Source organism: Idiotropiscis lumnitzeri, chromosome 8 (genome assembly GCF_059441095.1).
Source record: "Idiotropiscis lumnitzeri isolate Australia: NSW breed Sydney's pygmy pipehorse chromosome 8, RoL_Ilum_1.0, whole genome shotgun sequence".
Lineage (NCBI taxonomy): Eukaryota > Metazoa > Chordata > Actinopteri > Syngnathiformes > Syngnathidae > Idiotropiscis > Idiotropiscis lumnitzeri.
Window position 1 is genome coordinate 9,462,543 of NC_142398.1, and position 68,639 is coordinate 9,531,181.

General features: G+C 39.9%; 7 protein-coding genes across 17 annotated transcripts in view; 5 read left to right on the forward strand and 2 right to left on the reverse strand.

The window, feature by feature from the left end:
- Nucleotides 1-4,568: 4,568 nt before the first annotated feature.
- On the forward strand, nt 4,569-17,702 carry psip1a (PC4 and SFRS1 interacting protein 1a). Of its 5 annotated transcripts, none has more exons than XM_088302788.1 (17): nt 4,569-4,695; nt 5,030-5,106; nt 6,395-6,471; nt 6,704-6,842; nt 6,928-7,020; nt 7,657-7,764; nt 10,266-10,316; nt 10,412-10,475; nt 10,553-10,646; nt 10,781-10,964; nt 11,596-11,663; nt 12,671-12,726; nt 12,924-12,994; nt 14,721-14,822; nt 14,888-15,095; nt 16,674-16,755; nt 17,360-17,702. In XM_088302788.1, the coding sequence occupies exons 1-17, from the start codon at nt 4,689-4,691 to the stop codon at nt 17,388-17,390; spliced, it is 1,512 nt and encodes a 503-aa protein (XP_088158914.1). In that variant the 5' UTR covers nt 4,569-4,688; the 3' UTR covers nt 17,391-17,702. The 5 variants fall into 5 exon arrangements, with proteins under 5 accessions (XP_088158914.1, XP_088158918.1, XP_088158915.1 ...); XM_088302789.1 differs by having other exon boundaries at nt 4,588-4,695; nt 5,033-5,106; XM_088302790.1 differs by having other exon boundaries at nt 4,685-4,831; nt 5,033-5,106.
- Nucleotides 17,703-18,227: 525 nt separating this feature from the next.
- On the reverse strand, nt 18,228-25,405 carry snapc3 (small nuclear RNA activating complex, polypeptide 3). Its single transcript, XM_088302712.1, has 9 exons — nt 25,140-25,405; nt 23,771-23,854; nt 23,610-23,688; nt 23,426-23,530; nt 22,930-23,079; nt 22,768-22,850; nt 21,550-21,708; nt 19,101-19,208; nt 18,228-18,498 (listed from the first exon to the last, which is right to left on the reverse strand). Exons 1-9 carry the CDS (start codon nt 25,370-25,372, stop codon nt 18,351-18,353), a joined length of 1,149 nt encoding a protein of 382 aa, XP_088158838.1. The 5' UTR covers nt 25,373-25,405; the 3' UTR covers nt 18,228-18,350.
- LOC148331975 (tetratricopeptide repeat protein 39B-like) lies at nt 24,913-35,262 on the forward strand. Of its 5 annotated transcripts, XM_088302711.1 has the most exons (20): nt 24,913-25,135; nt 26,370-26,408; nt 26,505-26,566; nt 26,708-26,736; nt 27,875-27,979; nt 28,058-28,189; nt 28,292-28,368; nt 30,228-30,357; nt 30,441-30,543; nt 30,621-30,686; nt 30,968-31,076; nt 31,164-31,231; nt 31,766-31,825; nt 31,898-32,059; nt 32,420-32,511; nt 32,922-33,042; nt 33,120-33,231; nt 33,310-33,427; nt 34,171-34,287; nt 34,371-35,262. In XM_088302711.1, exons 3-20 carry the CDS (start codon nt 26,537-26,539, stop codon nt 34,483-34,485), a joined length of 1,746 nt encoding a protein of 581 aa, XP_088158837.1. In that variant the 5' UTR covers nt 24,913-25,135; nt 26,370-26,408; nt 26,505-26,536; the 3' UTR covers nt 34,486-35,262. The 5 variants fall into 5 exon arrangements, with proteins under 5 accessions (XP_088158837.1, XP_088158836.1, XP_088158832.1 ...); XM_088302710.1 differs by lacking the exon at nt 26,370-26,408; XM_088302706.1 differs by having other exon boundaries at nt 24,914-25,135; nt 26,370-26,566.
- A 467-nt stretch (nt 35,263-35,729) lies between these two features.
- Nucleotides 35,730-42,782, forward strand: dnajb14 (DnaJ heat shock protein family (Hsp40) member B14). 2 transcript variants are annotated; one of them, XM_088303424.1, is made up of 8 exons: nt 35,730-35,896; nt 37,091-37,265; nt 37,457-37,602; nt 37,677-37,874; nt 39,129-39,214; nt 39,287-39,396; nt 41,050-41,222; nt 42,175-42,782. In XM_088303424.1, the coding sequence occupies exons 1-8, from the start codon at nt 35,764-35,766 to the stop codon at nt 42,297-42,299; spliced, it is 1,146 nt and encodes a 381-aa protein (XP_088159550.1). In that variant the 5' UTR covers nt 35,730-35,763; the 3' UTR covers nt 42,300-42,782. The 2 variants fall into 2 exon arrangements, with proteins under 2 accessions (XP_088159550.1, XP_088159551.1); XM_088303425.1 differs by lacking the exons at nt 41,050-41,222; nt 42,175-42,782 and adding an exon at nt 39,984-41,023.
- A 1,239-nt stretch (nt 42,783-44,021) lies between these two features.
- On the forward strand, nt 44,022-48,287 carry pla2g12a (phospholipase A2, group XIIA). The gene is made up of 4 exons (XM_088301638.1): nt 44,022-44,349; nt 45,828-45,904; nt 46,123-46,288; nt 47,465-48,287. The coding sequence occupies exons 1-4, from the start codon at nt 44,145-44,147 to the stop codon at nt 47,581-47,583; spliced, it is 567 nt and encodes a 188-aa protein (XP_088157764.1). The 5' UTR covers nt 44,022-44,144; the 3' UTR covers nt 47,584-48,287.
- A 2,067-nt stretch (nt 48,288-50,354) lies between these two features.
- LOC148331978 (caspase-6-like) lies at nt 50,355-54,384 on the forward strand. 2 transcript variants are annotated; one of them, XM_088303037.1, is made up of 8 exons: nt 50,355-50,432; nt 50,683-50,724; nt 52,667-52,709; nt 52,784-52,933; nt 53,005-53,081; nt 53,500-53,675; nt 53,747-53,897; nt 54,073-54,384. In XM_088303037.1, the coding sequence occupies exons 1-8, from the start codon at nt 50,402-50,404 to the stop codon at nt 54,306-54,308; spliced, it is 906 nt and encodes a 301-aa protein (XP_088159163.1). In that variant the 5' UTR covers nt 50,355-50,401; the 3' UTR covers nt 54,309-54,384. The 2 variants fall into 2 exon arrangements, with proteins under 2 accessions (XP_088159163.1, XP_088159162.1); XM_088303036.1 differs by having other exon boundaries at nt 50,362-50,432; nt 50,680-50,724.
- Nucleotides 54,385-55,330: 946 nt separating this feature from the next.
- LOC148331979 (calcium uniporter protein, mitochondrial-like) overlaps nt 55,331-68,639 on the reverse strand; it is a 14,934-nt gene continuing 1,625 nt past the window's right edge. The window contains exons 2-8 of the mRNA XM_088303035.1: nt 60,480-60,537; nt 59,742-59,909; nt 57,221-57,328; nt 56,411-56,571; nt 56,002-56,205; nt 55,813-55,929; nt 55,331-55,557 (exon numbers count right to left, since the gene is read on the reverse strand). Of these exons, the coding sequence (XP_088159161.1) occupies nt 55,480-55,557; nt 55,813-55,929; nt 56,002-56,205; nt 56,411-56,571; nt 57,221-57,328; nt 59,742-59,909; nt 60,480-60,537 (894 nt within the window). The 3' untranslated portion in view covers nt 55,331-55,479. The remainder of the gene's footprint in view (nt 55,558-55,812; nt 55,930-56,001; nt 56,206-56,410; nt 56,572-57,220; nt 57,329-59,741; nt 59,910-60,479; nt 60,538-68,639) is intronic.

The window sequence follows — 68,639 nt, forward strand, 5'->3', positions numbered from 1 at the left end:
GGCTCTGTCCCTTTTAGATCCTGCTCTGGTTTAACTGTTTCACCCAATTGTGGGGTACTTTTGACCTAGCAGTTTAATAGAGCCATATGCCACCTCATGTCAAAGAACTTTCTTGTTGGACATCACACCAAGGGCAGCAGTTGTTGTATGACAGTGGTCAGGTTGAGGGTCAGTGCTAGGACAACGGCACTTCTGCCAGAGACTCTTGGCTTATGTCAGCCTGATGGAGGCTTCGGAGCAGTGGGGTGGGATGTTCCACTACAACCCTCTGCCCCTACGCTCCAGCGCTGTAATTAATATGTTGTCGTATCAAAGTTGAAGTGTTTGCCTCGGAAATGTCCCGCACCCGGCCCCCGCCCCTTATTAAACAGCTGACCTCCAAGCAGCTGAAGGTTGCTTGGCAAACTTGGCTCGCCCCCGAGCGAAAACATCTGCTTTCCTCGCGGGCGCGACTGCCGTGGACCCCCACAGACCCCCGCGTCTCAGCTGGCCACCGCGGCCCCGGCGAGAGAGAGCCCTTCCGCTGTCCTCGAGCGATGACCCCAACATTTATAACCCCTCAAAGCCTCGAGCACAGACTCGTGGCCCTCTCCATCACTGGAGTGTCAACGCGGTCACTTGACCGCTGAGAGGGAGCGCTCCTGTCTTGTTAGCCCCTCTTCATGGCCAGTTGACAGAAATGGAGGGATGGGGAGGTAGTATGTGCTAGGAAGAGGAGGGAGTTCTCTGGGCATCTGCGCAGCTCCCACAAAGTGGCGACGGTTGGAACTCTGACAGAAGCATCTGTCATCCCCTTGCCTTCATACTCACCTGCTGTCCGAGGGCCCGACTGGTCCTGCCTTCCCCTTTTGATCGCCTCCCGCTTCCTCTCTCCTCCTCCCATCTCATGAGTAGCACTTGGACTCCTCCTTTGGAGGATGTCTCACATTGCAACCTTTCCCAGATTTTAATTTACCACTGTCAACTCACATGTATGACTTTATACATGTGTGGATAAAATTGTTAATCATTAAAGGGGAAGTCAACTCGGAAAATTATTTGCAATAAAATGTTCAATGTGCCTTCACAAGTATAAATATGGCATTCTGGTTGATAGATTATTTGTGGAATGTGAAGTAAGGAGCAAAATCCACCCATTTTTATCTCAAATGTGGTTATTTTGTCACTTCCGTCAACTGAAAATGACATCACAGTTGCTCAGGGCTCAGGTAACAACCAATCATGGCTCACCTGTTTTCTGAAGCTCAAACTGGTTAGCTGAGCCCTGAGCATCTGTGATGTCATTTTCAGGCAACAGAAGTGACAAAATGGCCGCCGTGGCTAAAATAGAACATATTATTGTGAGGAAAATATTTGGGTTGAGTTCCCATTTACAGAGAGAAAATAACAACTGTCACCGAAATAACATCAACCTTACAAGACTGACATTTGATTAAAAGCAAACTGACAGGTCAAAAAAATCCAAACGACACACAAAAGTTGGAGCTTTTTTTGGGGGGCGGGGGGGCTCAGCAGCTCTATAGAACACATTTTCTTCTTCGGTATGTTCTGGGGCTATGTGCTGTGTCACAAATCTGTACATGATATAATTATTTTTTTAAGATAATAGTAGCATTCTGGAGTGGAATGCGCTGTCCGGTGTCAGTGATCTTGGTTATGTTTTTGGGCTCGTGTACAACATCCAGCACAGCGTATCGTGAATCGATGCAGGGTGCAATGAAATGCATGAGTTGTCAAGTTCCAGAAAGTTTGGTAATATTGTGGGGCTGCTTTGCCATAGCTGCAATGTTTAAATATCAACCATGTTTCTATTTCAATGATTTCATTTGGATTACTTTGGTCTTTGTCAAAGCGAGGGCTTTGGATTGAAGCGAGTGGGTACATTTGTTACATGATAAGAATAACGCGCTACAGATGGTGCAGGGCATTTGCCTCGGCCTTTTGTGATGTACACCAGCAATTAGGCCTCCATACATCCTGCGTGTTGTTTAAAGACAATGAAGGATGCCGGTGATACTTGAAGGACGCTTGTCTTGGAGCCAGGCGCGCTCCCTGAGAGGGGGTTAAGGCAGACGAGGAGGCCAGGACGGGGGTCCGGCAGGTCCAGGAATAATACAGAGTCACCCCCCACCACCACCACCCCGTCCAGTCTGCCAGGTGAGAGACCTTCCGCGTTGGAGCCCAGCCAGCTTGGTGGGGGTCCTACTCAGACAAGAGGATGACAGTGTGTACGACGCGTATGACTGAGCGCGTATCCTTCACCCCGGCAGACGAGGCACTGGCACAACATCCCGACCCACTCTGTCTCCGGAGGGTCTCGCAAAAAGCCTTAATTTGTTAAAGCTTCTTTGCCACGACCTCGCTCTCACGCTGAGAAGCTACTTTTTCCTCTTTTTCGGGTTTGGCCGCGCTGCCCACTGGCCATCGCGCCAATGAGAGAGTTCATTTGATGAGGAAGCGTCAAAGGATGACAGATCACTACCTTTGATAGCAGAGAAATTTCTGTTTTCCTCATGGTGTGTCCAAATACGCGTTGTAATTAAAGTCCTCAACCAAAATTGTTCTCCAGGATTTTGATAGTCTCCACGTTCTCGTTTTTATTCTAACATAATTGCAAATTCTTTGGCAGTCTTGAGAGTGCACTGTACCTTGCTCAACTTCAGAAATATCAAAAGTTGACAAAGCACCTCAGTTGGACAACAGAAGTTTTAATTTTAGGAGGGTATGTTCACAAAATGTTTTTGAAAAGTCAATGACCTAAATATTAACACTGAAAAAAAATCCATAACTCCCTAAAATCGTTGATTCTGGAGCAGTGAAACACTCCTGTGCTGAAGGGCACCTTTCCTGGATTTGAATGAGCGATGGCGTCCTTGAGCCGGTTTGTGTTTAATGTGTGTGCGTGTGCATGCTTGTGTTTGTGTGTCATACACATGGATTGGCATCTTTCCCCATTTTACTACTGGCAAGTTTTCAGCGTGTTCGAGAGAAGCCACTGGAGAATGATAAAGTAGTCACAAGACAGGTCAGTGTGTTCATTAACATCATGGCAAGATTGCTTGATAAATACATTGCACACTCAGAGCTTGTCAAAGCTAGAAAGAACATGTATTATATTCAAAAGTCACACTAATCCTGCTGAATTTTTTTTTTTTAATATTTGTTCAAATGATCAATTATGAACTGCGGTGGCCCAATCCATCTTTTAATACCACACACTATCACCTTGCAATGATAGAAAGCATTAATGCAATACAAAGTTACGGTAAAACTGCTCACAACTGTGCCACTTACGTCATTACATCATCTCAAAGAGTTCAGAATCAATATTCATCCAATTACATGAAAGAAAACCAAACATTTTTAATAAGAAAATAAATACATCATACACACCAGAGCTGATAATTATTCAATTTAGTTCATGCTGGCTGAAGCTATACTTTTGCTCTTTCCAAAAAATCAGAGGAAGGAAAAAATGCAGATATCATCGAGGGCCACCAATGACAAATTTAAAATTATCACATCAATAAAACAGTCAAAGATTCATCGGCAAGCGGTACTGATTCTGAAGATTAGGAGTCATGTCATGTCATTATCCACACCGCTTATCCTGTACAGGGTCGCGGGAAGGTGCTGGAGCCTATACCTGCTGATTACGTGCAAAAGGCACACTACACCCTGAACTCGCTAGCCAGTCACAGGACAGACATAGACACCGTCACTGAGTGGGAACCAAACCCACGCTGCCCGCACACAACTCGGGCGAACGTACCACCACACCATCAGTGACTCATGAAGATCAGGAGTTTAAGTTGTAAATGTTTGTTAGTTCTTCTGATAGTGTTTATGCCAGGAAAGAAATCCAATGATGAACTGCACAGCCAGTGTCTTAATTGTCATACACGGGTAAAAGCTCATCAACGTATGCTAACTTAAAAAACAATGGTTATTCAACAGAATTTATTGAGGGAGAAGATGTGTGTGACTCTTTTGTCACTATTACAGATTGGATTGACAGACATACAGACAGATCAGTAGCTAGAGCTACAGACAAACAATGACATACATATTACAACTTTATAGGCAACATCAGAGGCCTGCACTTCAATTTTTCAGTATTGCATGTGGAATTCATCGTTTTAATACATGAGGTCATTAAATTACTTTGTTGTATGAATGCAAATATTGGAATGGATTTAATTTAAGGAGTGGCAGAAACAAATTATTATTATTATTATTATTATTATTGTTATTATTATTATTATTATACGTATCAAAATTGGAAAAGAAAGTCCGAGGACTCCCGGTTCAAGATGGCGGCTAATTATGACATCATTGCATGGATAATACATGTTTCTAGGCAACGAGCGCTTTCATAGTGGCTATTATCTACTTGTAACGGGGTATTCTATATTTTGTAACTGATATTTAGGCATATGAAATAGATCACCCGAGTGAAATAATTAAATATAATAGTGGTTTTGTTTTTGAAAAATATGAGGTCTATACACAATAGTTTAAAGCAGGAATTATTAATCTCATCCAGGTATTTTCGAAGTAGCGCACCCCTGTATTGTACGTAGTAGTGGTATTGTCTGGTGACGTCGCGCGCGGGAGGGCAAAACGTGGTTTGGATTGTGTGCGGAAAAGGAGCTTTTTGTGGGGAGGAAAACGTTACGCTACAGCGAATGTCAAGTAAACAAACAATTCATAACTAACGTCATTATATTCTTCACGCGGTTCAGTCGATCGGCAGACGCTGTTTTTGTCGCGTCTACAGCATTAGTATCGTACAACCTACTGCGAGCTCGCTGCTAGCGCTTTTGTTGACGTACGATGCTAACACACGTAATGATGAGTAGTTTAGTCTTAATGTATGCTTCCATGTGAAAGCGAATCATTTTTGCGCTTGTGAGAGAAGTGTGAGAATGAATGGGGAAGATGGTGGCTGTCAGGGGGAGGGGCACCCACATGTTGTGTATTTCGAGTGGAGTGGCTGGAAGCTTCATGTTTCTCTCATGTTTTTCAGCAGAAATGGCCCGAGACTGGAAGCCTGGTGATCTGATTTTTGCCAAAATGAAGGGTTATCCCCACTGGCCAGCGAGAGTAAGTATGCAAGTCTGACACAACAGATGGTGTCTCTTTTAGATTAATCAATTTGTTATTATATATATTTAGAAAATTCAGTTTTCAGGCAATCCCTTATGATTACTCCAGTGTAATTATACTTATAAGTGTTTGAGACATCTGGCTGTTACTGTATTTCTTTATATTTGAATAATAAAATAGAGATGTGCCACAGACCGTGTTTTTTGTCACATCTACATCATATAACAGGTGTGGTACTCGTTTGGTCCATGAGATACTCAGGGACTTTGAATGCTCAGACGCATGGAAAATTAGAGGGAACATTGGTCGCGGGCGTCCGTTGTTGTTGCTGTTTTAATTAGATTGTAGAGCATTTTTGGTTTTTTTTGGGAAATGCCTTGTTTAAGTTTTGTTTGTATTAGTTTTAATATTAATGCAAGATAAAAAAAATAAAAAATCACAAAGTAATGTGTAATAAAGTAAAGTGAACAGAAGTTGTCAAACCTTCCTTCTTCTGTACAGACATATAGCACTACAGAAAACAAATACATTTAAAATGATAAAAAGATCATGTATGATATTGATTGACAAATATGGAAATTAAGGACATCGTCCCCGTAATTATAGTTACTTTAAGATTCATTAGTTTTAGGATTATTATTATTTTTTTTAATATATGAAGTATTTGTTGAGTGAAGGGGATAAAATTAAGTATGATGCAATCAAGTAAACCAACTGTTCTGCAACCTTCCGTCTTCAAAAGTATACAATTCATCAATACAGAAAGAAATACATTTAAAATGAACCCTAAAAGCTCATGTTTGATATTAACTGACAGAAGATAAAAATGTAGTACATTTTTGCTGTAAATATAGTTTCTTTTAGTTTTGTAAACTTAACATTTTCAGATATTATAAAAGCATTTTTATTTTTTTTTGTTAATGAAAATCTTTTCTTCAATTATAATTTTTGTTATTTCAATAGTTTTCCTTAACAATAATAACCTTTTTAAATTTGCTAGGTCACTGAAATAGGTTGCTTGCAAGTGGGGCACACCGTTGCACACAGGGTTGTGCAGTACCTATAAAGCACCTCTAGGTGGCAGTCTTGCGCTGCACGCAAACCTTCCTATGCTCTCTTTAATGTGTCTTACAAGTCTTCACTCCAGTAACCGGTTCTCCCTTATTTTAGTTTAATCACGCAGGGGTTAGCTTATGACACAGAGGAATGTTCAAATATTACTTAAAACAAGGTTCTATAATGCTGACAGTACTGAATTCACTTAATTTTTTCATCCTGCTGGCAGATAGATGAAGTCCCAGATGGCGCCGTGAAGCCATCCAACATCAAGTTACCCATCTTCTTCTTTGGTACCCATGAAACGTGAGTGACAAAAGCATTTCACCCACTGATGCAACAATTTATACACTGAACTGTGGCACAAAAAAAGTGGCTCTGGATCATTGCCCATTGTAGCTAATAAAAGCTTGTGTTGAGAAAATCGGTGTGAGTTTGTTATGTAAATTAGTGCCAATGTTAACTAACAATGGGACAGAAGTCCAGAACGACTCGCTCACATACATTTTCAGAACAATACACATAATCGCCCCCACAGTGCCTTTCTCGGCCCCAAAGACATCTTTCCGTACCAACCCAACAAGGAGAAGTATGCCAAACCCAACAAGAGGAAGGGCTTCAACGAAGGACTATGGGAGATCGAGAACAACCCCAAAGTGGAGCTTACGGCACCCAAGGTTTGCGTCCTACATTGTGGGCTAAATATAATTATCAAAATGACATTCCTGTGCGTCTCACATTTATTTTCTTACCTTTCGATAGCCGGTTCGTCCTGAATCGTTGTCTGAGAAGGATTCAGACGCTGGTCTAGATGGCGAGGAAGATGCGGGCGACAAGGAAACAAAGTCGTTGAAAGTAAGTGTTTTTACCTATAAAGTCATCTGCTTGATGTCACAGACAGTGTGTGTTTCATCACAGCTTCTTGTTTTCTTGCTGCCTTTTTGTTTTTTGAAATCTGATTTGTTTAGATTTCAAAACAATTTTGCCCCATTGGAACTAAATATTCCGTCAGTGGGACAAATTATTGCCATCGTAGAACATTTAGTATCTCTTAGGGCAATATTGTGATTATTATATTATTAGGGGGCTTTTTCAAGTTTCCAGCAGGTCTCGGCAAACTCTAAGACATGCTGCAGACCAACGAGAATTAACTTGTCACATTCAAAGTGCCTTCAATTAACCATGAATGAAGTTAAGCGATTCTAGAACGGTTTTCCTGCAATTTTTGCAGTCACAAAAACAACATTTGTACAGTTAAGCATTTAGGTACCAGTTTACTTTTGTTCCTTTCCATTAAGTTGAATTTCCAATTTTTATGGTTATCGGCATACGTTTCCTCTTTGGCGTCAATGGTATTTTTACTCAAAATCACGCTCGCAAAAATATATTTTCTAAAGAAAGACACAAAAAAAACTGCAACACCGTTCCCAATAGTATGACCAGTAATTTTGAGGTTCCACAACTTGGAACACACCCCCTCTAACTTTTCAGGTACCAGGGAGTGAGGCGGAGGAGGAGGTGGTGGAGGAGGAGGAGGAGGATGAGGAGGAGGAGGCGGAAGGGCCTATGATCACTGAGCAGGGCCCTCAGAAACAGGATGTACGTACTTTGCATGCCGGGAGATGTAGATTAGCGGCGGGTGCATGCTTGGTTATACAAGCCTTTTATTTCACTACTCAACGTGATTATATTAGTTAGTGCCACTGATCCATCAAGCAAGCGGTCATCTTGTTATATCAAAACTAAGATAAAAATCTGAATGATGTTTTTTCTCTTGAGGCAACATTGTTGTGGTAATTGGTTTAATTTCCTGCATGGCTTCTTCTGTGGGCTTCGGAGTCACTGGATCTCAGTTTGCATCATGTGCAAGACCTTTTTTTTAGTCCCGCACTGCATGTTGCATTTTTAATATTACTTTGCTTTCCATTTGCATCTTCACATTTTCAATGTGTTTTTCTCATGTTTAATTTAAAATGCAAATGCAATGCAATCTGGTTCCGATCATTAGAAAACTCTTTTTGACATGACATGACCTGACATGACATTATGTATATGTCCATCCATCAATTATCCGTTCCGCTGCTCCTCACATGGGATGCGGGGGTGCTGGACCCAAACTCAGCTGTCTTCGGATATAAAATGCCATGGAAAATGTTATTCCCTTAGCTCAATTCACAAAGTGAAATTTCTAAATTATCTAACTATCAACATAGATGTAAAAATGGTAATATAATAAGATTATTAAATCAGAAAAGTTTACTATTATTTCTGTTGAAATGAGGTTGGAATTGAATTTGGGTTGTAAAGTATTTCCCCTTTTTGTTTAATAAGTCTATATACCGTATTTTCCGGACCATAGGGCGCACTTTAAAGTCTCAAATCTGCCCCAAAACAAATGAGGCGCCTTGTAAAGCGACGTGCCCATTATGTGGACTGAGCATCACTCTCGACCATCAACCCTTTTACTCATTGGGCTGTACGGAGTGCATGTTGGCACACCCTGCTGGTCAAAGTCTGAGTCATCTATGTTTTGCATTGACTGTGACTAATAGATTATGTGACTATGGTGTTTGGGTGATGGTGTAGGAGAAAGCTGGAATAAAGGGCAGCTGTCCACAATGTTGTAGTCTGTCTTATCATTTATGTTATTGCAAGCAAGAAACGTCTCAGGTATAGTCAACAGACTGCAAAAAGCCCAAAGCACAACAGCACATCTCTCTAAACAGCCATGTGATTGGCTGAGTCTGAGTGGCTCCCAAGAAGCCATTGCTATAATCTTTTTGTGTTATTTTTATTTCTTTTGGGTCTATAGATGGCATGAGAGATACATGTTTTGTGTAATCCTATTTCTTTGTATCATTGTTTGCTTGTATGCTGAGTTTTTTTGGTTTTGATTTGAAACCGTGACTCTAAGGAGTGTGGTGACCAGCGAAGTCCCTCCCCTGACATTGTCTAGTAGATGTATTGCCATGACGCCTCTTATTGGTTAGAGTCAGTGTTATTGGCAGTGACTCCCAACAGTTGCAGGACATCTGTCATTGACGGTGATACCTCTGGCAGTGATCCTTTAGGGATTGAAGCCTGGTGAGCTGGCATCAGCTAGTGAGTTGAGTTAGCGCGAGCGGAGCTAGTTAGTGCGAGCTGAGCTAGTTATTGCGAGCTGAGTTAGTTAGCGCGAGCTGAGCTAGTTAGCCCGAGCTGAGCTAGTTAGCCCGAGCTGAGCTAGCTAGCGCCTGCGCGCCTAGTATATGCATTAAATAGGGAAATAGCACCCTCAACTGGTGTTGCGCCCTTTGATGCAGCGCGTCTTATGGCCGTAGAAATACGGTAATATGAGTTTGACTATGATTGAAATGCATTTTTTCACGGTTTAATATGAAGACATACCATAATATGAGTTCGAGATAATGAGTTACTATGAAGCTTCTGTGGCAGCACGGTGGACGACTGGTCAGCACGATGGCCTCAAAGTGCAGAGGTTGTTGGTTTGATTCTGGCTTTCCGGCCTTCCGATGTGGAGTTTACATCTTCTCCCCGTCCCTGAGTACTCCAGTTTCCTCCCACATTCCAAAAACATGAGAGTGGATGGTTGTTTGTCTTTTTGTGCCCTGCGATTAGCTGGCAACCAGTCCAGGGTGTGTACCCCGCCCACTGCCCGAAGACAGCTGGGATAGGCTCCAGCGCACCCCCATGACCCTTGTGAGGACAAGCGGCTCAGATAATGGATGTTAAGCATCCTTTGGTCTCTTGAACAGCGCTATGTAAATGCAAGTAGTACCGGAGTTAGTAGTTACTAGTAGCAGTTTTATTTACAGTGTATTATAAATAGATTTTTAATAATGAAATTAACTTTACCCTTAGAATTGAATCGACTCATCAATGAAAATCCAGGCTAACAGTAAAATCCGCTCAGTGCAAGCCAAAAAGTGCATGCTTCTAAGGCATGCTAGTCCTGATGACGCCACAAGATGTCGCTGTATAGCAAACAGGAAGAAAATGAAGTAAAATGGCTTAATGAAGTTGATTTGTTGTGCTGTACTTCACTACATTAATAAATTGATTTTTTTTCGGTGAAAACTGACTCAAACTGTTCTTTGCAGGACTCAGTCCAGGCAGAGGCTCCTAAACCCAAGAGAGGACGAAAAAGAAAGGTCCATTTTTATTTAACGTCTTCTCTCTGAGTTTCAGGAACACATGAAATCATATTTGAAAGCGACTGAATATTGATATTGTTGTTTTAATTCAGAATGAGGGTGAGCAGGAGTCTGAAGCCGTGGAAGCTCCCCCAGCGAGTCCAGTCAGTCCTGCAGGCAAGTTGAAATGCCCGTGGCCATCCTATAATATTCCGTGTGATGTAGCAATAACTAATAATGTATGTGTTTGTCAGGTGGGGAGGCCCCCAAACGACGAGGCAGGAAGCCCAAAAGTGAAAAATTACTTTTGCTTCAGCATCAAGACAGGCCAGGCTCGGGAAGTGAAATGTAAATGCCCATGCAGACATGCACGCTACACACACACACACATGCGCACACAGACAGCTGTCGCAAAACATTAAAGAAAGTAAATAAATCAATCATCAAAATAAATCGTCGCCCTGATCCTCCTCGCCCCTCAGAGACACCGCTGAGTCCGATAAAAAGAGGAAGAGGGCGGCCGAGGACAAGTCGAGGAGCTGCGAGGAGGACAAGCGAAGGAAGGAGGACATTAAGTCCAAGGACGGCGAGGGGAAAGAGCCCGAGGCCAAGAAGAAAAAGCAGTCCAAAGACGGCAACTCCTCGGGTGCCTCGGATGACGAAGAGGTTAGGCAACATAAACAGTATGTGTTAAAAGTCTACACAACCCTGCTCCAATGCCAGCTTTTTGTGATAGAAACAAATGAAACAAACTTTTTTTCCCACCATTAAAGTGTGAACATGAACCCGCACAGCTCAATTGAAAGAATTGTTTTGAATCTATTCAAGATTGTAACGGCGATAACGTGGTTGCATATTTAATTTTAGGATTATATTTACGGAAATTCGGAACAGTTTCAAATTACAATTAGTGTTAGTATGATACCTTCACACTTACCAGAAAACAAAAGAAAAATTCACAAAAAGTGTGACTAATCAATTTTGAACACGGCCACCTCCTTAGTTCTGAGAGGGTGTGCACACTTGTGCAACCTTATTATCTTACTTGTTTATTTTCGATTCTACTCTTCAAAGAGAAAATAGAAGTGTCATATAAGTCACAAGGTTATTTATTTTGGACTAATTTTTTTTTACATCACAAACCTAACATTTGAACAGGGTGTGTAGACTTTTTAGACCCACTCTAGATAAACAACCATTCACATTGATGCCAAAGGACAATTTCAGGTTTTTACCATGTTTCTGGAGACATACGAAACAGACTTTTATTTATTATTATTTTTTTACTTTGTTTTAGAAAAACAAAGGCAAGAAAAAACATCAGAACACTGACACAGACAAGGATGGACGGCGGCGGAAAGAGGAGTAAGTGCTCACGTGTTGCACCTGAAGTATTCCATTGCATAAGCGCTCAGAGACAAGTATCCACTTTCATGCTGTATTGCATCAAAAATGTTTCATCACGTTACCCAAATTTCATCCCTTAGATGGGTGTCCTTGATGTGTGGCGGTCCCGACATATTAGTTTATTAGTTCCACATACAGTTTGCCTAGCAGCGTAAGCACACTCAGTTACTGCCATGCTTACAGTACACTACAGTGATTGTCTTGTAGGTTGTTTTTTTTTCCCCAAACAAACATTTACTGATTATTACAGTATTTAATCTAGTTGGTGAAAGATTACGGCACATTCTGGTTTTTGTACAAATTTCACTTATGTGGTCTTTATAATAAAAAAAAAGAGACCTAGTGCTCTCCGGGCAATTAACCTAAAACAAAAAGAAGTACACTTGTAGTTAACCAAACACCATTTAGTTTCATCTGATGCTTATTCTCTCATTTCTAGTAGAGCTGCTTGATTCTGAAAAAAAGTATTCATCACGATTATTATAATAATAATTACCAGACACAATTATTCAAATGATTATTTTTTTGGGGTGGCACAAAACCAAAAGATATGTATAAATGGAAACAATATTAAGACAAATCAAATTCATTTCATCTTAATATTTTAAAACAAAGTGGAAATGTATGAATCCGAATATTGTTTCATTGTATGTCGAAACAGTGCATTGGTGTTTACTTGCTATATATACCCTTATAAACTAGTTTAGGACTGTTGTTCAGAAAAGTGAGTAGAATGCCCAAATTTTGAACTCAAGTATACTCATTGTAAAATTGTAACATGAGTACCATTTTAACAATGTTATGTATGAAACCATATATACCTTTTTAAAATAATATATATTTTTTTACTATTATGCCAATTTTGTCATCGTTGAATGTGATAATCATGATTGAATTGTGGTGAATTGCACAACCCTAATTTCTAGTGTCAAACAATACATGAAACTTGTTACTTCTCCAAACAGATCAAGCAAAGATGACCCCAAGAAAGCTGAAGAGCGGCCCGGGGCCAAGAAAAAGGGTGAGTCGTCTATTCCTGAATCGCCAAAATCAATGGATTGAATATAAACCAAAACACAAAACGTGTTGCATGCCCTCAAGTGGCACAGCGAAGCAAAAGTGATCAAACCCTTGAACCCTTTTTTTCCCCTATTACACGCCTCCGTTCTTTTGGGAAATCATTGAACGCCACCATTGAATAGGCCTCTTCCTTCACAGAAATTTCCACTGATGTGAAGCTCCAACGTCTGCACAGTGAAATCAAGATTTCGTTGAAGATAGACAACCCCGTGAGTTTTTCTTTCCTTATTTTTGTGGAAATGAGTCTCAAGTGTATCACCCGGGAGGTGTCACACTGGCCAACATGATTTCATGAGGAGTGATGATTTCATCTCCCCTTAAATGATACAAATTTTCCACCGTTTGCTAGATGAATATACAATCAACCCTGATTCTGAGTCTTAAAAAAATAGATAAACCAATAGAAAAACTGCGGCGGCACGGTGGCCGACTGGTTAGCACGTCCTCCTCACAGTACAGAGGTCGTTGGTTTAAATCCAGCCCCGGCCTTCCTGTGTGGAGTTTGCACATACTCGCCATGCCTGCGAGGCTTTTCCCCTGGTAGGTTGATTGAACGTTCAAAATTGTCCCTAGGTGTGATTGTGATGGTTGTTTGTCTGGTTGTGATTAGGTGAAAAACAGTTCAGGGTGTACTTCGCCTACTGTCCAAAGACAGCTGGGATCGGCGTGAGGATACATACATGTGGCGCATGCAGCAGACACGTCACCAAACACAACGACATTTATTCTTCTAATATAGGATAGAGTGAACCCCGCTTAAGTGACTATTTAACCACTGTAAAATGAATTACTACCCCCTACAGGACTGGGATAGGCCATTGCCAAGGTTTCCGTGGGCCCTTAAAAAGCATTAAATATGATGTGCAGAATCATTAATTAAATTAAAACAACATTGGTAGGCTGCCCGTTAGCAGTTAGCACCAAGCTAGGCTGCTACAGCCCTCAATTGGGTCTGCATTGGCACCAGCAGACCCCTTTGAGAGCCAACAGCTGAGTGCAAGCCTGTCTTGTCACTTGAAGTGACTCCAAGTTACATGCTGTTTCAACTTGAGGTGTATTTTGTTCAGCAAATCCTAGAGATGGCTCATGTAACATCATTGGTGTTAATTCTGATTTGTGCATCTGACTATTAAATGGATGCATACACACAGTTACAAGTTACCTGTTAAAAAAATGCAGTTCGTAATGTCATCAAAGTGCCGTAATATTAATGTAACTTAAATACATAATTGAATAACTTAATTACTTTTGTCTAGCTCCAATACCAGATATGTTGAAAGAAATTAATACAACAAAAAAAAATCTAAATAATGTTTATTTTTATATATTTCTCGTTTTATTTTTCCTCATTTTATGGATGTTTAATCTGGATGGTTTTGGAATGCTGTAGGAAGCCTGTGCAGCCACAATTAAGATCCAAAGCACTTGAAATCTGAAAGAGACATACTATACTGACGACCACTTGTGCGCCATGCAGCAGAGACCTACAGACAGGTTAATTGATAACTTCATCTGCTGAGGAAAATATTTGGTAGCTTCACAAAGTTTTTCAAACCTTTCCACATGACCAGTTTGTAAATTTGTAAAAGGTAGAAGGGGAGAGGTTTGCTTCACACACACCGTGCCATATGTTCACCACGGGATGTGGATGATAATCCATTAATTGATCGTTAAGAATTCTGTTGTATTGTGTGGAATTGATTGCTTATCAGTTACGTCTTGTATTAAATAAGTTCAATGTACTACCCTACTCAATATGCTGACAATTAAACTATTTTGCTGTCAGATGCACAACATGACATTAGTGAATGCCAACATGATCCACGCAGACCGCCGATACAGCATCCTCCAAGAGTTTGCAACATTCACTGAGAGATTCTCCCACCACATTGCGTTTGATCAAGTCTAACCGTGCATGTATTTGTACGTGTAAAGGATGTGAAGAAGTGCCTGGATGCCCTGGATGAGATCAGCACCCTACAGGTGACCACTCAGCACCTGCAGAAGCAAAGCGAACTCATCGCCACACTGAAGAAGGCAAGACACACTCCCTCCAATAATTTGCAGTCCCAACTCGCTGCGTCACATTTGCTGTGGTCCAGATCCGCAGGTTTAAAGCCAGCCAGGACGTGATGGACAAAGCCACCATGTTGTACAACAAGTTCAAGACCATGTTTCTGGTGGGCGAGGGCGAGTGCATGCTCAGCAAGGTTCTCAACAGGTCCTTAGCTGAGCAGAGGCAGCACGAGGAGGCCAAGAAAGGAACGCTGAGGAAAGCGGAGCAAGCGCAAGAAAACAACACGGGCACAGGTAGGTGTCACCCGTTTGAAAAAACATTGTGAAGCTGATTGACCTCCATTTTGTTTGGATAATGAATAAGAGTACAGGGTGTCTCCGGACTTTCAGTGGCGCTGTAACCTGAATTTTTATTCAAGTCGTAATGCACCGTCATCTAATGCAGTAAGGACGCCATGATTAAAATATATGTATGAAAAATACTAATAGGCAACCAATGTATGCAATAAACCCGTTTTGTCCCCGACCAGCCCTGCAATAAGTGAAATCGGTACTTCAGAAATACCATATGTAAATCGTCCCCCCGACATTTAAAAAAGTGTATAGCACAAAAATGTTGTACAGTGTAACTGTCCGAGCTCTCTCTGGTTACGATATACAAAATAAACCTAATAAACCAATGATCTCACAATGTACATCAATCATCATGCTCAAAGAGGTACATTAAAAATATAACCGACAGCCGTCGTTGGCATAAAAAGCAGGATGACAGAGGATTTAGACCTTCATTAATTTTTTGCTTACTGTCTGACGTTGCAAACCTGAACCAATTCCAAATGACAACAAGCATGTCGTCTCTGTTTATATTGGCAGACCAGTTTGTCAGAAATGAAAAATATGCGGTAATAAAAAAAAAATTATTTAAAAAATGTCCAATTTATTGTTCACCCATACGCGAGTAGATGAAACGTTTATTAGCACTGCCTCCAAATTTTTTATCGGCAGTCTGGATAACTTTTCATCCTCACTGATACCCTCCTATTGGCACCGTCAAAAAATAGAAAGGAAGAAGCAGCAGCACTTGTGGAGTGCGGAGGTTCCACTGTACCACAGACATTTTACCACATACAGTGACATGCATCATTTCACTGTGATGAGATCAAAGGCTTGAGTTTTTTTTCCCTTTAAAACACGCAAGAACACACTCGGCCTCCAGCTTGCTCATAAAAACAGGAACATCATGCATCTTGGGGAGGCGGGGTCATTAACCATCTCAAAGTAAAATACTGTCAGTAAGAAACAACCACCATGGAGGAGAGGACGTTAAATTTGCACACAGATTCATTCAGTCATCCATATGAATAGCTATCAATGTGATGAAAGTGGAAAGAATTTATACAAGGCTCATTATGTCCACGTGTGCTCGTTTGTATGATCGCGCGTGTTAATTGCAGCCCGTTGCTTCATGTGAGGATGCAACACAAAAATGTATCGTCCTGGCCGAGTCATTTGAGGTTCTGACTGACGTCGGTCTAACCGCCAGCCAAATTCAGACCTGACAAGTCACGCAACATCCTGACAACCGTGGGCCTGGTCTACATCCTACGTCCCTTTTCAGCAGGTCACAGGATCTTGTGAGAAAGGGGTGGGCGGGGACACCACATCCTGAGCTTGAGCGGGTCGCAGGACCGGATGAATAAGTTGCTCGCGTGAAAAGGTTCCTTTCTCAGGCGAGGGCGCAGCCAATGGCTGGAAAATTGGAATGATCTCCCCAAGGTCTGGGGCTAAGACATGTGTCATCACATGCTCCCGAGTGCTCGTCTTTGCTGCGGTTTTCCAACGTCTGAGCTTGTGTGTGTTTTAACCGTGTAGACAAGGCAGGCGAAGGAGATCAGAGCACCGAGGAAAACAAGCAGGAGCCACGTGAAGATGCCTCGACGGGGGAGAACCTCAGGTAGCCTCGTTGAAATTAAAAACATTCAAAAAGTATATGGTTTAAAGTGTGGTCAATACTGATATGATGCCCTGCTGAATTTTCAAGTTTAGTCTCTCAGAAAGACATGACTGGTCGCGAGTGTTTATGGTTGATTATTAATTATGATTATATCAAATGTGAATGAATGAATTAAGACCTCCCATGGTGGCTGACATTTGAACTGCATGTTTTGTTACAATCTTGCCCACATTTTTAGCCTGTAACGTAACACATTTTTATTTACGTGGTGCTGCAGTCTGAACACTAAGGACATTACTACATGTAAAAGGAATACATACTGAAGACATGAGACCAAGAACTAGAGTCTGGTGTATAATTCAACCCCATCACATTTTTTTTTCTTGATTTATTTTAGTGCTTTTTTTAAGCTGCCATTTGAAATGACTTTAGTTTTGAGCTTTTTCAAAACCGTACAAATGTACAGTGTCTGATACTGGTGTGTACCCTGAATCCCCAATGTAATTATTTAAAAAAAGGTCATTTGCATATTCAGCAGTTATTTTTTTTCTCTTGATGTATTTTCTTGCAACAGGTCTAACTTGGGTGATCTGCTCTTCCACAGTACTCCCGTTGCTCCGGAGCCCTCCACCTGAGTACCCCACCTGGTCCCTCCCTCAAGGTCTTCACACTGGGATATCCCGTCCAGTTGCTCGCGACTGATCACCGTAACTGGTTTCCATGTTAACAACCATTCTAGTCAAAGTTGCTGCTTCAAGTTCAAGTTATCGTCAGCTTTTACAGTTACCGTTGTTGAGAAGGGGGAAAAAAAAATGCTTCACTTCAAACATTGTTCGCGTCTTTTGAAAAGCTGTTTCTTCTTTTAAACGTGTGTAAATAAGAGTTATTTTTGTGCCTTTTGGTTTGATACTTTTCAGCGTCAAATAATAAAGTAGTGCTCCATACTATCCAGTGTAGCTTCGATTGATTTCACAAAATTTCTTTTACTGTAAAAAAAATATATATATGAAGGGAAATCTATATTACGTTTACCTGTTATACTCAGATCGTGTAAAATTGCAGAATCAGAGCACTCACTCGAGACACACGTGCTCTTTACCCGCTGTTTGTTTTATTACAATTCAATTGAGCGTGTATTCTTTCTATAAAACCATGAAAAGAGAATCGCACCATGTAAGGTTTGCAACGAACGTGACATAATGAAACCCACAAAGACAGGTAAACTTTGTTAGCTTACCAATAGCTGGTAAAACGAGTATTACTAAACTTTGTGTCAGTGAAATGAGAAGACAGCGCAAGTAGATGGTACAGAGAACTTATTGTGAACGTGTGTGTCTAATATTCCAATGAATGTGTGATTTTGTGACAGTAATCTAAGACTAAAAAGACTTTAAACTTGGAGGTTAAGGCCTGAAATTTACATAATGTGACTTGCTCCTACCTCTGATATGAGGAATGAATCTTAGTCAACAATCTTTCAAAGTCTTAACTTTATTACTTGTCTCTTTCAAATATACACAAATTGTACAAAACAGGAAGTCAACCTGCAGCAACACCGATAAACATGATAACGCGGCGAGTTGTGAAAAGCAGCATCAGTTGAAAGCTCCGCGGTCCATGTAGGGATAGGCCAGGAAGTCTCCCAACTTGTTGCCGTCGGCGTCGTAGTGCAGCATGCGGAAACACTTGTCGCAAAACACACAAGGGTGACTTGGGGCGAACTGGTCGCCAGTGGTGCACCACCTGTGGAAAAACAGCAGGTGGAAGGTCCAGGGTGTAAATCGGGTGGGCGATCGTTTGCGCTCAAAAGCCACGTTACGAGGCTCAAAAGTAAAATACTTCAGCTGTTTATAAAGTAGGTACATTTGTTTATTTGAATTTTATTATGGTTTTAATTGTATTCACAATACAACAAATTGAGATAAATAAATGTAAAGAAGAAAAACGCTACATTAATGCAACAAAAACGTATTTTAATACTGTATACCGGTAATTATCGAGACGTTAGCGGCACATCCGCCCAACAATTGTGAGCTTGACCAACAACAATAAAAAAAAAATATTATAAAAAAAATACAAAATATTAAAATCCGCTGCTGTTGCTATTCTGGAGTCGACTGTATTTAAATTTTTTTATTTATAATCCATTAAATTATCAAAACAGATGAAAATGAAGAAAATATCTTCCGCTGTATGATTGAAATATTAGGGGCCTCGTCATTAAATGCTCAGTGGCCTGTGGAAAAAACCCCAAAGGAAGCTTCATATAGCCCACGGGCCATAGGTTTCCTACCACTTTTGTAAATGCATAACCTTTTTTTTTTTTTTTTTTTTTAACAGCGCACCTGGCAATGAAGGTGTAGCAAACGGCACATTTCTGTGTGGCGATCCGATGTTTGTGGATTAGCAATGGGTAGAACTTCCGGTCCAGGCAGTCATCCTTATGAGTCAGCCTACAAACACAACCAAAAAAAAGAAACAAAACTTTTTTTAATGGGCTGGCAAATGCCAGCAGATCCGCTTCTTAAAGGGACTACTTTCACATGTGGTCGGGCCCTTGCTTACGCATCAGTCAGACGCAGTCATTTAAGGCGTCCGGTGGCACGATGAGTGCCTTTTGTGTAACAAACCACACTTTTCATATCACCCGATACTGCGGAGGTTCCCGTGTGCGTCACATCCTTAGAGGCAGAGTGGCCGCAAGACGATTTGGTTGGTGGAGACAACGGTGGAGTTCATTCATCCGAGTGGGTGTGTGACTCAATTTATTTCTGCCTCTGAACACAAGCTTTCGACTTGGTCACGGTCGGCTTGCTGCTGGAGACTGAATGCAAACGACCATACATTTTATTTTTATTACCTCCACCAAGGAGGTTATTTTTGTCTCTTAGCAAGATGATTCAATTTTGAAAATAATTTTTAAAAATAATCGAATACCAATTTTTTTTGTCAATATTGTGATTACGATTTACAATGTGATGATTTATTATTATTATTATTGTAGGTTAAGCATACACTAAAATAAATGAACCACAAATTAATATGAAAGACAGTTTATCTACTCCATCAAGCCTCCAGACCGAGTGAAATGAAGCTGATGTCCTTTTTTCCCTAAAATGGCTGCCTTTGTAATTTGAAAATTGCATTCTGCTGTATTGCGTTTAATTGTTCAGATCTACTCCTAAGTAATCATCCTCAATGTTCTAAAGAGTTATTAGCAAAACCGTTTAAGGCAATGTCAGAATTGGGCCGAAAGGTCTGAGGCTTTTGAAAGAAGAGTTTTTCAACACAAAGCAGAGAAACAGTCCTGAATCGCAAGACAATGAGCAGGACAGACCAAAGCTGCTGAAAGAAGAAACAGCTGAAGTCTCAAATGTCTCATTGGACCCTTCAGACCAATTCTATTTGACATCACCTTAATAGAGGATTGCTAATAATTATGACATGGGGGTGATTACTATGGAGAATGTTTCACTTACACTCAGCGGTCATTGAAGGCTGGAGCAGAAATCTGAGCAATCGATTCTGTCTTGACAAAGAACGATGATTAGGAAACATCTGAAGAGCACTAAGCCTACCGCAAGTAGCCAATCCTGTGTCAGAAAGCCTTCCGAATCCGTAGGGTTCTTGCTTTGGCGTACAACTGTAGGTCCCTTGAATGTGTTCAACATGGCGTCGGATACGGTGGAAATCGAGAAACCTCAAAAGCATCTCAGGAATGCAGTGGTTTGACGTTTGAGCTTGGCCATTATGTGTGAGATCTTTAAAATCAATCGGCTTATTATTTGAAAGCGGTTGGGACCCCTGAGAAGAGAACGTGCCAAAAAAAAAAAAATGGCATAGCCCACGGATTAATTTCTCTAACAGTTAGAGACGAGGAGGGTAGCGGCTTTAAAATGCAACGGTTTGAAGATGAAGATTGTAACTAGATGACGTTGACAATGATGACAGGTCAAGTGATCTCGTACGAATATTTGTCCTTTTGAAACTTCGCTCAGATAACATTCCAAATCAGTTGGATTCTTGCTGTGACATAGGAACAGAAAGGAAATTCAAAAGATTGCAAATTACTTCTGACAGAGCATGCAGATTACTTTTTTTTTGATGAAGGTAAATTTAGCTTTAATCTCGGCAGTATCATCGTTCCTACTGCATCATTAAAAAAATAATAAACATGCTTTGAAATGTTATCTAGTCCCCAAATATTGGAAGTTGAATGTTAGGAAACAAAAAAAAAAATATTAATGTTAATAATTACTCAACTTCATTAAACAGAACATTTATAGAGTAGTTTAAAAACAACCATTGTGTCATACTCAATTGCTGCACATGAGGGGAACGATAAGTAACACAATAACCAGTCCCATCAAGACCTTCATTTTCTCCAGACAGGACAAAAGTGGCCTGAATGAGTCCGCCACTTTGCATAAGTGACCGTTGCCAATCAATTGGGTTCTTGCTCTGACCTTTAAAAAAAAAAAAATAAGAGAGAGATTCCTGCCAACCTTATTGACACCAATCTCTGTTATGGCATGATTAACAGTCAACAGAAGTTTCACTTTGAACTGTGTCCATAATCCCAAAATGCCATTTAAAATTGACTAGGACAGAAAATAAACGCTGATATAAGTGTAGATTTATCTGATCTTTCAATTCATTTACTTTGCATACAAACAAGATCGGAAATTTGGTGCTTGGAACATAAAGGAACAATCCGAGGAAGTTCAAGTGGTTGGGAAATTAATCAAAGCCGAAATAAGTTCAAATTTCCAGTAGGGGGCGCTTTGGTTTTACCTGACATCTGTGATGATGACGACATGCTCGCAGTCGCCCTGGTGACAGTAGAGGTACGGGAAGCCCACTTTCACCTGCAGATCCACCAGCTTCGTGTCCTCCATCTTGGCCTGGGTGTACGGGGGGAATTTGTTGGCCTTGGCCCATGTGATTGTGGTCCTGCAAAGATGATTACAAAACAGCGTCCGTCCAAAAATATCCTCTCTTTGCATTTTGCATTCCATCGTAGGAATAGATGTGCTTGTAGTGTGGAGGCGATGGTGGAAGTCAATCAACTTGGCTTCTGAATGACATCCATCAGTCACATCATTTCCAAAATGGCTGACAGGAAGTGGATACATGCAAATAACATTTTTTCACAGTTTATATCGAAACTATTTTAATTACTACACACTCTTGAAATATCTGGAAAAAATATTAACTATAACTCAGGTGAACACGGCTCATTACTTTTTGACACCCTCTCGTATCTTGTTCAAGCCATTCCTTATGACGTGATTGAACCTGACGAGCAACAACACATTCATCGTGCGGTAAAAAAAAAAATCAATGATGATTGATCAGTTTAGTGGCTAAATGCGTGGTGATTTTCATCATATGTACTCCTGAAATTTGAATTTGCCCAGTTGGGCCATCGTCACTGGACTTTGGCTTGCCTGAAATCTGACTTTTTTACTTTTTTTTTTACGAGTTTTTGACAGATTTTCTGTCTATATCCATTAGCAGGAACTCATATGTTTATGAATGTCTTTGCAAGTAAGCAAATGTTGACATAAACAAATGCAGCTGTATATAGAGGAATGAATTCACCCGCATTACACAATGTCCGTCACAGGAGTACGTATATTTTTAGTGTAGAAGTAAAAAGTGCAATGATCTGCCCTACGATGCTGGAATTACATGTGATTATTTTTTAGTAAATGTTTCCTCAAAATGAGCAGCATAAACACTTTGTTTAGGGAATCTCCATCTGGACCGTACTTTCGTCAGCTTTGCGTAATCGGCTGATTTGACCACAAACGAGCCTTTCACTAACAATTCGTCCCTTAACGCGTTTCCAGTTCCACCCACACTGACTCTTTTATTGATAACTCAGTCAGAAACCTGTCCGAATAATTTCTAAAAGGGCTGTTTATTCATGAGAGGCTGCGTTTGTTTCAGGGGCCACTTATCAGAAGAATGAGAAGCTAAGGGTTAACGAAGCGCATTCAAACTCACTGGCTGATGTCGTGACATTCCGGGTAGCGCATGTCGTTATAGAACACCCCTTCAAAGAAAAAGAAAGCAGACTTGTAGTGGTCCTGTAACACATCAAAAGGCTGTGCGTTACAAATGTGCCAGATGGGAGGGCTGGGGTTGGCGTGGTTGATTTGCGCTCACTTTGCTGACAAAGTCCGGCGCCATGTCCGGCACGTTGCTGAACTCGCCACACATTTGCAGGTCGCTGGAGCAGCAAATGGCATCCCGCAGCTCCGTCAACCTTTGAGATCCCATCAGCAGCAGCGTCATGTGCGGTCGGACGTAGCAAAACTGCGAGGGGGAAAGCAGAGGATGGGCATCTGTTGAGAAGAAAAATTGGCCAAGTGCTAATTGCCAACACCTAAAAGGTGCGGGATTGTTCTTGACAAAATTGTAGAGAAGAACCTTCAAGAGTTCAAATAAAATCCGTTGAAGGCGAGAAACATTATCCTTCTAGAATGTTGAGTTCATATTATGAATATAATTCGAGCATTTCAATTAGATCACATTCAAATAAAAAAAACTGTGATGAGGTCAATGGGCCATCCTTGCTGCAACAACTTCAGCGGTAATATCGTCACTTTAAATCGCAACAATAAAAAAAAAAATTTTTAAATTAAAAAAGGTTGCTGCTCACCTTTTCGAAAGTGGCCGGATAGTAGACATTGATGGTCAGAATGACGTCTCCTTCAGGGACCATATTTTCCACGGCCTCTGGTTTCATCGTGACAGCCAGTCGCTCCTAAGAAAATTAAGCAGAAACCAAACTCTAGAAAGCTCATTCCTCCACAAAGTCCGAACCGTGCTAATTTGTTACTCACCTGCTCATCTGCATAAAGGTCGTGTCTGTTCTTGCTGATTTTTAGAGAAGATTTGTAATCTTGCTTCTTTTTCCTTTCGCTGGTCAGACAAAATCACAAAGCCGTCAACATGGATTTCACAGCTGGCGATACACAAATTCAAAGCGAATGAAAATTCGTACACAAGAGTTTTCAATGTGGAGTCTTCAGGTACAACTTCTGGGTCAGGCTGCTGGTCCTCTGGATGGCAACGAAGTGACGCAGTGCTGTTCGAAAGGTAAAATAACATGCCAGGTGGATAAAAACAGACAAGATAGGGGCTGTGTTTACTTCCTGGCTGCATCAAATGTCATTGAGAAGTTGTCGGTTTATGGGATAGGACTATTTCTGGGCTCATCTCATTTGCCTAATTCCAGCTTCCTTGGTACTTGCTCCTTTGTTTACGTGCTAGCTCCTACGACCACAAAATCCATGGAGGGGGGAGGAGATTGACTGAGGAGCAAGGGGGGAGGAGGTAGAAATGTTTTGGGGTAATGAGATGATCTCTCCTCGATGTCATCATTTGATGAATATGTCTACTAAGGATGATTTCACGTCATTAATGCGTCACAAATGTACCGCCTGCATCACTCGGCAAATTGAAAAAAATGCAAGCTGTGTAAGGAATGGACCTGGACGTCACTATTTGACACAGAACCTAAAGCCACTGTTTGAAAAAAATAAATAAAGATAAATAAATAAAGAACATAGTGCAACATAAATCAAACATAAATGTGTTAAATATGACACACATATGAGAAGGATTAACATCCTCATTACACGAGACCACCTTTACCTTGCAGAACAGCATCGTGATGTGTTTTTATATACCCTTCAGTATTATTTTCCATTGCACTCTCTTATATATCTAATTTATATATTTGTCTGTATTATTGTTGTATTGCACTGGAGAGGGGAGCTCTCTAATCTCGTTGCACTCTTGAGTACAATGACAATAAAGGGATTTCTAATTTCTAATTCTAATTGTATAGCTAACTGTATTTTTTGCTAATTTTATTGTTGAAAAAAAGATGCAATATTGGATTGGGATATAAAGGCGACCAAAAAGAAGTGTTTTGAGGGGGGGGGGTGAAAGGGGGGGGCAACATAGAATACTTGCAGGTGACACCTCCCACCCCCTAATGACATTTGTTGATAAGGGAAACTAAGTTAATGGGTATATTGTAAGAGTGGGGACATGAGTGCTCCAAATTCTCGTGCAGTAGGTGGTGATGTGCACATAAACGTTGCTTGCAATCGGCCACTAATTGAAAGCAGGAAAAGAAAGTTACAATTAAGAGACACGAGATGAGCCACCGGTGTGATGGATGTCATTTCTACTTCCTGAAAGCGTTGTGTGTGATGTTGGTCATGTCCTCTTCGTGACTACATTTCATGTGAAGGGGTTATGTCTACTATTTAAGCAGAGCTGATTTGGGCTATCTTTCTTGACTTGTACGACGCTGTTTCTGAAGACAGCGCTTTTGATGCATGCGGTGTGATAAGAGGTACCTGCAGACTTCTTTGAGCTGGCGCATCATGTCCACGCTGACTCCCATCTCGTGAGCAAAGTTGGCGTGGAACGTGTCTTCGTCCTCGGTCGCGTAGGAGTAATCGGACGGCTTGAGTCTGCTCAACCACTCTTTTCTAAACGAGTCTATGTGAAACGTTTTGGTATTCGCGTTGCTGTATTCGTATTCTGGGATGTTTGGATTGGAGTCCGATGTTAGAGCTGAAGCCGCCATGTTTACTGGCGGTGGGGTGGGGGTGCTGTATATTAGGAATTGTGGGTAATGTAGTGCCACTGTCGAAAACACAATCGCCTATTAAAGTAGTTATTTAAACACGTTTTTGGTGTGGATGGTAGTACTACGATATAAGCGATCTAGATGGATTCGTCGTTGTTTAGCCAAGTCGACTAGAATTCCGGCTTAATTTTCTTTAAACAGAAAATAAGATGTACCCGAGATTGTCGTTGTGGGTACATGTAGTAAGATTTCAGAACAGTGAAAATATAATTTTGCTTTTTATGTTTTAATTTGTTGTATGCTGTATTTTGGATATCGTGCTTTGTGTAATAATGGAGGAATAACGACTTAAAACTATACCGCGCAGGGTTTTGTGGGTAATGTAGTAACACACGAACACTATTTAGCTGCCTTCCCGCAGCGACACTAAACAAGTGGGGTCAACGTATCAGCTCATTCAGACTTTTCCTTAGACCTCTCCAGTCTTTGTGAAACGCAAATAGAGCGCGGGTCTAGTCTACTACAACAATCCACAAGTTCTTTGAAAGCTTGTTTGCTAATAATTTCTGCCTCCAGAAATGACCTCTCAAAATTAACGGTGTTGCACACTAAAAAACGGTGTTGTGACGTCGCGTCATGGGGTGGAACATAACATTGATGTGCTAGTTTACTTCGTAGTAATTATTGCTAAGAGTAAGCTCGACACTTCGCTGTGCTATAATAGAGCACCCTTTTTAAAATGGTTAAATTCGAAATGCCTCGAAATAATGATATTTTTTTTTGCCACTAAGGGTATGGGGTGTCCCCATGAATACTCCTTATGCAGTGTATAACAGACATGTTCCACCGACAATAGTTTACTGTCTTAGTATTTTGTGGCAAATGGGAATTGCAATTTCACACCACAGTCCTGCTTGGATAGGTTGCTTTGTAGATGGTGAAACAACCAGCAGATTGTTGCCTTCACTCAGTGATGCTGTGTGTGTCATAACAGGAGATACGGGAGTGGGCTGGCCCTCGTAACCTTCGTAAAGTATAAATATTCAGGGACTCATGAGTGATTTATTTTCCAAGTGAAGGTGAAGATCTGCAAACTGAGCTGCAAAGAAGCTTTTTTTCATCTTTCTAGAGACGTACGGAACAAATTTTTTATTCTTGCCAATGGAGATCGAAGACTACTCACAGCAACAGGTTAGTTTTTGTTTTTAAGGACACAATTTTTACTTGTTATATTTTTAACAGAAGGAATGTCTAATATGGACATTAAAATTAATATGATGATTTATTATGCCAAAAAGCTTAGCTTTTCTATTTTCTATCATTTCTTCCTAGGTGGCCAAACCCTGTTCTGGAAATTTATTGTAAGTTATTTCTTTCACTTTGATGTCATTGTTTTTGTTACGCAATGCAGCGATATTTAACATACTCTGACATATGCAATATGATTCACACACTAGGGGGCACTAAGTTCATTTTGAATCAGATCCTTAAAACTAAAGTTTTGAAACTTGAATATTTGTTTTTTTGTGTTACAAGACTTTCAGTCCTAGGTGCCACTGCATATAGTATAATAATGATGTTCCAGTAGAATTACTGGTCACTTGGGCCAATCTGTTATAACTCCATTACATGTTTGTGCTCTGATAAGTTGCATTATTTTTACACTCGAGTAACCTTTTTTTTTTTAAACATCTCATGGTGGGTCCTGCAGTAATCTTTTTGGATCATGTTTACGTGGGTCACTCCCTATGGCCTCAGCAGCTAAAATATATCTATAGGGTTCGTCTGAACACTGAATTTATTTCCCCCTCAAAAGCATGCCCCATAAGGTTTACATTGGCTTGGCTCTTCGGCTCGTGATTTGTTGCATGGCAAACTATATCCAAGTCAGTTTGGTTCCATCATTATTTAAAATGCTTCATTGTGTTCCTCATTTTGCTGCTGACATAATCATCAATGAAGATTAGAGAGACCAAAGCTCTAAGAATAATCCGTGCAAACCCGAGCCATGACAAGTTTGTGCGTTTGGGATCACAAGCTGATGCTTTCTTTCTAAAAGCCTTCAAATTCCTTTGGCAAAGGTCCAGAATTAACAGGCTATACTCTATGTACTTTACGGCAAATGGCCTTCCTTGTCTTGTTCATGGCTCGGCCTATTTTGGTCAAGCATCTGTACTTGTTCATGACCTTCACATGAATCCCATGCTGTGGTTTTGCAGGTGTCTCAGAGTTTTCTTTACAGCCCTCAAAATGTTTCCTTGGTCAAGATGTTTTTACGTCTGTTTCATTGTATTTTGTTTTCATCTTGACATTTGCCTTTTTCCTCATTGTTCTGGTTTTGTTGGTTACATCTGTAACTCGTATAATGAAATCGAAAGGAAATTGAAAGGTGGTTGTTTTTTTTATTATTTGTTTTTTTTTTATACTGAACTGTGTCTCTGAGCCTGGGTTCCACACTAAATATCTTCTACATACTTAAATTTCTATTATTCCCTCCAGAGAGCCACCAATGGATTTAGAGGCTGCATTGAATGAATGCTCCGACGCTCTTGAGCTCTTTCTAAATAATAAGTTCGCAGATGCCTTGGCTCTTTTAGAACCTTGGTAGGTCCATCTTCATTCTCCGCACGTTGACTTAAAAGGCAGCACAAGATATGATATATCTATTTTTGTTACTTGCAGGAAGAGCCAGAGCATGTACCATGCCATGGGCTACAGTAGCATGCTCGTGATGCAGGCGGGCATGACCTTTGACCCAAAGGACATGGAAGCTGCCATGGAGTCACTGAGTGATGCTCTCCTGACATGTCAGAGGTATGACCCCGACAGTTGGTCGGAACCGTGATGCTATTTCACCAAACAGAATTACTTTCTTAGACTGCAGAAATAAAAAAGTTGTTTCTTTTCTAACTTTAGGTTTAGGAAGAAAACAGGAATAATGGAGACTCTGGTCAATCTGTGGCAAAGACAGTCACCTGAAAGTCTGACAGAAGGTGAGAAGTCACATCCCATCCATGTAACAACAGCAGTCCTTCTCAGATACTTGAGTGGGCCCTTCTGACCTTCGGGAACATTTTTCGCTTTTTTTTTAGGGGGGGGGGCATACTACAATAAAATGTTGGTGCACATTCCGTACAGTAGATGGCAGTGGCGCTCTCATTGTCAGTGTGTGCAGGAAGTATTCACTCTCAGTGAACATACGTGGCAAGGAGTAGGAGATATGAAGTGGCATGCACAAATCTGATGAGATGCCATAAACATTTTTAAACAGGAATGAAAATGGGTTAAAAAAAAACATTGTTTTTTTGTGAATTGATCTATGTACATTATTTCTTTAATTTTAATAAGGAAGCAGGGTTATGCAAAGGTATATGTTAGATTTTTGCGGGACAAAATGCTATGTGTAGTTGCGGTATAGAGTTGAGGAGTCACAAAATGTTTTCTTCTTCCTAGGGGGCTGTAAAAATTAAATAAAGTGAATCAATTGTAATAAAAAACAGACTTGTACAAGCAGGTGGAATTTGCTGCTTAATTCATATTCCACATAGACTGTATTAATCAGGATACCTTATTGAGGCTACGTATTGTAAAAAAACTTTTTGAGTTGACTTCCCCTCTAAACATAAACATTGTCCATATATTTCAGGACGAGAACTTTGTGTCATTCGCCTCAGATTGTAATTCTCTCTTCATTTGGCCTATTTACTAGATTAGACATGCATATAAATCTGTGTTCAGTTGCGTCGTGTTTTACACACAGAGGAAATGCACGCTGAGCTCTGCTTTTTTATTATTTGTTTTTTTTTTTTATACGGAACTGTGTCTCTGAGCCTGGGTTCCACACTAAATATCTTCTACATACTTAAATTTCTATTATTCCCTAATTTTAATAAGGAAGCAGGGTTATGCAAAGGTATATGTTAGATTTTTGCGGGACAAAATGCTATGTGTAGTTGCGGTATAGAGTTGAGGAGTCACAAAATGTTTTCTTCTTCCTAGGGGGCTGTAAAAATTAAATAAAGTGAATCAATTGTAATAAAAAACGGACTTGTACAAGCAGGTGGAATTTGCTGCTTAATTCATATTCCACATAGACTGTATTAATCAGGATACCTTGTTGAGGCTACGTATTGTAAAAAAACTTTTTGAGTTGACTTCCCCTCTAAACATAAACATTGTCCATATATTTCAGGACGAGAACTTTGTGTCATTCGCCTCAGATTGTAATTCTCTCTTCATTTGGCCTATTTACTAGATTAGACATGCATATAAATCTGTGTTCAGTTGCGTCGTGTTTTACACACAGAGGAAATGCACGCTGAGCTCTGCTTTTTTATTATTTGTTTTTTTTTTTTATACGGAACTGTGTCTCTGAGCCTGGGTTCCACACTAAATATCTTCTACATACTTAAATTTCTATTATTCCCTAATTTTAATAAGGAAGCAGGGTTATGCAAAGGTATATGTTAGATTTTTGCGGGACAAAATGCTATGTGTAGTTGCGGTATAGAGTTGAGGAGTCACAAAATGTTTTCTTCTTCCTAGGGGGCTGTAAAAATTAAATAAAGTGAATCAATTGTAATAAAAAACGGACTTGTACAAGCAGGTGGAATTTGCTGCTTAATTCATATTCCACATAGACTGTATTAATCAGGATACCTTGTTGAGGCTACGTATTGTAAAAAAACTTTTTGAGTTGACTTCCCCTCTAAACATAAACATTGTCCATATATTTCAGGACGAGAACTTTGTGTCATTCGCCTCAGATTGTAATTCTCTCTTCATTTGGCCTATTTACTAGATTAGACATGCATATAAATCTGTGTTCAGTTGCGTCGTGCTTTACACACAGAGGAAATGCACGCTGAGCTCTGCTACGCCGAAGTGCTGCTGCAGAAGGCGGCGCTCACGTTCCTCGACGAGAGCATCATCGGTTTCATCAAGGGCGGCATGAGGATCCGAAACAGCTATCAGATTTTCAAGTAAGCGCGACGCAGATGTTGGCACTTCTGTAACATTTGTATGGAGACAGTTTTAAGAGAAATGTTTTTGTGTGCGTCTGCAGGGAGTGTCAGGCCATGGTACACGGCAATACAGCAATGGAGAAGAGCAGCACGCATATTCACTTTAAGGGTGGTGTCAGCATGGGCATTGGATCTTTTAATCTGGTGAGAGCATTTACAAACCTACAGTAGCCATTCACATACCTAGAACTAAAACCTAAAACAAATGTTTTTTTTTCCAGATGCTCTCTCTGTTACCAGCTCGAATCCTCAAATTGATGGAATTTTTGGGTTTCTCGGGGGACAGGGTTGGTCTACTCAGTCCAATATGCCGATATAAAAGCGTTACAAAAAATTAGGAATAATTGTCTTTTTGGGTGAAATTTCAATATGACCGTAAATGCACATAAACCTTACTTGGCACATTTAATTTGACTTTCTCTAAACTTTTGAATGTACAAGTCCAACTTTTAAGTTTCATTACTTTTTGAACAACTTTCTGGTCTCCATGATCAGAGAAGATGTATTGTGCACAATATATAACTGTATATATTCTATTACATAGAAATATTGTTTTTTAATTCCGCAGGAGTTGGGTTTGTCTGAGTTGCGAGCGGGCGCATCCAGCGACAGTCTGCGCTCTATTCTCAGCACATTGACTCTGCTCATGTTTCATCTCTACATCTCAGTCATTCTGGGTAAAAAGCAGCTTTCATTTGATCTCCAAATGCAAACATTTTTATTTGTTGATTTGTTTTTGTAAGCATTCTCTAATCTACCCAAAGGTTCTGGTGACGTGGATTTAAGTGAGGCAGAGGCTCTGCTGGCGCCTTATGCGAAAAGGTTCCCAAATGTAAGATCTTAAAACTACTCTGGCATCATCATATAAAACATAATGATGCACAATGTGTTATGTGTGTTTGTACTCATTTGGACAGTTGTAAACTCCAAACTTATGCTAGTGCCAAAAATCAGTCTCATTGACTGCTGTATCAAGTAGGACCTGTTTTTTTTATTTATTATTTTTGTACTCGTGAAATTGAACACCATCGGTGCTTCGTAATTGTCTTTGTGTGGTTCGTTCCATGCTGTCTTCAATGTTAACTAAACACGCAAAAAAAAAACTTTATTAGGTTCTCTGAAAAAATAAATAAGCGGATCAGAGAATGAATAGTTTCCCCAAATCTGAGAATGATTGAGATGAGACTAATATAATAGTTGTAAAAAAAAAAAAAAAAAAGTTGGGCTAATCAAAGACTCCAAATTGTCACGAATGTATACAAAACCACACAAGTTAGTTGTTGGAGGCCCTGAATTTTCTTCATGTATAAAAAAAACCAACAGGAAGTTTCCATTGCACATTTCAACGTATTCATTTTATCCACAGGGAGCCCTGATGCTTTTCTACGTTGCAAGAACATCCCTGCTCAAAGGAAACATCACATTAGTAAGGGAGTCTGACAAAATTCCCTTCATTGTGGCTCCACGTTTTCGCTGATTGTCGCGTTTCTCTGCCTAGGCTCAGGAAAAGTTCCACGCTTGCATCGCCGCTCAGCAGGAATGGCGCCAGATTCACCACCTATGCTATTGGGAGCTCATGTGGGCCTACTCCTTTCAACAGAATTGGCGGGAAGCGTACCATTACGCTGATCTGCTCTGCAAGGAGAGCAAATGGTCACAGGTGACTACTGAGGGGAAAAAATGTATAGATAGATGACTTCACATATTTAATTGGTCTATCTTACGCTCCATCATAATTTGCTGCTAGGCTAAACTGTGTTTTGACTTTCATGAAAACTTTAATTGGGCTCACTGAAGAATGTAAATTGTTTCTGAAATATTTTTGCTGGGGTACTCTGTAAATTGTCTTTGTTTATGAAGTCACATATTTTAGGTTTACAAAGCATAGCAATTTTTGTTCTTTCTATCCATCATAATCTGCACGGACAGTATAGGCGCGGAACAACTCGAACTGGTTACCGTTTTTGCAAATGTGTTACATTCTTTGAAAACTCCAAATGATCTTATTCTTTGCTTGTAGGCCATCTACGTATTCCAGAAGGCGTCCATTTTGAGCATGCTCCCGGAGGAAGAAGTCAAGAAACTGGGTGAAAATGTGGTGGATTTATTCAGGTACGCCAAAAGAAGACAACAGCATTTTGCAAAGCTTATACGATAAGGATTTTAGAGCTGATCAGCGAGTAAAAAAAACATACCCGATCTGAAGATGGCCCAATCTATTTAGATAACTTATTTGCTTTATTTTTATTTTACTTTACCGACACCCCGCTTTTAGATTGGCAAAAAAAAAAAAAAAAATCCATATGTTGGAACCTTGGATTATTAACGATGGCTGCACTGAACGTCGCTGGCTTGAACAAAATTGTTTGCTGTAATGTCTTAATTTTATGGATCCGATCATTGATCGATCGGGAAATTATGACCTTACAACCAATCACCATTTTTGCATAAAATCCAATCCAGGTGATCAGATCTGTGGTTTGCACCTTGATTACACTGAATGATGCGAGTGTGCTTCTCAGGGAGGTTGACGGTCTGAGGCTGAAGATGGCCGGAAAGTCCATCCCGACTGAGAAGTTTGCGGCAAAGAAGGCTCAGCGCTACATCTCCTCCAAGCCTGTCAAACTGGTCGCCCCAGCTTTGGTAAGGACTGCTCGATATGATTCATTCAATCAAACAGACAATATTTTGACAAATGTCTTCCGTTTTGCGGCCCGCAGGAAATGATGTACGTGTGGAACGGCTTCACTATTGTCGGCAAAAGAGTCGACTTAACGGAAAACATCTTGGCTACGTTGGGGAAAGCAGAGGAGCAGCTCAAGTATAATTCAAGTAAGGAAAAAGACATTAGTGAAAAAAAAAAAAAACGGCTCTTTTTCCTCAAATGTATCACGGTGTTTATATGCACAGACCCGTCCGACTACCACCTGGATGACCAGTGTGTGGTTCAGTTGCTTAAGGGCTTGTGTCTGAGGCAGTTGGGGCAGCTCGACCAGGCGGAGGTCTGTTTTAACCGCGTCTTATCCAGGTGAGATCTGCATTGAGTTCACCCACATACCTCAACTCTTTCACTTGACTCCAGAGAAATTTGACAACTTGTCAAACCAGTCTAGTCACTGCAATTAAATAGAATACACATGAAATTTGATGTTAAACAGTAATAATGACAACCATCATGTTAAGTCTGCATGGTTCCTTCATTTCATTTAAATTTGCGTTCCTGTTGAGTCACACAAACATGGAGGCTCCATTAAGGAGAATTACACCAGCTGCGTCATTGATAAGACATGTAACAATATCAATAATAAAAATGATAACATGTCCAATGTAAGGCTCAAATTGGCTCTTAATGTGAAATTTGACTGCTTATAACTGCTTGTCAAACCCATCTAAACATATCTGTTAAGACAGCTGGGACAAGTACACATAATGCAAAAGAATGGTATTTGTCCAATGTTAAGTTGTAATCGGCTCCTGTGAAATTTGTCACAATTGTTATGTCAAACCCATCCAGCCACATCCTCAACTTAATATGGAAAAATGATTAAGATTTAAAACGAAAAAATATTAGACATTAGTGTGACATTTTCCCACTTGTTGCGTTTCAAGGCTCTCGCATCACTTCTACATGGATTCTCCAATAAAACGGGGATCTTGTTCAATTTCATAATCTACTCTTGCTTGATAAACGTGTTTTTTGCACATGCATTCTGAATTTTGTATTTTCTTATGATAGTCAAACAGTGGCGCTCGTTTCTGTTTTTGTCCCAGTGAAAGCGACCTGAAGTACGACAACTATCTGGTGCCGTTTACCATGTACGAGATGGGCCTGCTGCACAAGCAGAGGGGTGACATCGAAAAGGCCATCTTTGTACTTGAAAGCGCCAAGTAAGTATCTACTACAAGCACAAAAAGTTCTTTTTATTTTTTTCCTTGAACAATGTGCTAAAATAAGCCACTGCGACTTACAGGATGGACTACAAAGACTACAGCATGGAGTCCCGGCTACACTTCCGCATCCATGCCGTGCTCAACAGCATGGGCTCCTTTGCGGCCAAAATGTCACCTTCGCGTATGCCGGCGTGAACACTTCCAAGAGTGCACTCCCTATTATCGGGTTATCATACAAGCACTCCACAAGCCTCATGACTCCAACTGGCCCTCCAGGACATTTTACTACGCAGCTTTGTACTGTAAATGCGTCACACTGTGGCTTCTGTAATATTGTATTTATACTGTAAAAGCATACATGCAGCATCAAGTTACAAATTTGCCCCCCCCCCCCAAAAAAAAAAAAACAAAAAAAAAAAAAAAAACACGTGGCATATCTCTGTTTCGGTGCTGAAATAGTGTATTTCCACCTGGAGCGAGTGGGAGGGGTGTTTATTCATTCACCTGCAGATGGGGTAAGACCTTTATTTATGCGTGGGAATATTCTCATTCATCCAGAGCTGGATCTTTTTCTACACATTTTGGAAATGGTTGTTAAAAATGCTGTCTCCACTTGACTTTACATCATCCTGAGTACTTGTTGCATGAGCTAAGAAAAGCTGTTTACAAGCTTCACTAGGTGCTACCTTTTTGGTGAGTAACATAATTCAAATGGACTCAGGAGGTAACTACCACTGGGGAAAGAAAAATTGTCTCTCTGAAATGATGTACATTTTTCATCAATTGCATCAAGTTTACTTTCCTGGTGGGGAAAAAGTCAGGCATCTATATAGGGAAAGGTCATGGCTACTATTTTAGGAAAGTCGTACTCTCGTCCTTGGGGATGTGATGTCTTGTAAATAGCTAATTGTCTATTTTTTTCCTCAAGAAGAAATGTATCAAACAAGCTGAATAAAACTTAAATGAACATAATTGATTATATGGTTGTGTAATATTTTAATATTTTGTACACAACTATCCATTCAGTCTAACAACAGCCACCAATTTTGTGAATTTTGAGAATTTCTGTTAAAGACTTGCTCCACACTACACAGTTGGATTCTATTTTATGATTTAAAGAAAGTATACACATGTAGAAAATTCTAATATAGAAATGATGTCAGACTTAAACAGATTCACAAAACACACCAGGAAGGCAAATTACAGAGACATAAAATAAATTAAGATTAAATGCAAAAGAAGACACTATAAAGTTGGCGATGTTTCCATAGGTTTTTGTTTACTTGGAAAAAATTGTCATATTCACAAAAAAAAAACACCTCATGAGAATTTGGTTTCTTATGCCTAAATTTGGATCATGAAAACAGAATTTTGGCGCTGCCATGACTTGTCAATCGAATGGGGGGGGGATCACGTGGTGAGTCATGTGACTCGCCCAGGAAAGGAGGAGGAGGAGGAGGAGGAGGAAAGAAGATGGAAGGGAACAGAGACGAAGCTGAGAAATGTGTCAATATCGCATCGAAAGCTATCGAGGCGGGTGACAAGGAGAAGGCGCTCAAGTTCCTCCGCAAAGCCGAAAAGCTCTTCCCGACAGCTCGAGCCAAAGGTAAGGCGATGTTTCCGGCTAGCCGAGCCCCCAGATGGAGTGGGGACGACTACACAGCCGGGCAGAGCGATTGACAGACCGGCTTCATAATAATAATAATAATTTATTAAATATGTAGTAGACATTTTATAACCATAACGTCAGGTATTAAAGTCGGTGTGTGGATAAAAAATGAAGTCACCGACCAATAAGTGAACGTTGGTCAAAAGCTGCCTGCTAGCGAGTTTGTACGCTAACTAAGCTAAGCTCTTTAGGGGCTCTGCGTGTCGTCATATTAAATTAAAGTGGGGGTCGTTCACCACTACGGTGGATAATTTAAACATTTTTGTCCAAAATGACTAGACAAAATGTGTTTATTTGGTGTAGTTTCGAGCGTTTACACCATCTGTCTGAACTTGAAATCCAACAAAGTGTCTCTGCTCAGTCAGAACTGTCAGCGCTGTGACGTCATCAATATGCTGCCGCACGGTAAAGGTAAATTAGCAAAAACTTCAACTGAATTACGTTGCTGGGCACACTGCCCTGTACTTGAAAACCACAAGAAACTTATTTTTAAAAATGTAAATGAATAAACTTTCAAAAAGGCAATTGTTATGTTTAATGCCCAATATAAATAACCCTCAGTTTAATGTAATTTTTGTTTATTGCTTTTTATTTTACATACAGTTTCTTAATGACTACCTGCTGCTGATAACATTCCAGTAAATGTTATGATCTAAAACAGTGTATCAGAATTGAATTCATTGCCAGTGCCAGTGAAAGGTACATTCACAGCTGGGGTTGTTTTTTTTCTGACTGGTGTTGCAACGTGAAACATATACTGCCAAAAACGTTTTATTTGAATTCATGACAAAAATGTTTTATTTAAATTTATGACAAGGGAAAAGAAAAATTGCTAAAATGTTTGTAATTTATCAGAATTAAGTAAAACGTAAGCGGGCTATTTTTTTTACAAGATTAATTTTACAATAAGCATATTTTTTGGCTAAATTTTTTGCACATCAAAGGTAAATAAAACTTACACTTCAATCAAACGTTCCCAAAAATCTGAAAGACTAAATGCAAAAGTATTGAACTTAAGTTAAATACAAGTGAAATTGTATAGTTGGCCAGTGAATCATTTGTGTAGCTCAGTATTGAACCCCCATACCAATGGTGATACATTAATGCAATGTTTATTTTTTCTTATCACAGCCTTGTTGGAAGCGCTAACCAGAAACGGGAGTTCTGCTGCGAACGGTGCGCATCGGAGGCGGACGGCCCACAATGCGGAAGATGGTGGCGCCCAGGCGGCGAGGGAATGCCCGGAGTCCACGGGAGCCGAATCTTCCAAGGTCTTCACGCAAGAGCAGGTGCAAGGCGTTCAAAGGTGAGAGTGCTGGTTTAACAGCAGCGCTGGTTAATGTTTCTTTTGAAGTCGTACGTCAATCCTTGTCGCGCTTTTTTGTAATCACCCCTAGTTTGGATGCCTGGGGCACCATTATTTGTTCAGTTCGATGTTATAAGGTAAATACAAATTCCAGCTCTTTTGACACGTTACCCTTGTTTTCTTCCTGTCAGAATAAAGCGCTGTAAAGACTACTACGAAGTGCTCGGTGTCACTAAAGAAGCCGGCGAGGATGAGCTGAAAAAAGCATACAGGAAATTAGCCCTCAAGTTCCACCCGGACAAGAACCACGCTCCCGGAGCAACTGACGCCTTTAAAAGTACACCTCCTTCAGTCACCTGTTATACAAATAATGTGCCGTAAAAATAAAATGAGCTCCGTCTCTCCCACCAGAGATCGGTAACGCATACGCGGTGCTGAGCAATCCGGCTAAACGGCGGCAGTATGACCTGACAGGAGGTGAAGAGCCAAGCGGACCGGGCCATGCGCACGGCGGTGGCGGCAACGGCTTTGACTTCCACAGAGGGTTCGAGGCAGACATCACGCCGGAAGACCTCTTCAACATGTTCTTTGGAGGGGGCTTCCCTTCCTGTGAGTTACACACAAATAAACAAAATGTGGCAATTAGTCCTCCAACTAACTATTATTTCAGTAATGGATTAATCCAAGTTTTTTTATTTTTTTGTCAAGTCAAGTCAAATCAAATTTATTTGCATAGCCCTTAATCACAGAAAGACTCAACGGGCTTCACATACCCACAATCGACATCCCATAATCTTAACCCCTAGGAGGGCAAGGAAAAACTCAAAACCCTACCTGGGGAAAAATGAAAAACCTTGAGAAGGAACCACAGATGAGGGATCCCCCTTCCAGGATGATCAGGCTGCAATGGATGCCGGGTGGACAACATTTGACACACAAAATGATGCTTTACAATGTTAGGTGGAATAATGTGAGAGTCAATCAAATGAAGCGCTACAGGAAGACAACTTCAGTGGAGCGGGTCCTCTCCCAGTTGATCAGCGCCGTAATCTCCATAGCAGCACCTCCGAGGACGTGATCAGCTTTTGATCTTGTACCGATCAATTGCTATAGAATTGGAACAGCAACTTCCAAATCGGTCACCATCACCTAATTCCCAAGCTGGGTAACTGGGGGCAGAAAAGAGAACAGAAGTAGTAAACAGGCCGACAGATGATTCAACTAAATGCTTATGAATGTAAATAAGGAGATCAGAGACGACTTCGGTGGAGCAGGTCCCTGCCCGGTTGGTCAATGCTGTAAGGTTCATAGCGGGTCACCATCACGTAATTCCCAAGAGGGGCCAGAAAAGAGAATAGAAGCGGCAGTAAACAGGCTAACAAATAGATCAACTAAATGCAGAAGTATATAAATAAGTCTTTAGTCATGTTCTAAACATTTCTACTGAGATGGCGCCTCTAATATCCGTGGGAAGGGCTTTGCAGGGCATTGTTCGCCCGAATACAAAACGCTCTAGAAGCAGCAGTCTTCCTTTTGGGTCTCGGCATCTCTTAATTTGATCATGGATCAGTTGTCAATTAATCAATAAATTCACACCTTTAGTGTCAATCTTCTGACCAGTCAACGTGCTTTAACAGCAACATTGCAAGAACATTAGAGAAAGTGTCTGGAAAAATATTTTTTGCACATTTAATATTTATTTATTTTTAATCACAAATATTTTGAGCAATTATAAAATTAAGAATTAAGTAGGATACACAGATGTCTTTCCACACGGGAACCGAACACCTAAAGACAACAAATAAAGAATGTCAAATGCGTCGAGTGAGTGGAATTGAACTTTTCCTTCTTCCCGTCTCTCAGCAAGTGCACAGCCGTTCACCAATGGCAGGACGAGCTACAGCCATCACGCCGATTACCGTCAAGAGAGGACGGATGAAAGAGGAGACGTAAGTGCCGTAGCGTAGTGATTGCTGCTGTGTGTTCTGTGTGCGTGTTGTTGAAGCCACGTTTCTCTCCAGGGTGGTTTCTCCATGTTGATTCAGCTGATGCCCATCGTGGTGCTGATCTTGGTGTCGATACTGAGCCAGATGATGGTTTCCCCCCCTCCCTACAGCCTCTACTCTCGACCGTAAGCGCTTCCCCCCCTTTCCCAAACTCAAGAACATATTTGTGTGATATCTACAATGAACCTCTTTTTGTTTTGGAAATATGTTTCAAAACTAGGTTAAAATCTATGATACAGACTAGGATGGCCGAGTGGTCTAAGGCGCCGCGTTCAGGACCCAGTCTCCCCAGGAGGCCTGGGTGCGAATCTCGAATTTCCCCATTGTGGGACTAATAAAGGCATTATTATTATTATTAGTTCTTTTTTACACCAAGTACCACCTTTGAAAAAAAATGTAGCTCACCATTGAGCACCAGAATGATGAACATTAAAGAACAATATCGTAGTTAGTCCAAGTATGAATAAAAATGAGCCATAGGTTTTATTCCTTTAAAGTACGTATGTGTCATATTATTATAAGCCAATATAACAATATGCACAATGTATGCATTTGCATTGTGCTTAAATGTAGAAAAAAAAACAGCACTTAAATAATGTAATTAAAGTATTGCATACATAATCCATCCATCCATCATCTACCCCTTATCTGGGGAAGCCCAGACTTTCCTCTCCCCAGCCACGTTTTCCCACTCTTTTGTTGGTATCCCAAGGTGTTCCCTAGTCTCTCCAGCGTGCCCTGGGTTGTCCTCGGGGCCTCCTGTTGGTGGATACGACCAGAACACCTCACCGGGGAGGCGTCCAGGAGGCATCCTGATAAGATGCCCAAGCTACCTATTCTGGCTCTTCTCAACGTGGAGGGGAGGTGGCTCGACTCTGAGTCCCTCTCAGATGACCGAGCTTCTCACCCTATGTCAAAGGGAAAGCCCCGACACCCTACGGAGGAAACTCATTTGGGCCGCTTGTATCCGGGATCTTGTTCTTGCAGTCGCGACCCACAACTCGTGACTAAAGATGAGGCTAGGAATGTAGATCGACTGATAAATGGAGAGTACCTCGCCTACCGCCCGAAGACGGCTGGAATGGGCTCCAGCACGCCCACAAGCCTTGTGAGGATAGGCAGCTTTGATTATGGATGGATGGAAACACTTGCAAGAATTGCCACTGCAATACTGTAGTTTGAATGTTAAATTCAGTTATTCCTGTGCATACCACTAGAGGGAGATGAAATACCACTACTGTTACCACACTTTGAAAAGAAGCTTGCACAGTTCCTCAAAGGAGAATTTCAAAGTGTTTTATCGATTGTCTATTTAAACAACTAACTCTTCAACCAAACCATGTAATTTGCCTTTATGCTAACAAATGAATTGAAAACTCCATTGATTAACAGATAATATTTATGTTCCGATGATGAAACTCTTCATAGAAACTGCTACTTCAATACGCAAGATCAGCAAAACATTCAAACCGAGCATACAATAAAATAGAATTAAACACTATGTATACAAACCAAACCACATAATTCCGTCCAACCAACGTTTGCTAGCATAATGCTAACATATAATGTGAAACTCCCTAGACGGGCTAATGGAAAATAGCATGATGTAAGGAGCTTTTTTCTCTCTCTTTAACTGCTGCTTTTAATACATCGAGCAAACACACAAACAAATAAAGCATGCATCAGAATAGATTTAAACTGTATATTTAAACACAAAAATGTTCACCCAACCCAATTTCATAGATGTCACAGTAATTATAATACCTCGGATTCTCCAGGTCGACCGGTCAGACAGTGAAGCGGCAGACGGAAAACCTGCATGTGGACTACTACGTCACCAGAGACTTCAAATCGGAGTACAAGGCAGGGGCGCTGCAACAGATCGAGAAAAGTGTGGAGGAAGACTATGTGTCCAATATCAGGAATAACTGCTGGAAGGAGAGACAGACAAGTAAGATAATCAACTTTTTGTCACATTTCATGCATACGTCATGAAATGTAATTAATCTGCCATTAAATAAATTAAAATTCCACCAAATAAAAAATATTAAATACAAATATTTTTGTTAAATAATTATATAATATTCTAAATTAAAATGCCTTGGATAGAACAAAAATGTTATTACATAATGTAACATTCCATTAAATAGGAAAAGTCTTTTCAATAAATCCATAAAAACATAAATCAAAATGCCATTCAATAAAATTATATTCAGTAAAGAATATTTAGAAAATGAAATTGTCGTCAAGTATTATCTATCTGTAAATGAAATAAAATTAAATTATTCATTCATTAAATAATTATATTTTGTCAAATAAAAATACAATTAATCAACATACCATTAAATACCATATTATCTTATCTATATTTTAGAAAATCATATTTAATATTCTATCCACAAAATAAATGTAAAATTCCCTAAATAAAAATTGTATAAGAAAATATAAATAATAAAATTTGCATTCTAAAAGCAAAATAACCTTTATTATTAAATGTCTTTACATAAAATAACATTAAATACCAAAATGTTATAGATTGAATTGTTTTCATTCACCACTCAATCAAATCAACATATCTAAAAAAAAAGTACATTAATTCATGCTATAGCAAAATGTATGAATTTAATTGTTAATTAAATCAATAAAATAACATAAAATAGATTCAATATGACATTAATTACATCTAGATTTAATTTTAAAAAAGCAAACGCAAAAATTACTATTCAGTAAAAGTAAAGTGACAACTTAGATGAATGTAATTAAATTAATTATCAATCAAATTATATTAAATAAAAATGCCATTACATAAATGATGATTACATAGGTCAAATATGATTAACAATCAATTTCATTTTGTAATATCAACTACACTGAATTAAATGTCTTCCCCTCACCTACCCCAGAAACAGACCTGCTGTACGCTGCCAAGGTGTACCGGGACGACCGCATGCGCAAGAAGGCGGAGCTTATGTCCATGGAAAACTGCAAAGAGCTGGACAGACTAAATAACCTTTTTCGAGGCGGATGACTTGCTTCGACACTCCTAGATGTTATCGTGTCTACCAATAGATGTGTATGTTCAGGGTTTTTTTTTTTTTTTCAAAGAACAGTGTTGCCACTAAGAGCAACTCAAGAAAAATCCTACTGAAAAAAAATAGTACTTCATGTTCATCTCACTGTTGCATCCTAAAGCAACTCTCAACATTCCAGAGAAGCGTTCTTCTGCAAGAGGGATTAAAAAAAAAAAAGTAGTGAGTACATCCACATCCCTGTCATTAATGCCACTCATCAGCTTCCAGCATGAAATAAATATCCACACAGAAAAGGGATGGAAACGTCACCAGTGGAAGGAAGAAAACCGGAGTCACTTTGTGACGTGCATTCTTACGAGATGTTCATTTTTGGAAATGCTGGACCTGTAGGCAGTTATTTAAATATGGTAACTATAGAAGAAAGTAATTTTCTTCCACGCTCGCTTGTCAATGAAATAAAGTAATATTATTAAAAACTGGAGGTTTTTGTCTTTGTTGAAAGATCCATGCGCGTGTAATACTACTAGTAAACAATCAACCTTTTGATTGTTTTGTTTCTATTTTGTTGACTACCACAGCCCATTGAGTTGGAAAATAAATTGCACCCTCCTCTAAAACCATTTTTTAAGTTTGTCCCCAAACTATCCTTGATTAATTTCTGTTCTACTTTGTAGGTAGTACACACATTGCACCCATTACGTTTAAGCTTGAAAATTTCACCAAACTTTGCCCTCTTATTGAATAACTTACATTTTCTACCGATACCTGTTGAGTTGGCAAACTAATGGCACCCTTTGCTGTACGATATTTGAATAAATGAATGAAGTATATCTCCAGTAATTGTTTTCCTGTTGGGGAAACAGAATTCCAGCAGCACTCTTTGGAATAGGCCGCCTTTCTCTGATTGGTCTGACTGTTAATGATGTCACAACAATTTGAACAATCCCTGTGACATTCAGCGTTTCATTTTTGTTTTGATTATTATTTGAAATATTTAATTTGTTTGTTGCTTTTTCAAAATTCAGTGATCTCCAACAAGTTAGTTGCCGTGAGAGATCATCCAATTTAAAATGAATTACCACAAAATGATGGATGCATTGATGAAGCTCGTTGCTTCTTTGCAAGTGAAGGGCACAGTTAAATTTTCTTCCACTACATGGAAGAAATCCTGTAATTAACCTTTTTATTCACTTTTTTTTAATTGGTTATGTGATTTCTTTCGAACGTATTTTCAAATGTTGGGGAACTACGGAAGTAACTTTTTTTATTCAACAAATTGTAAGCCATATACGAGAAAATAAAAATCAAGCAACAAATTTAACAAAAGTGAAAGAATAAAAATGCCAGGTCTTAAACAAAAACAAAGAAACAGTAATCGCATTAAAATGTGAACAGAAAAGCATTACTTTTTTAAAATTATTATTCTTACGAACGAATTGCGTCACAAAAGTAAAAGTAAGAGCTTCAGCACAATCTCATTGGTTTATAGTGACGGTGCTTTGATGGCACTCGAAGATGGTAATGCTGCCACCTTCGACCAGGAGAGAAACTCTGGAAGGCCACTCGGGATTCGTCAGAATTCCAAAAGAAAACCGAGCATACTTGAAATTAACAAAAAATATAACGTCAAACAATAACACTAACAGTACAGGACCGCTCTATGATGGAAGGTAAATAACATTCCTACTGTATTGGAATGTGGCACACGTCACGTGACCGCATTGAACCCGGAAATAAATACCTCAGGGAGAAATGAAAACACTGCTGAAAATGTTGTCTAGGCGATCTCTTTTGCATTAACGCCCTCTTACAACCGTCTCTTGATTTGTACCTAGCGGGTCATGCTCACGATAAGTCATGTTGTTTTCGTCCTGGTCGTATGCGTGGCGTCCGTATCTAGCTGTGCAGCGAAAGCGGAGACTCCCGACTGGCGAATGACTCTGAAAACGATCCGCAATGGCATCCACAAGATTGACACGTACCTCAACGCGGCTCTCGACTTGTTCGGTGGCGACGACGGGTTGTGTCGTTACAAGTGTAGTGACGGTAACGCAGAAATTAATATAATTTGGAATGTTTTGCAATTGTATTTTTCTGTAGTTACATAGGCAGTGAGTCATTCACTCGTTTGAAACCCGTTACCTGCCTGGCAACTTGTTTGTCGGTGCCTGCATTTTATTGGACACTGACAATGGCGACATGTTTTACTCTAAGGTGGCAAGTAATTGCATTAAAATGTGTAATTGAGTAGAAGTGTAGATATGTTTTAAAAGTACTCGAGTAAACGTAGTACTAATTCAGCTCTATCAAAAAAGTGAAAAGTTCGACTTCTGAAATGTTCTCCAAGTGTCAAAGTTAAAAAAAGGAGACCATTTTTGGAGAAGAAAAAAATATCCTCAATTCCATACAATGCCAGTTTTGACAACTTAGTCCCAGTGTCCGTTTCTGTGATCTGCTATATGTGTGGCGAGATGTCAATGCTAAAGATTTTGGGAAAACGTGTTCTATTGTGTAGTAGTAGCATGCATGACTTGGCTGTAAAATATATAGGGGGTCTCACACATGTGCCAGTACTGCCAGTGCTTGGCACTCTTGGAAGAAAACAAAACTTGTATTTTATTAACTGGCAGAGTTACTGGTACTTGTCTTGTTTTTGGATGCAAAAAATGCAGTGGACACCTGGTCTCTTTCAAGCTAAATTATGACAAGATAATGATGACTCAACTGACAGCAAATCGTACATGACCAAAACAACATAAGAAATGTTCATAACAACTGACAAAATAGACCGTACCTGTATGTGTGCATGGTTTTCAGATCAGATAAAGAATTTAAAATGGCAGAATGTTGCTGCAACCCCAGTTTTCCTGCCAATGAGATCTCACGTGTGGTTGACTTGACCATACGTCTCTCTGTTAATAAACTCAACTTCAATAATAAAAACCTGCCGGTACATCACAAGAATAATAATGATGAATGAGGGAATAAAAAAATTCAAATGAAAAAAAAACTCTTTAAAAATATAAAATCAGTCAGTGATATGGAAACACCTGCAGTGTCTCAAATGTTTTTTTTGGGAAAAAAATGTTGCTTTCCGATTTGTATTTTATTGTTTTTTTTTTTGGTTTTTTTTTACAATTTTTTCGTTGAGTTGGCGTCTGAGGTGTATAAAAAACGTTGCTGGTAGCAAAGTAAGTAATAGAAACTACATATATCTGTTTTCAAATGTACAGAGTAAAAGTACAAAGGTGCTGGGAAAAGTCATAACTCAAGTACACATGCCTGAGGATGTATTTTATGATTTTCCACCATGAAGTCCGTTGCCAAACAAAGCATCACCTCCTTTCTCTTGTACAGCAATGACATAAATGTGTTTTGTTAATCACCTGGGGGCTTTTCAGTAGAAAGCAGCCTAAATACTACCATTTTCATGTTTTCCCTTGAGTGGCACATGCTGCTGATGTGTTCATCAGACTCTGGTAGATAACAGTGGTTGTCAGCTCACCTTTGCTCTCCTCGCTCAGGTTACAAGCCGACGCCTCGTCCAGGATACAAGCCACCGCCGCCCAACGGATGTGGGACACCGCTCTTTGGATTCCAGGTAACGCTATTTGAATTTGTGTGACGTGACAGATTTTAAAGGGAGTGAGGAAGTGACTTCTGAAACTACAGCTGTTGGGGGAGACTTGTATCCTCCTCATTTTGTGTTGATGTTGTTTTATAGTGACAAAGGAAAATGGTGCCTGGAGCAGGCCATGTAAAAATTCTCCCAGAGACAGAAAATAGAAAGGCAGTCTGAAAGATTCTTTGTTTTACTAGTTCGACATTGGCATCCCATCCATGACCAAATGCTGCAACCAGCACGACCGCTGCTATGACACCTGCGGCCGTGACAAGCATGACTGCGATGAGCAGTTCCAGGATTGTCTGGAGACCATTTGTAGGAACGTGCAGCGGACCTTGGGACTGACCCACAGTGTTCAAGGTAAAAGATCCTTATGCAAGGTTTCACCCTGCCTTATGATCATGGATTTAGTGTGACGCACACTCAACTGAGGAAAATGGCAAAGCAACGCAGCTTTATTTACATAGCGCATTTCATACACCACGGAACTCAACGTGCTTAGCATGATTAAAAGTACAGTTTCTTTTTATTTTTTTGGACCAAGTCACACTTTTTTTGCATAGTTTGGCAGTACCTGCCACTTATTTTCAGGTGCAACTTGTATATATTCAAATTAGATGACTCAAACCCCAACTCACCGTTCCTTAATTGTACTAACGGCAGCGAACGAGATCCAGTTGATTCGAAACATCTGCCTCTGACCTAAGTTTTTTTATTTTTTTCATTTATTTTTTTATTTTTTAATAGTTGGCCTTAATTAGAATCCTGTGTCGCATTGTGGCCAAAGGTAATACTGAGCTGATTGGTTATTGTGCCTTTTACATATGTATGACAATTGAATTGAGGATGATCTTGGAAGTTTTTACTTGATCATTTATATAATTTTGTTTACACCTAAATGGACAATCATGTTTGAAAATAAAATGTATTTAATATTGTATTTACATGTTATGATTAACAACCCTTGCAAGGCAGTTAAGGGTGCTAAAAAAAATTATTGAATGTTTTATTGTTCTTATAAGTTAAATGACATCAGTTAACCATATTTTTAGACTTTTCTGACAATTAAAGACGTTGTGTACTAAAAATTGGGTATTTTGCTTTTAAACATTTCACAACCGTGTTTGACTTGTTTTTGCACTAGTGACAATAAATGGCGGCAAAAAAAGCCATTTTAAAAATAAGATTATAAATTATAGATTATAAAGAAAATAAAATCGGTGTTTGTAATAATTTTTATTAATAACACTTCTATGACAATGTTAGTGCAAGATTTCTTACTGTATACGTTTTATTTCTGTATTTTCTGTACAATTAAGAGTGTTTTACACCCAAAAGACAGTTCAGAATATTAAAATGTTAAAGTGTCCAGCAGAGGGTGCAAGAGAGCTTTTTAGTTTTATTTTTGTAACTGTTCAATCGGTGTAATGACTTTCAAGTACAGTAAAATGCAATGCTGACTTAATCTAAACGTATAAGTGGATTTTCGATATAGTAGTCCCTATGTCTTTTTTTTCCTTTCTATTTTTTGCTCAGCATGCGAGTCTGCAGTGACGCTGTTGTTCGACGCCGTGATGCACCTGGGATGCAAACCGTACTTGGACAGCCAGCGAGAGTCTTGTGTTTGTCAGTTCGAGGTGAAGAAGGAGCTTTGACCAAGTTTGTGGATGGACTTTTGACTTGACGACAACGGAGGCTCCACGAAGTGGGCATTTCTCAGGGATAGTGCTGCTGCTGCTTTTTAGACACCAGACTGTGTAAAATACTCACTTTTGACTGATATCTTGTAAATAATTTGAAATTCTCTCAATTATTTATGTTTTTTGTGTGTGTTGTTCCACTGGTGGTTTTTTTTTTGGAGGGGGGGGCGTTCACATACTAATAATGAGGCTTAGTTGGAGCATCCCCCCTTCCATTCGAACCAAGGTCAGCGAAAGGCTTGATTGTCAGCTGTCTCATAAATATTAACTTGTGAAGTGAGGTGTGCTAAGAGTAATTTTTCTCCCAATTCACCCCCCAAAAAAGAAAATAGGTCTTTAGCGAGCAATCGTTAATGTTTAACCTGTTCACTATTTACAATAAAAAAAAAATGTTTGTTCAACGCAGCGTTCGTCCAAGCAACAAACTTTGTGCCATGTCACTACTCGTTCTTTTTCATTGCATATTCTGTCAGTCTGCATGCCCAGTGGCACTCTGCTTCCCCTGACAGGTCGATCTTGGTACTACCACAGCTATCTTGCGGTATGTAGGTCATCAGGACTACTTGCGCTATTAGTGCATTAAGCGCTGATTTGCTTTTGTTTTTTTACTAGTCTGATGTCTGCGAAACATCATTAAAAAGAAGAGTATTTATCAATTACCTCTGTGTTAGTTAGTGTCTTTCATTTGAGAACTGTTTTTGTTTTGTTTATTTAGAAGTGAGTTGGAATGCCCCCTTTCACTCCGCAAAGAGAAAGTGACAAACGTTTTACACGTTATATGCTCTGTTGATTACACACACACTGTGGCTACAGTTAGGAAAATAATTACATTACAGTAAGGTGCTTTATGTTTTTCCAAGCCCTACAGGCATTGGTGGCACAACCTGTCGAACAAGATCCACAAGGAGTTACAATTTAAAATGACTACACATTCAAAGACGCACAGTCAGTGTGAGTCTTATGCAACAAGCAGTAAATCCTGAGGGAGGATTCCAGAGCCAAAGACAGGGAGGAAGGGCGCAAGGGCACTTCAAGAGGAAGTCAACCCCATAACATTCCTTGGAGTAATGTGATATGTACCTTAACTAGTTTAAACATGGTATTCTGATTTATATTTTGTTTGTGGATTCTTGAGTTAAGTCACAAAATCCAAACGTTTTTAACCATCTCAGGGGCAGCCATTTTGTCACTATGTGTCAACTGAAAATGTCATCACAATAACGACCAATTGCGGCTGACTTGTTTTCTGAAGCTGAACCATGATTTGTCATTAGCTGAGCCCTGAACTACTGTGATGTCATTGTCACTCAACAGCAAGTGACACATTGGTTACCAAATGAGATTTACAAAAACGGGTGGATTTTACTGCTTAACTAATTCCACGAATGCATTATTAATCAAAATGTTTTGTTTGGACTACGAGTTTTTTTGGGTTGACTTCCCCATTAAGGGGACAAAGAAGCCAAAGATGCAGAAAAATGTAAATCAAAATCATTACTTTCACAACAGAAATGTAACTGAGAAGAACACCTTTCAGTCATGGTTTCAGTAAAAAAAAAAATCTACAATCTTGCCCAACACATTTCGGAACAAACCAAATTTAAAAGCAATGTTTAGAATTGTGGTCAGCACGGTGGCCTCACAGTGAGAGACACCCTCGTGGGTTCGATACCGGCTGCGGCCTTCCTGTGTGGAGTTTGCGTTGTCTCCCCGTGCCTGCGTGGGTTTCCTCCGGGTCCTCCGGTTTCCTCCCACATTCCAAAAACATGCATGGCAGGTCGATTGAACACTCTAAATTAGCCCTAGGTATGAGTGTGGATGTTTAGAATTGTGACGAATTAAGAGATTTTGTGTCATTGTGCTACTTAGATAGGATTTCAATAAGTTGGCCATCAGTTGCAGTCTGCAAGATGGTGTTGGCTGTCTATGACAATTGGTCATTGTTAGCTGTTAAATCATTGTATGAAATAGAAGTAGACTATATGAGTATATGAAAGCAATGATAAGTAAAATGGCATTATCTAGTCAATTAAGATCAAAAGCAAAACGCTGCTTTTGGTGGTCTTGATCCTGCTTGCATAATTTATGGGTGTGTTGAGGATGTTTCTGGATGTGTGCATTTTTATTTCATGAAACCCTGACTGTGGATGGTCTGATAAACAATAACATCTAATTGACAAAAGATGGTTACAAGCATGCCAATGTATCTTTGAACAGATAAATGTGTGCGTGTTTATGACCATTCCTCGTGGAAATGTGTCACAATGGCCACCCTAGCAAGGAAAATACATCGCAAAGAAAAATACATTAAGACACAGAGACAAGGTTAAAGAGGACACAAGGGAACTAAACAAGCATAAAATATGAAGGAAGGCGTTAAAGCAAATGGAAATAGGAAAGGAAAGTCTAGGAGACAAGTACTCATGGAGAGGGACTGAAAAGAATGCAAAGAACGAGTGAAGACAATGCAAATAAAGAATTAAATAGACACAACAAGAATGCGTTAGACAAGAAAACGAGTGTGCAAAAAGTTTTTTTTTCCTTTCGAGTCTCGAAACTTGAGAATCAATCCAAGAGTAATCCTCTGTCATTCTCAGGTTGTACTTTGAATTTGTGTGCAACGCGGAAGCGCCCTCTTTGATTGGCAGCTTGTGACGGCCAATCGGATCCCATCTTTTGACCAATGAGCGTGGAGGAGGGCGGGGCTCATTTAAGTATCTGTGAGGCGCTGGCGAACTATAGTCAGGGCGAAGGTAAAAGTAAAGCAGGAAAAATGTACCGCACCGGAGATCATTACTATCCAGGTAAAACATTTGCGTGTGTATTATCTGCATTAAATGTACGTATACGTATGATAATAAAATATGTAGAGGGGCAAAGACGCGATTGTTTGTTCTTAATAAACTTAAGTAGTTGTCGTCAGTTGCCTCATTGATACAATTACTTGGTGGTTGCTGTCACGCCATTTTCTTATAAAAGTCTTAAAAGCAGCATTTAAGACGTACTTAAATTAAATGTTTTTTCTTTCTTTCTTGCCTTCCTTTCTTCAAGCAGCGAGTGTTGCCATGGACCACACGACCGTCACCGACAGCTCGAGTACGTAAATGGCACCAGCTTTTTGTTTTGTAAAAAATATTATTCATGGTGTAAAAGGTGACATTAAAGTATTATGAGGTTAGGTAGAAAAGAATACGACATGGAAAAGATTTGAAACTTAAACAAAGAAGTGTCAAGTAAGGGTTGATCACTGCTTCATGACTGTGTTTATAGCCCAGACATTAGGTTTATTTAATTCACATAGCAAGCCTGGTTCATAGTCCTCTTATCTTTATCGTTTAATATAGAGTAATTAGATTTCACAATGAAATACAAGCGTGTGACATATAGTTAGGTTAAGATGATCATCTGCCTTGTTCTGTCAACTGATGGGTACCTATCCAGGTATTACATATCATGATATATAATGCTGTCTTAAAAACAAAAAAAAAAACAATGATATTCTATAACTGACAAAAATATTACAAAAATAACCCTCAGAAATCTGGACACGCTTGCTTTTTAAAGGGGAGTAATTGGCAATAATTAGCATTAGTCTTAAGTTTTTTAATGTGCTTTTGTAACCATTCTAGAAAATTCTCTTGAAATCAATGAACTCATCGTACATATGTCGTATACATCCACGACAGAAAATGCAAGTCTTCAATGTCTCATTTCTGAGGGTATTTGTGAGCCTAACATTTGTGTATTTTACAATGTCAAATATTATTTAAAATATTGAAATAACATGATTATTACTGTACATCATCAATGAAGATCATGTAGATGTTTTTGTGAACATCCAAGATGATACAAATGAGCCAACATAACTTTAGTGTTTCAAGTCAGTCTAGCGTCTTCAATAAACGTATCGTACGTGTTTTTGGAAACAAAGACAGCACTTTTGGTGGACTTGGTGATTGGAGATGACTGTGAGCCGTCAATGATGCAAACAAAACAAAAAAGGCAGCGGAGGCATAAATGAAGCCACCGGTTGTGTTTTTGTTAACCTTTTAAGACAATTTCAAGTCTTTGAGGAACCTAAACCTCTTTGAGACCTAAGATGTCAATCTTCAATTAACGACACACACATGTTTTCATAAACAAGTCTTGAATGAAGCGAGTATGTTTTTGGAAACAAAAACTGCAAAAAAATGCAAAGGAGAGTAATCTACACATTTTTGTATATATTAAAGACAATTGCGAGCATGTGCTTGTTTTCCTAAAGATCATCATCATTTCAGTCTTCAGTGAACCTAATCTTTATACTTTGTGTGTTTTTCAAAGATTATTCTTGGGGCAGACTGGTTAAAATCTTTTACACGTTTATGTAAAAAAAATTATCAATAATGTTGAGTCTTAAACAAACCGAACAATCATGTTGTTTTTATTCCATGAACCAAAAGCTGAAATGACCTCAGAGTTTGTCGCTGGGCCTGCTTTGCATTAATTTCAAATGTCAAACCTCATGAACAAAAAAAATCCTGACTAACATGATTAAAAAAAAACTCTCACAGAGTAACCTAGCCGGTGTCATCTTTCTCCAGCTGTCAGCTAGCTATTGAAAACAGCTAGCAGTCTAAGCTTGCCGAACAAAAGCTGCTTGACCCGCCCCCGTGTTAGCAGCGCTGATGCACCTGTAATTGACGCTAACAAAGAAAAAAACTCACTTCCCCGTTGTTTGATTCAAAGTTAAACTAGAGCTGTAAGCAGCTAAAAAGAGCCCTCACAATTGTGGCCTTGTTGAAAAATAGCCTTTTAAAATCTAAAAAGGTTTTGCCCGTCCTGGTGTGTATGGAAAGTTTCACGAGTTCCACATTTAGATACTCTAAAACAGCATCATTTTTCCTTGATTGGGGCGTTTTTGTTCATATTTAGGCCCTCAAAAATGCAAATCATTGCGGAGAATAATACTAATTTCTAAAGTAACAACAGGGACCTTGCAGCGCTGCCTGAGCCCATTAAAGCCTTAATGCCAATGTGTTGTTACGTGTCATTTCAGGTATGTCCGTCCACAATCTAACAGAGACAGATGCTTTCATAAGGTACGCTTGCACTTTCTCAAGCACAACTTCGGCTAGTTACCGCCTTTAATATTCAGTGTTCCGTCGTCACACAGCGATAAACTTTTGGACCCCGCCGAGGAGTATAGGATGGACTACAAACGACGAGGGCAGGCGCTCATTTTTAACCAGGAACGCTTTTTCTGGCGCCTCGGCATGAATGACCGGCACGGCACCAACACTGACCGCTACAACCTGGAGATCAGGTATAGACCATCTTCAATTCCAATGACATGTTTTTGTACAAACTTGCAATGTGTTGCTTTGTCTCTGCCAGGCTTAAGGCACTCAACTTTGAGGTGAAGGTTTATGAAAATTTCAAAAACGAGGAAGTCCTGGAAATAATCCATAAAGGTGATCACCTAAATCCCTGTTTCCTTCTATGTCTTAGCTAATTACTTCTGCTTATTAGCAGGATTACATTCAAATTTGTTTAATATAGTCACAGAAGAACCAAATGTGTATCATGGAAGGCATTTGAATAAGCGAATGTAAGTTTTTATAAATGCCACAATTTATGTCCAAGCGGTGCTTATTTCATATTCCACAAATGCAATATTCAAGAACATTTTTGACTTCCCCTTTAAGTCTTCAATGAATGGAACTTATGTGCTTTTGGAAACAATGTCAACAATTTGGTCATTTACAATCCTATCATGTATGGGGCTGGGTCGATATGGAAAGCGCGAATCCAAATTAGGATCGTTTGTCGTTAGGTCGGTGCTGAAATTGAAGTTTGTGTTTTCTAATGGTCCACCTGCTGTCTGACCAGCCGCCGAGGATAACCACTCGGATGCCGATTGCTTTGTGCTTATTTTCCTGAGCCACGGCGAGGATGAGCATGTGTATACCTATGACGGCAAGATCAGCATCCAGCACATTACGTCGCTTTTCAAAGGAGACAAATGCCAAAGCCTGGTTGGGAAGCCCAAGATCTTTGTGTTGCAGGTCAGCAACCTAACTAGTCACAGGCGCTGTCGCTCAGATAGATGAAAATTAAAACGTCCGCCCACCGCCAGGCATGTCGTGGAGACAAACATGATGACCCCGTGGTGCCCTTTGACGCAGTGGACAGCGAGTTGAAGACCAGCGAGGTGGTGGTTGATGCCAGCGCTGTCCACACGCTCCCGGCTGGTGCAGACTTCATCATGTGCTACTCTGTGGCAGAAGGTACGTACCAAGACCTGCAAAGTTTTTATTTCTCCTCATCTTTAAAGTAGTGCAAGGATAGGAATGGAAATAAAGGATAGGAATGATGTATGATGCATTTGAAGTTTTTTTTTTTTCGTAACCACATCTTTATACACCGTTCTGCCTGGCATGTCCACGGCATTCTACTCTCAAGGTTACTACTCGCATCGGGATACAGTGAACGGTTCGTGGTACATCCAGGACCTGTGTGAGCTGCTGAGGAAGTACGGCGACTCTCTGGAATTCACCGAACTACTGACGCTGGTCAACCGCACGGTGTCGGCGAGGAGCGTTTGGAACAGCAAGGACAGGGAATCCATCGGCAAGAAGCAAGTGCCCTGCTTCGCCTCCATGCTCACCAAGAAGCTCTACTTCCGCCCCAAAAAGTAAACGTTCCATCACTTCTTGCATCCATCCTAAACACCTTAATGAACAATAACAGGAATGATTCCTGTTTTTTCTGACATTCCCTTGCTTAATTCTCACATTCCTTATTCTGTTTCTTGTGTGAATGTAAATACAACAGTAAAGCTCACCTGATTTACAGTCCAAGATTTAAGAATAATATCTAGGAACTAAAAAGTAGTCAACTAATAAACCAGGGGGTGATCAAATACCGCATGCTTTTAAATGTTTTGCCGCACACATTTTCTAAAAAAAAAAGCACTCTAGTAACATGGAACCACCCCTGCGCCCCAGAATAAAATGGTTCAGTCCAATCAGTTGATGCTTGCATTATGCGTGAACCAGGAAGTAGCCTGCTTACAAATGACCCCAAATAAATGAAAACACCCCAGTTTATTTGGTTTGAGGAAATACATTTTCTTTTCTGTGCTTGGGTCATGAGGAAACCCAACAATTTTGCCTTTTTTTTGCATAGCTTGTTTGCTCTGTGCAATGACAAAGATTCTAATTGAAACAACCTTCAACGACATACATCCTCTTCTTTTTCTAAAAGTTACAAAGTAGATATCAGGCATCCCTGGTAATTTCCATTTTAATAATGCACCTTGAAAAAGTGCGTCTTTACTTTACAGCGGACCACTTTCTGTGACTTTTTTTTCAAATTTGTTGTTGGATCCCAGCCCCCACAAAAAAACTAATTCATGTCGCGGGACGTGGTGTGTGCGCGCGCGCGTGTGTGTTTGTATTAGTATTTCAAGTTCTGTCAGTGGTCAAACTTATATTAAAAAATGAGATGATTATATTTTTTTTACACCCAAAACAGCAGCTGACACTAATGATTACTGTACCTCAGGGAGTACGGGTGTGTGTGGATTAAAAAAATAATCTTTTGTTACTTTAGTAAAGTCACATGATGTGTACTGTCTATCTCAGGAAGGACAGAGCAACTCACAAATTCCGATCCGTCTTACTCATCAGTCTTAGTGCAGTTGTCTGTGACAAACAGATTCAGCAAATGAGTTTTATTTCAATTTTCCAGTTTGTTCATATCCGTCCCACCCCCCCTTTCCAAATACAATTGTCATCATATTTCTGATTAAAAATGCAGCATTACGAAAATAAACCTAAAGTGTTCTTTTTTTTGTCGGTGATGACATCATGGCTTGGGCTGGATCTGTTCAATGGGGAGTTGAAGCAGTGTTGGATTGCGCAGGCGTTTCAGGTCATCCTCCACCTGGAACATGGAAAATTTATCTTGAAATTTATCTCAGGGCGGTTCCGAAAGTGCCTTGTAAATTCTGCCTAGCAACAAGTGACAGGCCAAATTTAATGTGCTGCTTGCTCGCAAAATGCTTACATTTGGTCTCCCTCGTTAAATATAAGACTAATGCAGAATATGGCTCGTAAAAAAACGTTAGTATTTAGCATACACGAGTTTGTCGCTTTATCTTCTTCCACTGCATGTCTGCGCTTGTAGTGATGAACACACCTGAGCCAACTCATCTTTGAGTTCATTGTACTTTTCCACACTGAACTTCTTCTTGCTCGCCCCTTTGTAGAAGTAATGCAGGAACTGTCTGTCTTTAGCATTGGGATAGATGTAATCCTGGAAACAGAAAATACATGAAGCAAAATGACCAAACATTTGAACATATGGGACAGAATTTGTCTTGCTTGCCTCTTTTGTGAGGACGTAGTAGGCGAAGGCCCCCATGCTGGTGGCGTATGTGACAAAGTAGGTGACTGGCTCCATGACGTCCCACGAGTACACCCACCATGTGAGCCAGGCCAGGGCGCCTCCCTGCACGGACAAAAGCGCCAAACCCGTCCAAACCGTCCTGGACGTTTGGAACTCGGCTGTGTGAGACAGCTGCGCCCTCATCTGGCCGTGTAGCACATCACCATTGGGATGTAGTCACATTTACAAGGGGATAAAAATATTGTTGGTCATTAGGACGAGCTGGAAGTCACAATAGCAACATGGTCTTCAACATCCAAGTATGTACTGTACATGTTAGTGGTCATCATGTCAAGAAGACATTACGATGACATTCTCATTCCAGTGGACATTAAGTGTTTGGGCGCACCTTCTCCAGAGGGGACAACTCCTGTCTGAGGCTGTCCAGTCTCTCCAGTATCTGGCGCTCTTTAATCAGTTGGTGTTCGGGCAGGTGGAGGGCCGTGTGCAGCAGGTGCACTATGTGCTTTATGTCGTCCAGCTGCAAGGCGTGCTCGCTGGACTTGCACACTGCAAACGGCAGACACGGACCATTTTGGTGCATTTTATTTTGATACTCGAGTCACAATGGCATCATTTCACTCGCCGCAGAATTATTTTTTGCTTCATCTGCTTATTCATCCTGTCTTGTGTTATTTTTTTTTTCAGAATCAATTAATCATTCAGTACGTTCGAAGTACAGTTAATGTATATGCAATAGCATTCAGTCGTGTCCACCAGGTTTTACGGTTAGGTAACCGCTGCCGCATTCCTAAACATGTTCAAACTGGTTGCCTGTTGTCAAATAGAAATCTTGAGTAACACAAATTAAAACACATCTACACTCATGGAACAGATTATTAGACCTCCTCGTTTGCTTCAATTTCTTGTTCATTTTAATTCCTGTGACGACTAAAAGTTTGTATCTTGTGACTAACAGAAAACAAAATATGGACTGACTTAAACCTCCTGTTTTGGAAGTATTCTGGCATAGCTATTAACGAAACAACTACTGAAAACAAGCGAGGTCTACCAATTATTTTCGATCAATGTAATATTACCTCAAATAAGACAACAACAATCATATTCCACTGACTCCAAACGACAGTTAAACGACTTTGAGAACAAGTCGTTCATGTTTCAAACATTCCGTGTATTGAAAGTGTAGATTTCTTTGTACCTTCCTCCGGCGCGTGCACATTGTAAACAGTGTTGTTGATGACCAACTTGAAGTGCTCGTCAATCAGCAAGGCTTCTATCAGCGTGTTGTAGGCGACGCGTTCGCCATCTGTCCGGACAAACAGAATCACAAATTAGTCATGAAAACACACTAGAAATCCTAAGCAAATGAAAATTACCCCAAAGGGAAGATTATTTCAAAGCTCAACACTATATATTCCGTGCTGCTGCCTAATTAATGTTCATCTGTTGCACGTTTCATTCCGTTGCCGAGCGGTTGTCATGGCAACTTCGCTTTTAAAACCTTCCAATTGCAAAAGCATTCCATTCGGGACCGTCTCAGCTGCGCGTTAGCTCCACTTTGCAAAGAGGTTGGGTCAGCATGACTCAAGGATTATGTGGTTACCCGCGGCCGCGTTCAACATGAGCGTGCATTGAAAACTGGCAGAAAGCCAATGACCGACTACACTCCAAATTAAAATGACCATCACCAGCCACAAAAGTCACACAAGAAATAATTACAAGTGGCCATGCGGATATACTTTACGGTGGAACTACTACAATCGGACATTTTATGTAATATCTGACCAGAAACTCTCTCTAACGTTGCAGAACATTTAAAACTCGAAACGGATTCGAATTCAGCGAACATCTGAAGCAGGGCTCAACAAACAGGTTGCCACCCATAATCGGTTAATGCGATTTCATTGGAGTGTTGTAGAAGTCATCGTGTGAAAATTGAGAGATTGATAAAGGGATATTTATCTGCTTCGATTAATGTTAAAAAAAAAAAATCAGCAGTGGCTTCACATCCAGTTGTGATCAAAAGTTTACATCCACAAGAACATAATGGTGAGGCGCACTTTTGTTTCCAGTTATGTCTACGACTCAGATTTTTCTCTGATGGAATATATGGAGCACATCCTTTTTTGTGTAAAAAAAAAAAAAAAAAAAAAAAAAAAAAAAACATTCATTAAGTTAGCTTCTTTTTTGACTATTATAGGTTAACAGAAAAAGTGGTTGGTCACTTGTCCGTTTTCACTTCAATTAGGCGCTTTTGGTAGCCTTTCCCAAGCTTCTGACTGAATCTTGGACCACTCTTCTTTGTGCATTGTCCACATGTTCTCAATTCAGTTCTCAAAATCTAAATTGTAGCCCGAGTTGGCCATTTCATTACCACTTTAAATGTGTGTTTGAAGTGTTGGAACACTCAACTGTGCCCAAGACACAACCATCAGGCTGATGATTTTTGGGTATCTTGTAGAATTTGAAGGTAATCCTCTTTACTTTCTATCAAAAACCAGTTCCAGTGGCAGCAAAAAGCCCTAGAGCATAATTTTACCACCATCATGCTTGATAGTAGGCGCAGTGTTCTTGGGCTTAGTGGCCTCAACATTTCTCCTCCAAACATATTGCTGGGCATTGCGGCCAAACAGCTCAATTTTTGTTACGTCCGACCACAGAACCGCCCTCCAGAAGGTTTTATCTTTGTCCATGTGATCAGCAGAACTCCTCAGTCGAGCCTTAAGGTGCCGCTTTTGGAGCAAAGGCTTCCTCACAAGACAAAAATCACTCACAACAAGTTAAGAGGCCATGGTATGAAGCTCATTTCATTGAAATAACTTTGTAAACCACCAAAATTGCCAATTCATGTTGCTGTATGTAGAGTTTTGACCCAGCAGATTTGGTCACTTTTTCTGATAAGCCTTAACAAAGCCAGAAAAGAACCAAATTTCATGAACGTTTTTGTGTCTCGGAAGAATCTGTTGCAATCTCTCTAGCATAGAAAGATCAAAGTTGTTGAAATAACTCGGAACTTAGGAGAGACATGATATTATGTTCTTTACAAGTTCATGTAAAGTTTTGATCACAACTGTAAGGAACTATCATTAATGATTAATAACATTACTAAAGGCAATTTTAGCAAGTGTTTATCAAACTGGTAGCCATTCTTATTTTTCAGTAGCCAATAAATAGCTCATTGCTTCAAGAAATTTGGTGACATCTTATCTAAATAATAATCTCCACAAGGGTTTTGGCTTTTGTTTTTTATGTGGCATGAATTTGTAATGACCCCCCCAATATTGTCAATTGAAATGTATTGATTCCAATGTCATTAATTTGTTCCATTAAAAATTCCACACACTGAGCGACACGGTTGAACTCGACTGAACTGTGGTGCAGCCTGCCATTGCATCTGTTGCCATTCAAAATTTGAATTGCTGGGGCATGGTGTTGCAACGTCGCAGATGTAACAAACTGTCAAAAATGCACATGAGCTTTACCCCCCCCCCCCCAGAACATTTTTAACCTCTTCCACAAATGACTTATCCGGTGCTACTCGCCTAAAGAAAGCATGATAGAAAACGTATGGAAAGGATTGTGTTGGCCATTTGCCCAAGAAGTGAAGCAACTGTTTGGGACTTGGCTTGCGTTCTCCACCGCGCTTCCACACAACCTGTTTGACGACATTTCAGGAATTGGCGCCCCACAAGGGGCGGGAGTTGCATTTGAGTAGGTACCTTTGGAGAGCACCGTGGCGGTGGCGCCGGGGTCTTCCCTTTGCAGCTCGCCGATCAGGTTGCCCACCGTCATGAGCATGGGCTGCAGAAAGAAGAGGCACGTCTCGCTCCTGCACGTCAGCGGCACCTCCAGAGCCAGGCGCCCGTGTTTGTACGTGAGCGACACGTCTGCAAGAAGAGTCACAATCTGAAGCAAGGGTGGGCAATGTTTTGTGCTCAAGTCCACATTTGATTTTCAAATAGGATAGGCGAAGTTTAATTTAAAAAAAATATTTTCCTTTTTACTCCAAATGAATACTGGCTCCAGATACCGGTTATCAGTATCTTTAACTTCTAATAATCTATATTGGTCTCTCTCTCCAATTCCTGTACGTAATTGCTCCATTTTTGGTATGTTTAGCCGCCCAACCAGCCCTCCACCTCCACCCGCACATCGCTCAAGTTGTGGCATAGGACAGAGGGGAAAAAAAGAAATCATATCACAAACAGGGTCAGCTGCAAGTCAAATTATTTTAGTAATACAGTATTTTATCAATTACAATAAATTAATTCACCAACTTTGGAATTAGAACGATTGGGTAAAAATACAAAATTATTACAGCAAATATTACAGGACTCTAAGGCAAATTCTCGTCCGGCTGTAATAAAGTCTATTTTTATTATTATTATTGGAATGTAATCATCATCATCGTCAATAGTGGTAGTAGTAGTAATAGTGCATGCAGTAACCAGAATTACCTGAAGGGGGCGGGCGTGTACTGCAGAACACAGCCTGACGAGCTCGAAGCAGAGGCACCTGGAAAGACAAGATAATCCATAATTATTTAAACGCGCTTCCTTGCTTATTGCATAAACGAGCAGTGATCGGAATGAAAACAAAACCTGAAGGAAGTGATGACACTGAATTTTTTTCCACTTCATAAAAATACGTGCACACTGCATTTTATCCCCCCTGCTTATTGACGTAGAATCCCACCAGCCTCTGAGTGCAGCTTCTGCTGATTGAAAGTGGCGCTTTTTGCCAGCGCATGATTTTGCCTCACATTTCATAATATTTGTATCGCAATAAACAGCTCATTTCTTTGGCAGTCAGCACTGGTGTCGGACTTGAGATTCAGCAGGCACAGCCAAGCATGGCACCCCTCCGAAGCATGAAGGCGGGATTTTAACGAGATCGAAGTAATGATTCAGGTAGAAGTATGAATAATCACATTGCCAAGACAAACATAAGCATATGCAGAGTCTTGAGGAAATGAGATGGATTAATTGGCAAGTGTGAGGCAAGCAAATTATAGCCATGACAATTGTTGGCTTTTGGATTCATGATGACAGCAGCAAAAGATCAGCTGGTGCAAAAATGAAAAATCGCAATACTGCGGTGCCTTGAAATAAGAGTGACCCAACTATCCAATTTTTTAACATATGAGCTGTGATATCGATTGGCTGATTTCTTTTTGCTTTGACTTGAGATTCCAGCACAGCATGGTCTCAGGTGACTCAATTTACTTCACAACCAGCTGCAGATATAAATAATTGGTAGGGTAAATATTTTTCAAAAAGTTGGTTTCACGCCATTTATTGCCTCTCAACTGAAGCTGATCTGAGCTTATTGGGCAACACCAAAATGAATAATAAAATGTGCAAAGGACGAATAAGAGACAATTACACGATGCCATTCATTTCTGTTCTGTAGAAGGCACATATCTTTATTGTTTTGTTTTTTATTCTTTTTTTTTAATATTATTTGTATTCCGAATTTTGTGTTTTTGTCAGGGTTTATACAAGGTGGCAAATGCAAAGACATTCGGCAAATTTGACAAGAAAAGCTGTGTTCAAAATTTCCTGGTGACTGCAAAAGCTGTTAATTACCATTGAAACTGTAGTCGCATGTCTGGTGAATATCTTCCCAACCGTCTGCGACCTTGAACGAACCCTGACGAGAATGCAACATCCACTACCTTGGCAAACACTCACAAATGTTTGCCCCTCAGTGGGATACAGGCTTTATGTAGAAAGTTGGGTTTTGTTGTCATAAGATCGGATCTACATCGTTAACGCCACTATCCCACTGAGGGTGCGAAAATTTGCGACTGTTGGTGAAGGTCAGCAAGTGCATGTTCACGTCAAGGTTATACAGGGTTCGTTCAAGGTCGCAAATGTTCAACAGTTTTAGGTGGCAATGCAACCCGAATTTATGGGAATACGTCACAACTACAAAAGAAGAAATAAAGTCATCCTGAAATTATTGTAAATATCAGCATGGAAAATACTAAAACAAACAATTAATAGAAGAAGTTTGTGCCATCTTGTGCTCCATGACCGCATATTTTTACACTTGTCTGCTTTCGACCGTCAAACTGAGTTTTTAATCAAGGACTTTATTTATCTCGGAGCCCCGAACTAATGCACCTTTCTGTTCGAGTGACGTCTTGAGGATGTGACTGATGCGCATACACAAACACACGCATGCATGCACAAGCCCACAATCACTCCCGTTTCCCCATCACCTTTTGTCCTCCAGCAAGTATACCATTCAATCAATATCAAATTAAAAGGAAAGCTGGGGAGGCAGCCCACAGTCAAAAGACCAGGAGGGAGAGGACTGACGTTCACCAGGTGGACTCAAATCTAAAAACAGTAACTCTGTTTGAATTCTAATTTTGCTGTGTTACAGCTACTTTATTATTCAGGAGCAGCAGTAGCTCGGTCTGTATTGAATTAGACCCAGGACAGATGGGTTTTGAGTGCGACCCACTGTGAGCTTACAAAAAGAACAACTTTTTACTTTTCTTATGTTCTTTTAGAGCCGCATAAGTGTGGAAATAGAACGACCCTTTTTCTTCATGAACTTCATTTAAAAGTATTCAGTTATTCAGTACATCACAACAGTTTAGCAGCGATACATAACTTTAAACAATGTGACACGGACAACCACCTAATTAGATAACAGCGCAAAACGCAAACCTTAAAAGGGGAAGTCAGCCCTCCCAAATTCTTTGCAATAAAATGTTCTATACGCCTTCACGAGACTAAGCAGGACATTCTGATTAATATTGTTTTGGCAGAATATGAGTTATGCAGAAATTGTGATGTCGTTTCCAGTCGACACAAGGGACAATATGGTCGCCCAAGATGGCGAAAAATGGGTGAATTTCACTGCTTAATTTCCGCAAACGCATAATTAATCAGAATGCCATCTTTCGACAAGTGAGCCTGCCTAAAACATATTCTTGTCAAGAAAATTTTGGGGTTGATTTTCCATTTAAGATTGCAAATGCTCAATTTTGATCGACACTGTCAGAGAGGTCTTCATTTTTTATGGTGACTGCAGTTTGCAGTGCGGTGGCAGACAAAATAAACTAACACACAGTTAAAAAGCACAACAAAAAAGATAGAGCTGCCTGTTTGCACTGAAGCTCATGGAATGTGTGCATGATAAAGCGGCTGCAGAGTGTCACAGAATAAATGCAAACGTGAACAAGACTGAACAAGCAACATGAGAGGTCCACCGTGTCATGTGATTCTTCGGGCACGGCATGCTGAAAAGTGACTAAATGCATTGTGGTTGTGCAAAACAAAAAGCCCCGCTTCCTTCCTTGAGGCATTCGAAACGGCGAGCGCAGCGACTAGCGGCCTCATTTTCCCTGCGACTTGACCGCTTGATGAAGCTTGTCACAGTTGAGCCGTGGTATTAAACGTGTTGAGCTCCACTACTCGACGTATGGATATAGTAGGTGATCGTTAATTTAAACGGTTGGTGTACTTTACAGGAATGAGCCCCAAAAGGCTGAAGGGGAAGAAAAACAAAAGACAGCCACTATGGAAGAAAATTCAATTATTCCCAGCTGTCATTGTGATGAAGTGCATGCAGCGAGGCGTTGATACGAGCAGCTTTGGAGGAGGGACACGGCTTGATAACGGAAAACGGCCAACTACCAATAAGAATAACTAACAATATTTTAACAGACTCACGCGCAGATTAATAGAAAAATATACAAAGTATGATTCTCTCATTCCATGCTCTCATGTCTCTTCACTTGTCAACAGGAAGCAAACCGAACCCAGACGGAGCTTCAATATACAGCATCACTTCTTAAAAGAGCCATATTTCACCACAGATAGGAAGTGCACTTTGGGGAAAAAGCCAAAGCAGTCAAAAGAAAAAAATAATATACTCGACAAAAAAAAAAAAAAAGGAAGAAATTGCAAGCCAACATTTTCCAGAGCAGAAGGTGAAGAAACTGGAAACTGCAGACACATCCAATATCGGAATTATCAAATAAAAATTTCACACCCCACTAAACAAAAGAACATCAACGAGTTAAGGTTAGCAGCAAAGGTTTAGCTAATCAACTGAAACAACAACATGAAATAAAATCACCTCAGTAGTAGATTAATTGGGAACACACCAATAATCAAAACATTTATCATTACTCCTCCAAACTGTACAATTTGGACCGTATCAACACACCTGAAAGTTTACTCGGGAATGGCTCTGCCCAGAAAATATCCAGTAAACAATCAAACTCGACATGACACTTTCAATAGATAGATTGTAAAAAAATAATTTCTCAGTATGCCCAACAATAAATTCCCACGTTTAGATGGTTTACCTGCAGAATTCTCGAAACTGTTTCTTTCCTCCACTTTTTAACGTGATTTTTAAAGTCCTCTGTGACTCAAATTGTTATCATCCTATGAATGCAGCTTTGATCACATTTACAGTATTTTCAAAAATTAACAAGAACCCCACGTACTGTTTGAACTACCGTCTAATAATTTTTGTAAACACAGATAATATCAGAAAAAAAATCAGGAAAAAAATAATCTGTAATCCCCTCATTTATACATCTGAACCACACCGGATTTTTCAACTCTTCAGAAAATGAGATATTTTTTTCAATATAGTAGAACTATACATAAACAGAACGTACACTCAGATCCAACACCGAGCCATCGTGCCAATTTTGGATGTAGATTGCAGACAAAGAAAAAGTATTTAGCAGATTAGGTGACCATCTCTGTTCACCTCTCTCACCCGTTTTGGCTTTGGCACCCATTGCACCAACTGAATCAAAATTTTATAGCTCACTTTCAGCATCTGAAAATCACCAATGGAAAATTATTCAAATCTTTCACCCCAAATGGAGGTACCAGAAAAGGTTGCACATTACCACCATTTGCACTCTTTTGCGATTGCTTATTTACAGAAGCGCGAACTGCCGATGTGGAGTAAAATATTTTGAATGGCAAATGTGTTTGAATGTATTGTAGATGCAAAAGTCACTGTTAAGCAAATAATGTAAGCCAAATGCTTTTTTTTTTTTTTTTTTTTTTTTTAAACTTGCGCAAGTCGGTGATGCACAGATCAATACACTGGCATTACGGGCGGAAAAATCCTTTAGCCAAAAAAAAATATATATATATATATATATATTTTATCAATATTGTGATAAAGCTGATAAGAGTAATCATTTTATTAGCATTCATTTACATGTGTTGTGGTGTTTTATGGGAAAAGATGACGCAGACTCTCAATGGAGCGTCAAGCTCGTTTCACAACTTACTACTGCTTACAGACTTTGTCAGCATTTCGGCAATAAAAGAAACAGATCCTGAACCTACCTAATGGCAAGTAAACTGGGGGTGCGGAGATTAAATTTAACTAGCCTCAATGGGATGTGGAAGCTATGATGCAGCACTTTGTAGATTAACAGCTCTATTACTACACTTGTAGTTGCCTTTCGTCCAGAAAATGGCATTTGTTGAAGAGGGGGGAATTGGTACAGGTTTATCTGGAACGCAGGAATTGCACAAGTTTTTTTTGGGCTTTTTTATTTATTTTTTTTAAACGAAGCATAACCTGTGAATCCCAACACACTTGTCGCTCAGTACCCACAAATTTGCATTCTTTGGAGAACCTGTCCTGTCATTCGCTGAAAAAAAAAAAAAAAAAAAATTAAAAATCATAATTATTGATAGTTTTATAAATGTAAAATGTAGTTTCAGGGACTTTTATTTTATTTCATTTTTTTAAGCAATTGTATTTTTGTTTCCTGAACAAAAATGTCATTAATTCTTGTTAACAAAAAATAATCTTGACTCCTTCTGAAGCAAAAAAACAAAACAAAAAAAAACAAACATTACCTTGGCTCCTATGGTGGAATTAAACATAGTTTTTATTTAATTAATTGATAAGTGTTTTTTCCATCTAAATTTCAGACAACCTGTTTCTACATCTCTCCCAATGTATCGGCAAATAGTAGCTGATGTCATCTACTTTTCCTATTTTCCTTTACAATCATTGTGTGTAAAAGGTAAGTTTAATTTGAGTAGCACCACCTGCTAAGGTACTCAAAGAGTGTGCAAAAATATTATTCAGGCAAGTTTGCTAGCTAATACGATTGATGAGCCTCGTGTGTCGATTTGTTGGAAAAAAATGTCATGGTAACCATCGAACTAAACGTCCACATAATAAAAATACAAAAAGAATGTTAAGTGCACTACAAAGTCAGTTATGTTTCGTCCTTGGGTGGAAAGACTCGCCCCGAGTGGTATTTGTGTGTTTGGCAACGTCTCCGCTGCCGGCACCCCATGCAAGGATCTGCACCTGAATTAACAAGTGTATTTCGACACCTTGGTGATGGAAACAAGTCCATGCTTTTGCTGCTTTTAATAGAGGCTCATGCATACTCTGCAGTTCACGTACTATTTTTTTCCCAGACATGAGGGACAACAAATAGACTCCCACTAGTCAACACGGGAAAGCAAGACATTGGCTTATTTGCATGACACAAGACCGCCCCCTCAAAACAAACTGATTTCAGCACATGTAGCTTTAAGAGAGGGTGCACTATCATTTTTGATACTGGGGGCATTTTGACAAAAGCATGTCTCCTTTAAATGGACATTTTACTGTTCTTTTTCCACTTGAATGACAAAAGAATATTTAAAAATACAGTGCGTGGTGTTGACGCCTTCATCAAGTCTTGAAAAAAAAAAACAGAACTTCTGTAGTAGTCTTATGATAACAGCAGCGGCTTTGTTTTTTTTTACATTTGTTAGTTAAAATGTTAAACGTGACTTTTATAGTGGCCTACATGTGACATAAGAAGGGAGTGTTTCCATTATTTTCCCGTGAGAAAAAAAAAAGGTTCACGTTAACGAGTGATTCAGAGGTCGTTCCCGGTGTCCCGGAACGAACGCACCGGCTCAGCTTAATCAATCTGAAAGGCAAGAGTGAATCTTAAGAGAAAGCACACTTTGCTTCTTTCCGGCACCCTCAACCGGGAGGCCATTACAGGCGATAGATATTATACAGTCGTCCTTCTCTACGCTGATGGTCATGGATGATCCAACGGATAGTAAAAAAGATGGCACTTTAACAGCCGATCGATAAATCAGAGATGGGACGCTGACACGGTGTGGGAGTGACTTAAAGTAGAGTAGCCACCCCCCACCCCCGCCACCCTCCGTTTTCCGAGAGCCAAGATTCATCACTTGCATTTGCAGCTGTACGCCACTTGAGCGTGCTGCTGTAGCAATGCAGTGTTGTCCGGGGAAACGCATTGGGCAAGACAGACCATTCATGATCGTCTAAAAGCACACTTCAGAGCCTAATTGCGGTTTGTCTTCCGAGACGGGGGCTCGAACTGAAAAGTAATTGAATGGCCACTGCTGTGATGAGCTCGTATATGCCATAATGATCAGTCAGGTAAACGTTTTGATACAACGTAAATCCCTACAGACTGTAGTAATGGACTTGAATAATTTATTGGATTCTGTTTGCCATCCGCGAACAGAGGGGAAAAAAAATGCTAATATAATAATGCTTTAGAGGCAAGGCAGAAATGTGGAGCCACTTTCCAATTTTGAGCTCCAGTAGATGATGTAATAATAATAAAAAAATATATAAAAATAAATCATACTTCACCATCACAACAGTAAATCACCAAAGAGGGCTCAGCCACAAATTTGCGAGAAACCAAAAGCATTATAATTGCCTACATTACTACATACCACAAACTATGATTACAAAACACTTTCATACCATTTCAAACGCATTATCTGACAACAACACCCTGGCACAGAATTGCCTTAGATAATTTAATTTAGAAAGAAAATGCATCAGAAGTACATGGGTGCATGCACTCGTGGCAACAACTCTCTATCTTCCACTCACAACCCAGGCTAAACTTAGCTCCACCCAGATATGGAAAGACCTATAAACATTGGAAATGCACCGCTTCAAAAATACTTCTTTGACACTATTTAATACTTTCCTATTAGTCAGAGCTTTGTTGATATCTCGTAGCATTGTTGGGCATTAAAGTTAGGGCACAAAAATTCACAGATTGATGAGTTATCCAGCAAATAGGAGAGGATATGTTCCTCAGAAGAAAATGGAACAGCAAACCGTGAGCATGCTGGATGAGTGGGCTGGGACTTTCAACCAAGTGTAACACTGACGATCACGCCAAACTAGATTCCAAAATAAGCATTTAACTGCAACATAAGGCAGCAGTAGTTCATATGCAAGAAATTGGGCTTTGTAACCTCTGGGTCAAAGGCCCAGGCTCAATGACAAACATTAAATGGCAATTATTGTTGCAGACCAGCATCTCATCTGCTTCCTGACCAAAGTTGAGATGCCTATTAGATATTATAATAAGGGGAAAAAACTAATAAAATAAAAGAAAGTGAGTCACTTATGGAGTAGTGGTATACTCTCCAGATTTCAGAGCAGGTAGCCTGGGTTCACTTCCCACTGAGTGGCAGTGTGAAAATGAATATGTATTGTTGTGTGTCTCTTATATGTGCCCTGTGATTGACTGGTGAACAATTTACGGTCAAGTCGACCTTTCACACGTCAGCAGTGATACATCCCAGCGCCCCACT

Excerpts from the sequence above, each read along its gene's own strand:
- dnajb14 (XM_088303424.1), top strand. The coding sequence starts at position 35,764 with ATGGAAGGGAACAGAGACGAAGCTGAGAAATGTGTCAATATCGCATCG. Across the intron at positions 37,875-39,128 it reads TGGAGGGGGCTTCCCTTCCT|CAAGTGCACAGCCGTTCACC; the intron begins GTGAGTTACACA and ends CCCGTCTCTCAG. Across the intron at positions 41,223-42,174 it reads CTGGAAGGAGAGACAGACAA|AAACAGACCTGCTGTACGCT; the intron begins GTAAGATAATCA and ends CACCTACCCCAG.
- pla2g12a (XM_088301638.1), top strand. The coding sequence starts at position 44,145 with ATGCTCACGATAAGTCATGTTGTTTTCGTCCTGGTCGTATGCGTGGCG. Across the intron at positions 44,350-45,827 it reads TCGTTACAAGTGTAGTGACG|GTTACAAGCCGACGCCTCGT; the intron begins GTAACGCAGAAA and ends CTCCTCGCTCAG. Across the intron at positions 46,289-47,464 it reads ACTGACCCACAGTGTTCAAG|CATGCGAGTCTGCAGTGACG; the intron begins GTAAAAGATCCT and ends TTTTTTGCTCAG.
- LOC148331975 (XM_088302711.1), top strand. The coding sequence starts at position 26,537 with ATGGAGATCGAAGACTACTCACAGCAACAG. Across the intron at positions 31,232-31,765 it reads ATGCGAAAAGGTTCCCAAAT|GGAGCCCTGATGCTTTTCTA; the intron begins GTAAGATCTTAA and ends TTTTATCCACAG. Across the intron at positions 33,428-34,170 it reads TTTAACCGCGTCTTATCCAG|TGAAAGCGACCTGAAGTACG; the intron begins GTGAGATCTGCA and ends TTTTTGTCCCAG.
- psip1a (XM_088302788.1), top strand. Across the intron at positions 10,965-11,595 it reads GTGCCTCGGATGACGAAGAG|AAAAACAAAGGCAAGAAAAA; the intron begins GTTAGGCAACAT and ends ACTTTGTTTTAG. Across the intron at positions 12,995-14,720 it reads CGTTGAAGATAGACAACCCC|GATGTGAAGAAGTGCCTGGA; the intron begins GTGAGTTTTTCT and ends GTACGTGTAAAG.
- snapc3 (XM_088302712.1), bottom strand. The coding sequence starts at position 25,372 with ATGGCGGCTTCAGCTCTAACATCGGACTCCAATCCAAACATCCCAGAA. Across the intron at positions 23,855-25,139 it reads CAGCTCAAAGAAGTCTGCAG|CACTGCGTCACTTCGTTGCC; the intron begins GTACCTCTTATC and ends CCTTTCGAACAG. Across the intron at positions 23,531-23,609 it reads ACCTTTATGCAGATGAGCAG|GAGCGACTGGCTGTCACGAT; the intron begins GTGAGTAACAAA and ends TAATTTTCTTAG.
- LOC148331978 (XM_088303036.1), top strand. The coding sequence starts at position 50,402 with ATGTACCGCACCGGAGATCATTACTATCCAG. Across the intron at positions 50,725-52,666 it reads GACCGTCACCGACAGCTCGA|GTATGTCCGTCCACAATCTA; the intron begins GTACGTAAATGG and ends GTGTCATTTCAG. Across the intron at positions 53,082-53,499 it reads CCTGGAAATAATCCATAAAG|CCGCCGAGGATAACCACTCG; the intron begins GTGATCACCTAA and ends CTGTCTGACCAG.